The sequence below is a fragment of the Citrus sinensis genome, chromosome 3, assembly GCF_022201045.2.
Source record: "Citrus sinensis cultivar Valencia sweet orange chromosome 3, DVS_A1.0, whole genome shotgun sequence".
Taxonomy (NCBI): Eukaryota; Viridiplantae; Streptophyta; class Magnoliopsida; order Sapindales; family Rutaceae; genus Citrus; species Citrus sinensis.
The window spans coordinates 33310776-33382864 of NC_068558.1; the positions used below are offsets into that span (position 1 = coordinate 33310776).

The 72089-nt window shown below is 33.6% G+C and overlaps 4 protein-coding genes, 1 non-coding gene and 1 pseudogene across 5 annotated transcripts; 3 read left to right on the plus strand and 3 right to left on the minus strand.

Moving 5' to 3' along the window:
• Positions 1–11716: 11716 nt before the first annotated feature.
• On the minus strand, positions 11717–13653 carry LOC102623039 (polygalacturonase-like). The gene is made up of 4 exons (XM_006493091.3): positions 13158–13653; positions 12737–13026; positions 12408–12636; positions 11717–12307 (listed from the first exon to the last, which is right to left on the minus strand). The coding sequence occupies exons 1-4, from the start codon at positions 13605–13607 to the stop codon at positions 12083–12085; spliced, it is 1194 nt and encodes a 397-aa protein (XP_006493154.2). The 5' UTR covers positions 13608–13653; the 3' UTR covers positions 11717–12082.
• A 6512-nt stretch (positions 13654–20165) lies between these two features.
• LOC127900911 (polygalacturonase-like) lies at positions 20166–22047 on the minus strand. Its single transcript, XM_052436279.1, has 4 exons — positions 21550–22047; positions 21129–21418; positions 20800–21028; positions 20166–20699 (listed from the first exon to the last, which is right to left on the minus strand). Exons 1-4 carry the CDS (start codon positions 21997–21999, stop codon positions 20475–20477), a joined length of 1194 nt encoding a protein of 397 aa, XP_052292239.1. The 5' UTR covers positions 22000–22047; the 3' UTR covers positions 20166–20474.
• Positions 22048–28557: 6510 nt separating this feature from the next.
• Positions 28558–30442, minus strand: LOC127900912 (polygalacturonase-like). The gene is made up of 4 exons (XM_052436280.1): positions 29942–30442; positions 29521–29810; positions 29192–29420; positions 28558–29091 (listed from the first exon to the last, which is right to left on the minus strand). The coding sequence occupies exons 1-4, from the start codon at positions 30377–30379 to the stop codon at positions 28867–28869; spliced, it is 1182 nt and encodes a 393-aa protein (XP_052292240.1). The 5' UTR covers positions 30380–30442; the 3' UTR covers positions 28558–28866.
• An 11456-nt stretch (positions 30443–41898) lies between these two features.
• Positions 41899–46860, plus strand: LOC127900764 (polygalacturonase-like; annotated as a pseudogene).
• A 9851-nt stretch (positions 46861–56711) lies between these two features.
• LOC127901648 (small nucleolar RNA R71) lies at positions 56712–56818 on the plus strand. Its single transcript, XR_008053892.1, has one exon. It is a non-coding gene; the product is annotated as a small nucleolar RNA R71 (small nucleolar RNA).
• An 8010-nt stretch (positions 56819–64828) lies between these two features.
• On the plus strand, positions 64829–67782 carry LOC127900765 (polygalacturonase-like). Its single transcript, XM_052435970.1, has 5 exons — positions 64829–65043; positions 66577–66802; positions 66917–67206; positions 67304–67532; positions 67624–67782. The coding sequence occupies exons 1-5, from the start codon at positions 64829–64831 to the stop codon at positions 67780–67782; spliced, it is 1119 nt and encodes a 372-aa protein (XP_052291930.1).
• The last annotated feature ends 4307 nt before the right edge of the window (positions 67783–72089 follow it).

Genomic DNA, 72089 nt, shown 5'->3' on the forward strand with positions numbered 1-72089 from the left:
ACTCAATCCTAATTCTACTCCTTGGCCATTTTTGTTGTGGCTTCCTATCATGATATGTCATTTCAGCTCAATTCTATTGCATATATTTTTTAATACTCTAATCCAGTATAGTACGAACTTTATAATGATGATCGGCTTCCGATGCCCTTTTTTTTTTTTTTTTCGTTTTCTGTTTTTACTTCTTTGGTTATACTGTAATTTTAACGCAAGAACACAAATATTTTTCACAACTTCAAGCACCTACTTGGCAGTACAAATCCCGATCCGTCAACGTCAATACACGTCCTCCAAGTTTAGAATTGGAATTGAGCTGATTGAATCTTGTAAGTGGGCAACACATCCTCCATGTTTATCCCAGAGAAAACTTTCATTATGTAGCCGACCGACTAATAATTAATTTATAGAATGATCGTTCACAGACCATTAATTTTCCACCTTATTTTTTTTCCAAAACTACTTTTTCTTTTAGGGATTTGCATAAACTAATATGACTTTAAATTTGTTTTTCAACATTTTTTATATAAACTTAGTCTTCCAAATAGTGATTTTCTTCGAAACGACGAAAGAAAATGGAACAGGAAAAATGGTAAAGGTGCAATTTATATATCAATTTTTTTTCACCGGTTTTCTCACATGCACATATTAAGGTCTTCAGTTCTTGTGATTAAACTCAAAATGTATCTATTTGACGGGCAGGCTGACACTTCGGCCCGTCTTAGATATTGTTTTTGTCACATAGGTCCCCAATAATTTTTTAATTACCAATCTGATGTATGTTCAATGTTGAGTGTAACAGAAAAAATATTTTGTTGAATGATAAATATGGCATTTTCACATAAAAATTAATTATATAAAACCTTTGTATGCTAAAGTTAGTTAATTTGTTTGTCAACATGTCACATTTACACTTTAATAGTAAGTTTTTTTTGTTAGAGTCGTAAAATCGAGGATGAAATATGATATTAAAATTTATCAAAGACCTTAGTGGCAAAAAATCATTTTCTAAAAATGACAAAAATTTCATTCTCCATTTATTAGGCTAAAATAGAAAAAATCAAAACTAAATAAAGGAAAAAATCCAATATATAGTTTTATTTTGGGAGATTGTAGTTTTCACCACCGAAATCAATATATACTACTTACCTATCTACTATTTTCATAATATCCAAAAACCATCTTAACACAAAAAACTAAGGGAAAATAGGGGTACGTAGGTCATTTGATTGATATTTTATCTTGAAAATATAAAATAATAGTTATTCTAAGAAAAAAATTAAAAATAATAAAATGCACAAGAAATGTATTTTATTATTAATTTTGCATTCATGCAGAAACCTATATATATATTTCTTATTTTTTCTTTTATTCCAATTTCAACTTACATGATTTATTTAATTTATAATCGATATGAATAAAAAATATTTAAAAATAAGGATAATATTGTAAAATTATGATTCCAGGAGGTTTACTGAGTATTATGTAAACAATAAGGAGTAAGTGGTAAATATTAATGATCGTAGGGGGAAATTGGCAATCTACCTATTATTGATCTTCTATTACCATAACTATGTTTGTCATGTCTAATTAAAGAAGATAATATAACTATATTTGTTATATCTAATTGTATTTTATGCTTATATTAAGAAGAATCATAAGTAGCGAAGACAAAGATCCAAAAATATTTTATCCATATTTCTTATCCACAACTTCATCATTCTTTATATAGCATAATTGTTACACATGCTTGCTTATTTAAAGTGAGAGCCGTCATTTTTTTCTTTTCTTGCATAGAAAATAAAATTCAAACACAAATTAAGAATTAAACAAGTATATAGAATCATGACTTGCTTCAAGAAAACTATGTTGTTACTAGCTCTTCTTGTTTCATACACGTACGTGAACAGTGCCTTCTCATTCAACGCTCCAACTCATGTAAAAATCTCCAATAAGTTAGGAAATGGCTTGGATCTTACCCTTCATTGCAAGTCCAGGGATGATGACCTTGGTGTACATTTGCTCCATCAAGATGAGAGTTTTTCATTTCAATTTCATCCTAACATTTTTCGATCAACTCTTTTCTGGTGTAGTTTCAGATGGAGTGGGCAGACTAAATCGTTCGACATATTTGATGGAGGCAGGGATTGTCTACTCACCGATTTAAAATGGAGTGCATCACCAACTCAAATTTGTGACGAGAATAAAAAAGTTTGCTATGATTATAATAAATTACGAGTGACAACCTGACATTAATGTCTATCAATTAACCCCTTATTAGTTTTAAAATACCATATAATTCTCAAAACATCATAATTTTACATTCTTTCTCTTATTTTTAAATACACTTTTATTCATATTTCTTATAAATTAGATGAAAAATAAATTAAATTAAAAATTTTAAATACTAAGAAAAAGAAAAAAAATTCTTATTCTTTTTTTTTATTCTAATTTTTTAATTGTTTGTAAACTAGAATGATATTGAATAAAAAATAAAAGAAATTTAATTTAATCTTAAATAGATATTTGCTTTTCATATAGATTGCAACTAATACATTTTTAAAAATATTTTTCTTATAATAAATTCATATTTTATATTTCCAACAAATATTAAAAAAAATCAAGTAAATGCATTCACATTGCTTCTATTTGTTGTCTCTTCTGTTTCAATGGGATGGATTCGACTTCTCGTATTTTTACAAATTGTGCAACTGCTAAATCTATTTTGGGCTTGGTGGTTTAATTGCTTCAAAGTTAGTGTTCACGTTCCTGACAATCTTGGTGACTTATGGAATCTGCTGATTGCCAAGCGCTTTTCAGTTCAAGTTCATAACTTTGGGTGCTTGGTGGTTTGGGTATCTTACATGATCTTTGAAAAGCTCGTAATGGTGTGGCTCTGGCCCCCCGCTTTATCTTGCTGGATTAAAGCCAATACTGATGGTTTGTCAAGGGGTAATCCTGGCATCTCTGTTGCTGCGGGTAGTTTTTAAGCCGGCTTTGCCAATCCTTTGGGTATTGGCTCTAGTTATTTTGCTTGGCTTCAAGCTATTCTTCATGCTATCGAGTTTCCTTTTGAATTTCTTTAGAAAATTATGAGTAAAATTGAACATCCGTCGGGGTTCAATGCACATCTTCGAGAGCCTTTTGATTAAATTAACTAGACTGGAGTCAGCCCAGCAAAAATATATGGACATTTCTAAACTACTCTTTTATATTTCTTTTCATCATGCGTTCTCAGTATTCTTTTGATACTTGGAATGAGGGCGATAATCAATTTCCGTACATCCAACGAGAAATTCTAGAATTTCTCCCAACAAAGAGCAATAAAATATTGTTTTGCTAAGAAACAATACTGTATTATGGAGGGTCAAATTTAAGTCTACATTCTATTAGATGCGAACTGAACTTCTACGTGTTACATATTTTAGCTTATAATTAAAAAAATGTTAGATCCCAATTATATGTTAATTATAAGACTTGACTCAGTCAAATTAAGTTGACGAAATCATATTAGTTGACGGATCCCAGGGTAATTTCGAAGAAAATGGTGAAATATTAATGGTCTGTGCACGCTCCTGTTATAGAATAATTTAATCCGTCGGCTCTATAATTAACTTTTTCTTTTAATTAAGTGGCAAAGTTAATAATAACGCTTTGACTATCAAACTCTAAATGTTGCAACAAAGCACACATTTTAATATGGCCATCAAACCAATTAAGGATCCTCAATTTAAATTTATATATAAATGGAATGACTGCTTTTTCTCTTTTATTGTTATATACGTAAAGGTCCATTAAAACTGCATTACTTCAAAGACTTTTGTATCTAAGAGAAAAAGTTTATTCTGTAGCCGGCAAAAGAGGATGGAGCAGGAATGATCTAAAAGGTGGATTTGAATATTAAAATTTTCAACACTTTCTCACCAACAACCAGAAAAATTCTTTTTACAAATTAGCAACCCTTAGAATTGGAGAGACTCTGAACCTGTGTACATGTATATATATGTTACAATATAATAACATAAACATGAAACAATGAGATCCTCAACTGTCAATTTACTGATCCTATTTCTTTTTTTTTTTAAATTTCACTAAAAGTTGTTTTTGATTCTATTAAAGAGGCGTAAGCTCTTCATAAATGGATAATAAGCCTTCAAAACCGGAACCGCTCTTGTTGTCCTTATGGAACCTTTATCCTATTAATGCCACCAATGTTTCTACCCACTTAGAAAACAAAATAAGTCCGTGTGCTTAGTTTGGAATTCATTGCAATTCTGCCAAAAGAGTCATCAGTATTAACCTGAACACTATAGGCTTAAAGGTACGTTTCACGAATTCTCATTCTCATCAATTCCTCATTTTGCATATCTTAATCAAAGCTTCAATCTATTATTTGGCATCGTACCGCCTCAAACTGGCAACCCCTCCAATCTCGAGTTCCTTGGGAAATAATCGGTTGTCTGGGGTAATACCACCAGAAATCGGCCTTCTAACTCATCTAAAACACCTTCACATTGACATGAATAAGTTACACGGCTCAGTTCCAAGATAAGTAGGTCAGTTAAGCTCTCTTAAACGGCTAGCCTTGTGTTGTAACAGCTTGTCTGGTTGGATCCCTTCTCTTTGGGTAACTCAAACAACTTGGCTGTATTGAATCTTAATAATTAGTCACTTTTTGGCTCTATTCCTTCATCTTTAGGAAAACCTGAAGTTTCTTTCCACAGTAGACTTAAGTAAAAATAAATTCAGTAGTTCAATGCCAAATTCCTTGAGTAACTTAAACAACTTGGAAAAACTCACTTTCTTCTTCTATTCCTCCGCATATTGGAAACTTGAAGTCTCTCTTTCATCTAGATTTGTCTGAAAATCAACTTACAGGTTCGATCCCTCATTCTTTGGGTAACTTGAGCAACTTGGCTATATTGTGTCTTAGTTATAATTCACTTTTTTCTTCTATTCTTCTAATTTAGGAAAAGTCAAACCTCTATTGAGTTTGGGATTTGCCCTGAATTATCTTAGTGGTGTTATTGCTCCTTCAATTGGCAGTCTGAGCAATTTAAAAGGTTTATACCTATACTCCAACAGGCTTTCTCGTTCTATTCGTGCAAAAATAGGAAATCTCATGCAATTAACTGAGCTAGAGATGGACAACAATAAGCTTTTTGGTCAAATTCCTAAAAGCCTAAGAAATTTCACAAGCCTAAATAGAGTACATCTTGAACAAAATCATCTCAATGGAAACACATATGAGCATATACCCGAACCTAACTTTCATAGATCTTAGCCAAAACAATTTTTATGGCGAAACCTCATCCAATTGGGGCAAATGTTAACAATTAGGCACTTTAAATTTTTCAATGAATAACATCACTCAGAGCATACCTCCTGAGATTGGAAAGTTATACCTATTAGAAACTGACTTAGCGTTTGTCTTCTAAGAAAATACTCAGAGAGAAGAAACAAAGAGAAAAGGAAAATTCTAGATTCATTTAGAATAACAAAAAATTACAAAGGTTCGATTGAGCTCAGCTCAATATATAGTCACCATACCGTTGTAACAACTATTACTAATAACTAATTGATCTAGAATAGCCAATTACAAGATGCCAGGTGGCTATTTAGTTACAACAAATTCATAAAGCTAAAACTATTGACATATCAACAACATATCAGCACGTCAGCTCTTTTCCTTAATACACATCAGCTAAGCAAAGCAATATCCTTAACATCCCCCCTCATGCTCAGCCTGGTAAAACAAGGTTGAGCTTGTTGCTTAAGTAATAAAAGGAGTGATGAGATAGAGCTTTCATGAGAAGATCTGCAGGTTGCTCAAAGCTGGAAATGTATTGAACTTGAAGACTATTAGCAGCAACTTTTTCCCTAATAAAATGAACATCCAATTCGATATGTTTTGCTCTTGATTGGAATTTTGGATTACAAGCTAAGGCTGCTGCACTTTGGTTATCACACCAAAGAGTGAGAACAGAGGAAGGAGTCAGAGCAAGTTCATGGAGTACAAACCTTATCCATAGAACTTCTGATGCTGCCATTGCTAGTGCTCTATATTCAAATTCAGTACTAGATCTAGAGACAACAACTTGCTTTTTTTAGCACTATGATACCAAGTTACGCCCAAGGAAAACATAATAACTAGCCACTGATTTTCTGTCATCTCTATCTCTTGCCCAATCAGCATCACTAGAACAATCAATCTGTAATGTTCCATGATTATAGAACTGAAGACCAAGGAGAATGGCTCCTTTCATATATCTGAGAATTCTCTTACTAGCCTGCCAATGGTTTACAATCGGGGCTGATAGAAATTGACTAAGTTTATTAACCGAGAAAGTAATCTCTGGTTTGGTTAAGGTAACATATTGGAGGGCTCCAACAGTGCTTCTATACAAAGTACCATCAGAAAAGAGTTCACTATCTGCTTTAGTAAGGGGAATTCCAGATGCCATTGGTGTTGAGCAGGGTGTGCTATCCTGCATATTGACCTTACCAAGTAGATCAACAATATATTTAGACTGAGATATATGAAGACCTAAAGTATTCCTAGTAACTTGAATACCCAAGAAATAATTCAGTTCTCCAAGATCTTTTAGAGTAAAAGTTGATTGCAGATCTGTATTAACTTGTTGAACAAGCTGAGGACTTGAGCCTGTGAGAATGATATCATCTACATAGACTAGAACTAGCAACAGCTGATCTTCAACTCTCTTGAAGAATAGAGATGTATCTGATCTAGAGTTTGTGAAACTCCATTTACTTGTAAGCACTTGTCTCAGTCTATCAAACCAAGCTCTAGGAGCTTGTTTGAGACCATATAAAACTTTATGCAATCTGTAGACATGATTAGGCTTGGAACTATCTACAAAACCTTCAGGTTGCTCCATATACACTTTTTCATTCAAATAACCATTAAGGAAAGTATTATTAATATCAATTTGTCTCAGTACCCAATTATTCATTACTGCCAAACTTAAAATCACTCTAATGGCGGAAGATTTAACAACTGAACTGAATGTCTCTATATAATCCAAACCTTGAGTTTGATGGTATCCCTTGGCAACAAGCCTAGCTTTGTACTTTAGCACACTGCCATCAGGGTTATACTTAATTCGAAACACTCATTTACTTCCTATGACTCTAACAGGATGACTAGGTTTAAAAAGAACCCAAGTTTGGTTATCCATCAAGGCTTTGTATTCTTCTGTCATGGCCTTATGCCATTTGGGGTCTAACATAGCTTCTGAGACAGTAGAAGGTTCAGTTGGTTTAGCTAAGCAATTTGCAATGTAAAGCTTTGGTTTAAAAATACCTGCCTTTGATATTATGATCATGTGATGACCAGGGGCAGGTTGTTGAGGTGGAGACATATTGTGAACATGTGAGGAAGTTGGTTCTGTAGACTGAGATGTAGCAGGTGAAGGATTTTTCAAAAATAGATTGGAAATAACATGAGAAGATTGTGAGAGTAAAGGAGCAACTGCTGGTGGAGATTGAAAAGAGGATGTATCAAGTTGAACAATATGAGAGACAATAGATTGTGATGAAGGAGAGGAAGAAAGATGACTGGAGGAACAAGAAGATGGACATGAACTGTGAACTGAGGAGAAATCAACTCTAGGTTCATAAGGAAAACATGACTCGTTAAAGATGACATGATTACTGATATAAATTCTTCTTGAGGAATGAAGACACAAGTATCCCTTATGATTTGAACTATAACCAAGAAATATACACCTACTAGCTCTAAACTCGAGTTTATGATGATTATATGGTCTTAAGTAAGGAAAGCAAACACATCCAAAGACCTTTATGACAGAGTAATTTGGTTTTTTATGAAATAAAAGTTCAAAGGGTGATTTGTTGTTCAGTGTTGGAGTTGGAAGTCTATTGATGAGATAGGTAGCAGTTTGGAAAGCATTCCACCAAAATTTTAACGGCAAGTGTGCTTGAGCTAAAAGAGTAAGGCCTGTCTCAACTATATGTCTATGTTTCCTCTCAACTCTTCTATTTTGATGATGAATATAAGGGCAAGGGTGTCTAAACTGTATTCCCTGTTGAGTAAGATAAAGAACAAAAGATCTAAACTCTCCCCCCCCAATCTGTTTGTAGGCATTTTATTTTGGTATTTAGACTTGTAAGGAGTGTGATTTTGTAGTGAGGGGAAATATCTAGGTGAACCTGGTATAATCATCTAAGATGGAGAGGTAATATTGATAGCCTTGTGATGATAACAATGGAGCTGGTCCACATAGATCATCACGTAACAATTCCAGAGGCTGTGTAGTAGTAGTTTCTATGGAAGGAAAATGTTGTGTATGACATTTACCAAATTAACAGGCATTGCAAAAGTCAGGCTTTATATTTTTATTCATATCAAAATCAGAATTGAGATGTTTGATTATGTGTTTAAGAGCATGAATAATGGGATGACCCATTCTTTTGTGTAACAAATTGCAATCAACAGACTTAGAATAAGAAGCAGACAGGGCTGTTGAGCCTTCATTATTGAAAGGAACAATGTTTTCACCTGACAACCTTACATCAGTATGCATAGCATCAAACACACCTAAATGAATGATCATAGACTCATGATGATGTTTGACACTAGATACAGATTCAAAAGTGACAGACAAAGCATTAGATCTGGTATTACTAGGAACTGCAGCATTAGAAACTGTAGTAAGACCTTCAACTTGATATAAACCTCCTTTAGCAATCCCCTTGAGTAGGACTGTTCTTGAGTTCTTGGCCTTAACAAAACAACAAGTTGAATGAAATTCAATGAGAATGTCATTATCAGTGAGAAGTTTAGACACACTTAAAAGATTCTTAATTATGGCAGGAACATGAAGAATATTATTGAGGTGAATAGGAATTGTGGATAGAGTACTTAACAAGGCAGAACCAATATGTTGTATATCTAACCCCATTCCATTTCCAATATAGAGTTTATTTGTGCCACCAAAAACATAATAAGATTGGAAAATACCTGCATCTTTGGTTACATGGTTTGTTGCTCCTGAGTCAATGTACCATGCTGAGTCTGCAACAACTCCATAATCTGCTATAGGACCAGAAGGAGCATAGAAACTAGGCACAGGACCAGTGTTAGACTGATTATTAATTCCACCAGGAAAGCCATTAAAATGACCTAGTGACCCTAGATGGAAAGGATAGCCTTGTGGTGTAATGAAACCAACATTCTGATATTCAACATTGCCTTGAAACAATTGTGCATTAGGTCTAGGATAACCTTGAGTAGAAAAACCTCTACCATAGCTGTTCTAAGGACAAACAGTACTAAAGTTTTTGTAATTAAAGCCACCTCTAGCCCTAAAGCCACCTCTTCCTTGCCTAGGAATGAAGTTTTGATTAAACCTATTCCTGCACTTATAAGCTCCATGACCAGGAATGAAGCAAATCTGACAGGTGACTTCCTTATCAGTCCATGCTCCATTCTTACTATTATCAAATCCACCAATATTTCCTCCATTAAAGCCTTTTTTTATTGTAGTTTTTTCCTTTTTGAGCAAAATTTGCAGACATATCATGTAATATCTCACTTTGCATTTTTCCTTTAGTCATCTCGATTCTAGATTCGTGACTAAGCATTAATGAGTAAACTTCTTCAACAGTAACATTATCTTTCTCCAACCTAGCAAGTATGTTTGTTATAAGAGAATCATAGTTTTCATTCAATCCGGTGAGTAAATGCATGATAAAGTCAGTTGAAGCTAAAGGATTACCACCAATGGCTAGACTGTCTGCAATTTTCTTCATCTTGTTAAAACAGTCACTGACAGAAAGAGCTCCTTTCTTTGTGGTTTGGATTTGCATTTTCAGAGGCATATAGCGAGCCTTAGACTGAGACATGAACATTTCAGCAAGTTTCTCCTAGAGTGCAAGTGAGGAATCACAATCCACCACCATGATTAGTTCATTATCCACCATAGATGACAACATCCAGCTCTGTAGAAGCTTATCAGTTTTCTTCCAGTCTACAAAATTTGGAGTCTCACGACGATTTGACCTGCGAGCTTCAATACTACTCGATTCACCTTCAGTTTCAGTAAGAAAACGATTTGGACACTGAGAATCACCATTGATGAAGCCTTCTAAACCATTGGCAATAATTGAAGCTCTGACTTGTGCTCTCCACACAAGATAATTTATTATGTCGAGCTTAACTGGTTGAACAAAAGAAAAGGAAATTGAGGACGAAGCTGAGTTGTTTGAATTGGTCATATTTGTTTGCTTTGGTACCACACTAGAAACTTAGTGCTTGGCTTCTAAGAAAATACTCAGAGAGAAGAAACAGAGAGAAAAGGAAAATTCTAGATTCATTTAGAATAACAGAAAATTACAAAGCTTCGATTGAGCTCAGCTCAATATATAGTCACCGTACCGTTGTAACAACTATTACTAATAACTAATTGATCTAGAATAGCCAATTACAAGATGCCAGGTGGCTATTTAGTTACAACAAATTCAAACAGCTAAAACTATTGAAATATCAGCAACATATCAGCTGGAGCTAGATACATGTCAGCTCTTTTCCTTAATATACGTCAGCTAAGCAACGCAATATCCTTAACAATACCAACTACATAAACTAGATTTTTCATTGAATCACATAGTTGGAGAGATTCCACTTGAACTTGGAAATTTAAAGTCCTTAAACTATCTTGTTTTGAATAGTAATAAACTTTATGGGAGCTTACCTCCAGTACACTCGGCTCACTCAGTGATCTAGAGTATCTTGACTTGTCCACAAATAAGTTGAGCCATTCTATCCCAGAAACTCTTGGAAACTTGTTGGAATTGCACAACTTGAGCAACAATCAGTTTTGAAAAGAATTTCCAGTTGAATGGGAGAAGTTAGTTCAACTTTCAGAGCTAGATTTGAGTCATAAGTTTCTGAGAGGAGAGATACCGCCACAAATCTGCAATATGGAAAGCTTAAAGAAGCTTTAATCTCTCGCCTAATAACCTTTCTGGTTCGGTTTAAGTTGATTTGAAGGAATGCATGGTTGTCATGCATTGACATATCATACAATGAGTTACGAGGTCCAATTCCTAACAGCACATGAATCCATTATAATCCTGCGGAGACATTACAAGGGAACAAAGGATTGTGCGGTGACGTCCACGGTTTTCAACTTTGTAAAGACTTTGTAACTCACAAATATGTCTTCAAAATGAAATGGTTTTTAAATAAGTTTCCGCTTTTTGGAATGCTTGCTCTTTTATTCTTCGTGGTTAGAATGATTTCTGGAAGAATGAAGAGGGCTTCAAGAGGAAACAAAGAAAGTTCTGTAGGCGATCAAGGAGTGCTTTCGATATTAAAGTTCAAGACAAGCTGATATCAATCGTGGAGGTTGTTTATTTATGCATAGATGAGAGTCCAGAATCAAGACCCACAATGCACACAGTGTGTCAACTATTATGAAATGATCCGCAAAGTCAAAATTTTGTTGTTTCTTTTGTACTTTTCGTTTTTGTTGAATTACATATGACATTTGAAATTTATGATGATCGTAAAAAATTTTACAGTTTAATTCAGTGCATCATTTACACATTTAGAGCATTATTTGACTTTACCCCTAAACTCAGCCCTGAAGTCATTTGGCTTTTCCGTACCTTACTTTTAGTTATGCATATTTTGTCTGATGACAAAAAACTGAAATAAAAAAAACAGAACAACTCGTAAAGTAAAATATTCCTTAACATTATGAATTTCTACGTTCGAAAAGAGACAGCAATACTTTCAACCCATTGTAAGAGCTGCATCTAAGCAAAGCCCAATCGGCGAAGTTTTACAGAACCGAACAACCTTGCCCAATCGGCGAAGTTTTACAGAACCGAACAACCTTACTGCTATATAAGTATATCGGTTTCCTAGGCCATTTTTTCAATGGCTTCCTACGGCATATTGTATAATTTCAGCTCAATTCTATTACATATATATATATTTTTATTTGAATACTATAATTCTGTGTACTACTAACTATATGATCGGGATCGGCTTCCTATGCCTTTTCTTTTTTCCTCAACTAAACTATTTTTCACAACTTCAAGTCTTCAAGCAACTATTTGGCAGAACAACTCCAGAGGCCGATCCATCAGCGTTGGTACAGGAAGCTTCAGCTGGTTGATTATTGTAACTGAGCTTCACATCCTCCAAGCTAATTCCAGTGCATGGATTCTTCGAACTGCAATCGAGCTTTACTCCAACTTCTGTTGCCGATGTTCCATGAATATCTTGATATATCACATCACTGATTTTAACCCCCGAAGCCTATTGAACAAGAAAAAAAAAACATTTATTGAGTTGAATATTAATCGCATCAATATTTACGTAATCACATCTACAGACATGTGATAAGTGAGTATCGTACCTGTCCAGGACAATTCTCGTTGTCAGGGCAGTAATTTTGATCAATTATGATTGGATTATCGACATTGTTCATAAGAGCATGTTGGAAAAGAATGTTCCTGGCAAATCCACTGCTTGTTCTCCCCCAGGACTTAATCCTCACTCCATTTTGAGTGCCTGTAAATGTCACAGATGTTACTGTCACATTTTGCACTCCAGCCTCTTGTTGCTCTTTGCCTAAGCTGCCAATGCTGCAACAAAATCACAATATTCAATTTAATTAGCACTAAATATTTATACGTACCACCAAAAATAAAGAGAAAAACAAATCATCATGTTTTTTAATTTTACCTGATCCCATGGCCAGGGCCACAAGCAACATTTTCAATCCATAAGTTGGTGGCGCCAGGCCCAACTGATACACAGTCATCACCAGTCCCAATTTTGCTGTCCAAAATTGTGACACCACTTGATGATTGAACGTGAATGCCATCGGTGTTTGGGCTGTCACCGGCGGCCGAAACTTTGACCCCCTGTACTTTCACATCGTTGCATCCATTGATGACAATATGAAACATCTGGCTATCTACGGATGCTAATCCGTTAATCACAACGTTGTCTGAGTTGCTAAAGCGAAGTGTCTGCTCATGTATATACAAAAGAAGGAACATTAATTATTATAACTAAAGCAGGAAGCCAATCAATATGAAAAGCAAAAAGCCACTAAATTTACGACTATACAGATATATATAGGATATTTCAACTTAATTACCGTAGCGCCACTGGGGCAATTACTATTGTCCGACTTTTTACAAGCCCACAAGCCAGCACCTTGGCCCTCAAGAACGCCACCATTAATAGAAACCCCACTAACATGCTCAAATAAAATCCAGTTTTCGGCATTTCCGATAACATGATAATCAGCTGGAGCCACCAGAGTCCCGTCAATACGTATGGTAATATCATTGTTCTTGCATTGGCCTTGAAACACAACATTGCTTAGTAAGTACCTCCCCGGTGGCACGTAAATGGTTGCGGCCTCGGCCGAGCCACAGGCTTTAGCCCATGCAGCAAGAAAGGATTTTACTGAGTCAGTCTGGCCATCGGGTCTGGCTCCGAAGCTCAGCACATTGTAACTCAAAGGAATTGCTAAAGATGAACTAAAGAAGAGAATCAAAAGAAATGGTAAAAAATTAATAGGCAAAGACATTGATGTTGACATTGTTTCAAAGCTTAAATTTACTGATAGAAATGAGAGAAATAGATTTGAGACGTTGAGGAGTTGGGAGGAAGTTGAGAAGGTTTAAATGGGTATTTATAGGATTTGAATGGACTGTAGAAATGGCAATAGCACTAACAGTGAATGCAATCTGCGCCGAATTTTGGGAGTGATTTTGGCCTTAACAAATGCGATCTTAGTTTACCAAAATACCCTTTAACTTAAATTTGGACGACGTTTGATGACGGACGCGACAAATACATACATAAGACGAGGACACGTCCACATATGGTTTTGTAAGATGAGAGATTTCAAAGGTAGTTAATAAATTAACAGAAAAGATGAGAGATTTCAAAGGTAGTTAATAAATTAACAGAAAGATGGGAGATTTCAAAGGTAGTTAATAAATTAACAGAAAAAGGTGCTTCTCCATTTTCTGCTTTTCTGGTGGTGTGTAAAATTATGCCCGTATGTTTGCTTTGAGCACAAGGTCGTTGCCTCCTCAATTCCCGTGGAGCGATATGTTTATTTCTCTGAACTATTTCTCCTTGTTGCTTGAAATTACAGCAAAATAAAGCTATTTAGAAACTATTCAACTAAATTTTTAGGATAACTTATAAATAATATTATATCAATTAATATTGAGTAGACACAAGATAATTTTGTCAAATGCGACAACTATTAAAAGGCATGTAAACTCCATGCAGATTGTTCATTTGTTGGTTAATTTATTTTTCCATTTTTCCCTTTTGGCTTTCAAGTCAATTATAAGGATAAGCATCAATATATATTCCCTGATTTAAGTATAACTTATTTTTTTATTTTAATAAGATTGCTCTTGTTATTTCAAGGTATTCCAAAATTTATTTAATTAATTAAAAAGAATTTCGAATACGCTAAATCAGCTGCAAATGAAAGCTATCTACCCGAAAATAAGGTTTGCCTTGTTTTACGACTTCCTTGTTCTAGGAAATTATTGTGTTTCATGTGACATTATTTAGGCCAATAATAAATATTATTCAAAGTTCAACTCTAGTTTTATAAAGAAGATGAATCCAGAGGCACAATTCCATCAAAATCAACTATTGATTTTAAGGGAAACAATGAAGAAACCCATGTGAAAAAAGAAAATTTCAATGAAAGTTGATAAAATGTGTTTGAATAATGGTTGTGTAACAAGCTACATCGCTGTTGGACATTTTGTTATACTAAAATGGAAAATATCATAATGTTTCAAAGAAAACAAATTGCAAAGAGTTCATTATTCACAGTATGTCTCTCTACCTAGATGTAATTATTTTTTAATTACATATTTATACTTTTTTCCCATTTTTTCAGATTATTCAAGTGGGAAGCAGTGTGACCCCATCGTGGGCATTTTTGTTAATGATATAATTTTCTTTTTATTTCTTATAACTAGCCGCAATTTTCCTAGTTTCGGAATGGATGTTTGACTTGTTTCATCACTCGGATTAAGCAAACAATCAAGCCGCATTACTAGGTTATCAAGAAAGCACAGTTACCAGTCAGGTCCCTCTTCATGCCAAATTCAGCACGGCCGAAAGGATCTCACGTCAAAGACAAAATTTAGCAGATGTTAATTAATCGATTCAAGTTCACCACATGGGGATTTCTTCTTCAACTACCCAACTGAATAACGATTGACTGTTGACCAAGGAATTATCTATACGTTACTAGTTGATTGAGGAATTTACTTTCACACAGTACCCTTTCATGTTTTAGCTAGCCCACCGGTAACTTCTATTAATGGTATCACCACAAATTTTGTTGCATAACTAATTAAACATGTATGTGAGCTAGACTGCCAAATTGTTTATTTATTTTTTAAAAACGATTGTCCGCCCACCCTCCAAAAAAAAGAAGCAAAATACAATAAAAGAAGATTAGATAATCGGAGGCGTAGTGAACCCCAAAAGATGGTTAGCATAGAACTCACTAATTAATAAAGTAATGAATGGGATAAAAAATGATCGACTAATAGGCTATATATCTCTGTGTGTGTGTTTATCTAGTCTATAATTTTAAAGTGCGGGAAAGTCCGAAAAAGTTTTAAAACCATGCAGTTTTAAAACTTTCCCGTACTTTCCACACTTTAAAACCCTGGATTAGAATATATATATATATATATATATACACATACATACAGACATTTATTAAAAATGTTCTAATCCAGAATTTTAAAGTGCAGGAAAGTTCATAAAAGCTTTAAAACCGCATGGTTTTAAAGTTTTCCCAAACTTTTCCGTACTTTAAAATTCTAGACCAGAAAACTACTCTATATATAGAACCTCCAAATAGGAATACTCTATATAGGAATAACCTCATAGTAATAAAAAATCGTGATCCCAACTTGGGACCAGTTATAATAGGAATAAACTCCACATTGTAATAAGTTAATTTTTTGTATGTCCCGTCTTAATAAACTTACTTCCACATAGTAATAATATTTCAAAAATATATGCCATGTTACATTAAATAATTAAGATGGAACAAAATATCTTTCTAAAGTTACTTGTGACAATGATTTGTTCTTTAAAGTTGCAACCACATCTTTTAACTTGCAGGTATGTATTAATTGGTCAGCATAGGCACTTAATAATTGGTCAACAAAATAATTAATTTATTAATGTCTATACATTGAATTTGACTCACTTATTAATTTATTAATACATGACATAATTTACCTTATATCACTTGCATTAGGGATAATTAAGCAAAGACAATAATTTTGTACTATACCCCTATTAAGTTATAACCTCTTTATAAGAATAAATTTTTCCAGTCCCAATAATATGACTATATAGAGGTTTTACTATATATATATATATATATGCCACCTTGTAGTATCGTATGCCATGTTTTATATATAAACTTTTTCTTAAAATAATTAGAAAGGGAATGAGAAATCTCACTCATTAAATTAAATGCTAATCAATAAGCACCATCATTACTTGAACTCGACTAATCAGAGGTGCAAGCATTTAAAGTCAGTCAAGCTACCCCAAAAGGGAGCTTTACATTTTTTTTTTCACATAATAATCAAAGATGTCACGGTAATGGTCCTTTCGAAATATCTAATTTAATTTTGATAAATTTAATTGGTTGAATTTGTTCAGTGTTGAAAATTTGTTTAATTTTTTAATACACAAAATAATATCCTTTCGAAAATTTAATTAAGGTATATATAGGTAATCTTCAGAGTTCAACAAATCACATCTATTTTTAAATTAAAAAAGAGAGAGAAAGAGAAAAAAAAATAAACTGAAAAAAGGATAAGATGTTGAAGGGGGAGATAGTAGATGTATTTTGAAGTATTGAGAATGTTGAGAATATGTTTCTAAGTGTTTGTGTTGAGAATACATTTAGTAGATGTATTTTGAATTATTGAGAATGTTCAGAATATGTTTTATGTGTTTGTGTCGAGAATACATGGATGTAGACGCACACACGCAAGGGGAGTTTTAAAATTTGAAATCAAATTAATGAATATGATTTGAAGTGTTTGTGTTGAGAATACATTTTGGATACAACGCACACACACAAGGGGAGTTTTAAATTTTGAAATTTGTTAATCCATTTGATTTCTAACACATGCATACATTCAGGGAAGTTCTTATAAAAGTTCAAAATACATAACGTGTTTTGTCATTATCAAAAAGGGGGAGATTGTTAACCTCTATGGTTATATAGCATTTTGATTTTGATAATAACAAACCACGAGTCATGGGTAAAATAGGAAATACACATATTCTTTATTTTGTTTTAAAACAAAAAAAAATGAATGTTGAGTATTTTAAGATGTCCTTAAAATTGTTTTCTTTGTATTTTCTAAAGGAAAAATTTTATTATGTGAATATTATTTCAAATTCTAAGTATAAAGCGCGTTTTCGCATAAGTTTTTCAGATAAAACTTTTATTATGTGCTAAAACGTTAAATCTTTATAATCTAAATGGTAAGCTCACTAAAGTAAAACTAGCTGCTAGACACAAATGGCATACCGTTACAAGGAAAGCGGCAAACCGATTGCATCAAATTAGCTCTCTAGAATCAAACGGTAAACTGGTAGAGCTGAAGCAGCAAACCGATTGCATCAAATTAGCTCTTTGGAATCAAACAATAAACCAATAGAGTTGAAGCAGCAAACTGATTGCATCAAATTAGCTCTCTTGAATCAAATGGTAAACCGATGAAGCTGAAGTGACAAACTGATTCCATGAAGATGACTTACTAGACTCAAAGAACAAACTATTATCTGCAAGCGGCCAACCAATTCCATCAAGATGACTTACTAGACTCAGACAACAAACTATTATCTGCAACCGGCAAACCAAATCCATCAAGATGACTATCTGAAATCAAGTGGCAAACTACTTTCTTGAAGCAGAAAATCGTGAAGCAAAAATTTCAAATTACAACCATAAGGATAAGTGCCATATAAGCAAACTATAGACTGTTTTCTTGAAAGAGCAAATCGATTATGCCTAGAAAGTCAACAACAGCTAATTTTATCGTTCAATCTATAAATACCCAAGAGAAACACTTTTGAAATAGGAATTTTTTGGCCATTTTTTAAAGAGTATTGAGCTTTTACTTGCTTATCCACATTCATTGAATTTATAATTGAGCTATCATTTGTAACATACACTTGCGAGAGTGCATTCTTTGTAATTTCCATTTCACTATCAAAATTGAGTGATTGTAAGTGTGGGGAAACACTTGGTCAAGGAGGTGTGGGATCATCTCAAGTTGTAAATGTTTATTGACACCCTAAAAGTCAATTGCAAACTTCCTGAAGCCTTGGATTGTAATGCTTGAATAGTGGAACAATCAAGTTCGGTTTGCTTGGAGGCATGGTTATAAGCGGGTTTTGCCGAACCACGTAAAAATTTCGTGTTTGCTTTCTTCTCCCATATCTCTTTAAACTTATTCATTGTTATATTTACTGTTATTGAATCTCTTAAGGCATTAGTTTAAATTATTTTGTAGTTTAATTTTTTTAATTTTTAAAAACCCAATTCACCCCTCTCTTGGGTTACTTAGCTAGAATTTCCGCATAGCTTGTCATGCGTTCACATACCGTACAATGAGTTACGAGGTCCAATTCCTACCAACACAAGATTCCAGTATGATCATGGAGGCATTATGAGGGAACAAGGATTGTGAGGTGACGCTTACAGTTTTCAACCTTGCAAAGCCTTTGTAACTCACAAACATGTCTTCAACAAGAAATGGCTTTTAATAATGTTCCCTATGTTAGGAATACTCGCTCTTTTATTCTTTGTGATTGGAATGATTTTTAGAAGAATGAAGAGGGCTTCTAGAGAAAACAAAGAATGTTCTGTGGGCGATCAAGGAGTGCTTTCGATATTAATTTTTAAAACGTAAGTGGCGTATTAAAAAATCATCAGTGCAGCGAATAAATTTGATGCTGAGCAATGCATTTGGCAACCTATCATCTGGGAGATCGTAGCGATGGGCAAATTTCATCACCACTTCCAAGTGAAATTTTAGTCCTACAAGAATTCCTGAATGAAAGCAAGGCACTGCCAGAATTATGGTATCAAAATATTGTGAAATTTTATAGCTTCTGTTAACATCCTGGTACTCTTTTTCAGTCTATGAATATCTTGAAAAGGGTAGTTTGGCTACAATTCCAAGCAATGATGCAACAATAGAAGAATTCATGAGCTGGACTCTGGGAATGTATATGATATAAACTGTAGCTAAGGCCATGAGTTATATGCATCATGATTGCTTCCCACCAATTGACAATCGAGACTTATCAAGCAAGAATGTGTTGCTGGGTTTAGATTATGAAGCTCATGTTTCAGATTCCGGAATCGCAAAATTTCTCAAGCCAGACTTGTCCTATTGGACTGATTTTGCAGGCGCATTTGGATATGTTGCTCCACATATGCATTCTTAAATTAACCCATTGATCACTTTTTACATTAATAAACGTCATATCTAACTGATCATTTTAATCTTTCAGTTTTTGTAGAGCTTGTTTACACGATGAAGATTATCGAAAAATGCAACGGGTATAGCTTTCCGAGAATTAGCATTAGAAGTGCTAAAGGGGAATTATCCAAGAGATTTTATGTCCTTCCATCGGGGACATATCGCTGAATGAAATTTCGGACACTCGGCTTTCAACATCGTCATGAAATGTTCAAGACACGCTGATATCAATCATTGAGGTTGTCTTATTCGATGTGGGCCCAGAATCAAGACCCACGATGTACACAATGTGTCGTTTAAAAAAAAAAAAAAGAACTCCAGAAAGTCAAATGTTTCTTTTTTCTTTTGTATTTTTTTTTCATTTTTCGTTTTTGTTGGATTAAATATGACTTTTGAAACTTATGATGGTTGTAAAAGATTTTACACTTTAATTAAGTACGTGAATTACACATTTCACGCATTATTTGACTTTACCCCCAATCTCTGCCGTAATGTCATTTGGCTTTTCTGTCCCTTACTTTGGATATGCATATTCTGTCAAAGGACAAAAAACTGAAATAGGAAAATAGAAGTTGTCATAAAGTAAATTAATATATTCGATAACATTATGAACATCTACGCGCGAAAGCGATGGCGATACTTTCAACACATTGTAGGAAGTGCCTCTAAGTAAGCCCAATGGGCGTAGTTTTACAGATAACCGAAAAACCTTAGTTCAAAGTATAATGATCGGCTTCCTATGATTTTTTTCTGTTTTTAATGGCTACCTATCACAAATTTAGTAACTTCAGCAAAATTCTACTGCTTATATCTTTTTACTTTAATATTATAATCACGATCGGCTTCTTATGCCTTCTTTTTTTTCAACTCAAATATTTTTCACTACTTCAAGTCTTCAAGCAACTATTTGGAAGAACAAATCCAGAGGCCGATCCATCAGCGTTGGTACAGGAAGCTTCAGCTGGTTGATTATTGTAACTGAGCTTCACATCCTCCAAGCTAATTCCAGTGCATGGATTCTTCGAACTGCAATCGAGCTTTACTCCAACTTCTGTTGCCGATGTTCCATGAATATCTTGATATATCACATCACTGATTTTAACCCCCGAAGCCTATTGAACAAGAAAAAAAAAACATTTATTGAGTTGAATATTAATCGCATCAATATTTACGTAATCACATCTACAGACATGTGATAAGTGAGTATCGTACCTGTCCAGGACAATTCTCGTTGTCAGGGCAGTAATTTTGATCAATTATGATTGGATTATCGACATTGTTCATAAGAGCATGTTGGAAAAGAATGTTCCTGGCAAATCCACTGCTTGTTCTCCCCCAGGACTTAATCCTCACTCCATTTTGAGTGCCTGTAAATGTCACAGATGTTACTGTCACATTTTGCACTCCAGCCTCTTGTTGCTCTTTGCCTAAGCTGCCAATGCTGCAACAAAATCACAATATTCAATTTAATTAGCACTAAATATTTATACGTACCACCAAAAATAAAGAGAAAAACAAATCATCATGTTTTTTAATTTTACCTGATCCCATGGCCAGGGCCACAAGCAACATTTTCAATCCATAAGTTGGTGGCGCCAGGCCCAACTGATACACAGTCATCACCAGTCCCAATTTTGCTGTCCAAAATTGTGACACCACTTGATGATTGAACGTGAATGCCATCGGTGTTTGGGCTGTCACCGGCGGCCGAAACTTTGACCCCCTGTACTTTCACATCGTTGCATCCATTGATGACAATATGAAACATCTGGCTATCTACGGATGCTAATCCGTTAATCACAACGTTGTCTGAGTTGCTAAAGCGAAGTGTCTGCTCATGTATATACAAAAGAAGGAACATTAATTATTATAACTAAAGCAGGAAGCCAATCAATATGAAAAGCAAAAAGCCACTAAATTTACGACTATACAGATATATATAGGATATTTCAACTTAATTACCGTAGCGCCACTGGGGCAATTACTATTGTCCGACTTTTTACAAGCCCACAAGCCAGCACCTTGGCCCTCAAGAACGCCACCATTAATAGAAACCCCACTAACATGCTCAAATAAAATCCAGTTTTCGGCATTTCCGATAACATGATAATCAGCTGGAGCCACCAGAGTCCCGTCAATACGTATGGTAATATCATTGTTCTTGCATTGGCCTTGAAACACAACATTGCTTAGTAAGTACCTCCCCGGTGGCACGTAAATGGTTGCGGCCTCGGCCGAGCCACAGGCTTTAGCCCATGCAGCAAGAAAGGATTTTACTGAGTCAGTCTGGCCATCGGGTCTGGCTCCGAAGCTCAGCACATTGTAACTCAAAGGAATTGCTAAAGATGAACTAAAGAAGAGAATCAAAAGAAATGGTAAAAAATTAATAGGCAAAGACATTGATGTTGACATTGTTTCAAAGCTTAAATTTACTGATAGAAATGAGAGAAATAGATTTGAGACGTTGAGGAGTTGGGAGGAAGTTGAGAAGGTTTAAATGGGTATTTATAGGATTTGAATGGACTGTAGAAATGGCAATAGCACTAACAGTGAATGCAATCTGCGCCGAATTTTGGGAGTGATTTTGGCCTTAACAAATGCGATCTTAGTTTACCAAAATACCCTTTAACTTAAATTTGGACGACGTTTGATGACGGACGCGACAAATACATACATAAGACGAGGACACGTCCACATATGGTTTTGTAAGATGAGAGATTTCAAAGGTAGTTAATAAATTAACAGAAAAGATGAGAGATTTCAAAGGTAGTTAATAAATTAACAGAAAGATGGGAGATTTCAAAGGTAGTTAATAAATTAACAGAAAAAGGTGCTTCTCCATTTTCTGCTTTTCTGGTGGTGTGTAAAATTATGCCCGTATGTTTGCTTTGAGCACAAGGTCGTTGCCTCCTCAATTCCCGTGGAGCGATATGTTTATTTCTCTGAACTATTTCTCCTTGTTGCTTGAAATTACAGCAAAATAAAGCTATTTAGAAACTATTCAACTAAATTTTTAGGATAACTTATAAATAATATTATATCAATTAATATTGAGTAGACACAAGATAATTTTGTCAAATGCGACAACTATTAAAAGGCATGTAAACTCCATGCAGATTGTTCATTTGTTGGTTAATTTATTTTTCCATTTTTCCCTTTTGGCTTTCAAGTCAATTATAAGGATAAGCATCAATATATATTCCCTGATTTAAGTATAACTTATTTTTTTATTTTAATAAGATTGCTCTTGTTATTTCAAGGTATTCCAAAATTTATTTAATTAATTAAAAAGAATTTCGAATACGCTAAATCAGCTGCAAATGAAAGCTATCTACCCGAAAATAAGGTTTGCCTTGTTTTACGACTTCCTTGTTCTAGGAAATTATTGTGTTTCATGTGACATTATTTAGGCCAATAATAAATATTATTCAAAGTTCAACTCTAGTTTTATAAAGAAGATGAATCCAGAGGCACAATTCCATCAAAATCAACTATTGATTTTAAGGGAAACAATGAAGAAACCCATGTGAAAAAAGAAAATTTCAATGAAAGTTGATAAAATGTGTTTGAATAATGGTTGTGTAACAAGCTACATCGCTGTTGGACATTTTGTTATACTAAAATGGAAAATATCATAATGTTTCAAAGAAAACAAATTGCAAAGAGTTCATTATTCACAGTATGTCTCTCTACCTAGATGTAATTATTTTTTAATTACATATTTATACTTTTTTCCCATTTTTTCAGATTATTCAAGTGGGAAGCAGTGTGACCCCATCGTGGGCATTTTTGTTAATGATATAATTTTCTTTTTATTTCTTATAACTAGCCGCAATTTTCCTAGTTTCGGAATGGATGTTTGACTTGTTTCATCACTCGGATTAAGCAAACAATCAAGCCGCATTACTAGGTTATCAAGAAAGCACAGTTACCAGTCAGGTCCCTCTTCATGCCAAATTCAGCACGGCCGAAAGGATCTCACGTCAAAGACAAAATTTAGCAGATGTTAATTAATCGATTCAAGTTCACCACATGGGGATTTCTTCTTCAACTACCCAACTGAATAACGATTGACTGTTGACCAAGGAATTATCTATACGTTACTAGTTGATTGAGGAATTTACTTTCACACAGTACCCTTTCATGTTTTAGCTAGCCCACCGGTAACTTCTATTAATGGTATCACCACAAATTTTGTTGCATAACTAATTAAACATGTATGTGAGCTAGACTGCCAAATTGTTTATTTATTTTTTAAAAACGATTGTCCGCCCACCCTCCAAAAAAAAGAAGCAAAATACAATAAAAGAAGATTAGATAATCGGAGGCGTAGTGAACCCCAAAAGATGGTTAGCATAGAACTCACTAATTAATAAAGTAATGAATGGGATAAAAAATGATCGACTAATAGGCTATATATCTCTGTGTGTGTGTTTATCTAGTCTATAATTTTAAAGTGCGGGAAAGTCCGAAAAAGTTTTAAAACCATGCAGTTTTAAAACTTTCCCGTACTTTCCACACTTTAAAACCCTGGATTAGAATATATATATATATATATATATACACATACATACAGACATTTATTAAAAATGTTCTAATCCAGAATTTTAAAGTGCAGGAAAGTTCATAAAAGCTTTAAAACCGCATGGTTTTAAAGTTTTCCCAAACTTTTCCGTACTTTAAAATTCTAGACCAGAAAACTACTCTATATATAGAACCTCCAAATAGGAATACTCTATATAGGAATAACCTCATAGTAATAAAAAATCGTGATCCCAACTTGGGACCAGTTATAATAGGAATAAACTCCACATTGTAATAAGTTAATTTTTTGTATGTCCCGTCTTAATAAACTTACTTCCACATAGTAATAATATTTCAAAAATATATGCCATGTTACATTAAATAATTAAGATGGAACAAAATATCTTTCTAAAGTTACTTGTGACAATGATTTGTTCTTTAAAGTTGCAACCACATCTTTTAACTTGCAGGTATGTATTAATTGGTCAGCATAGGCACTTAATAATTGGTCAACAAAATAATTAATTTATTAATGTCTATACATTGAATTTGACTCACTTATTAATTTATTAATACATGACATAATTTACCTTATATCACTTGCATTAGGGATAATTAAGCAAAGACAATAATTTTGTACTATACCCCTATTAAGTTATAACCTCTTTATAAGAATAAATTTTTCCAGTCCCAATAATATGACTATATAGAGGTTTTACTATATATATATATATATATGCCACCTTGTAGTATCGTATGCCATGTTTTATATATAAACTTTTTCTTAAAATAATTAGAAAGGGAATGAGAAATCTCACTCATTAAATTAAATGCTAATCAATAAGCACCATCATTACTTGAACTCGACTAATCAGAGGTGCAAGCATTTAAAGTCAGTCAAGCTACCCCAAAAGGGAGCTTTACATTTTTTTTTTCACATAATAATCAAAGATGTCACGGTAATGGTCCTTTCGAAATATCTAATTTAATTTTGATAAATTTAATTGGTTGAATTTGTTCAGTGTTGAAAATTTGTTTAATTTTTTAATACACAAAATAATATCCTTTCGAAAATTTAATTAAGGTATATATAGGTAATCTTCAGAGTTCAACAAATCACATCTATTTTTAAATTAAAAAAGAGAGAGAAAGAGAAAAAAAAATAAACTGAAAAAAGGATAAGATGTTGAAGGGGGAGATAGTAGATGTATTTTGAAGTATTGAGAATGTTGAGAATATGTTTCTAAGTGTTTGTGTTGAGAATACATTTAGTAGATGTATTTTGAATTATTGAGAATGTTCAGAATATGTTTTATGTGTTTGTGTCGAGAATACATGGATGTAGACGCACACACGCAAGGGGAGTTTTAAAATTTGAAATCAAATTAATGAATATGATTTGAAGTGTTTGTGTTGAGAATACATTTTGGATACAACGCACACACACAAGGGGAGTTTTAAATTTTGAAATTTGTTAATCCATTTGATTTCTAACACATGCATACATTCAGGGAAGTTCTTATAAAAGTTCAAAATACATAACGTGTTTTGTCATTATCAAAAAGGGGGAGATTGTTAACCTCTATGGTTATATAGCATTTTGATTTTGATAATAACAAACCACGAGTCATGGGTAAAATAGGAAATACACATATTCTTTATTTTGTTTTAAAACAAAAAAAAATGAATGTTGAGTATTTTAAGATGTCCTTAAAATTGTTTTCTTTGTATTTTCTAAAGGAAAAATTTTATTATGTGAATATTATTTCAAATTCTAAGTATAAAGCGCGTTTTCGCATAAGTTTTTCAGATAAAACTTTTATTATGTGCTAAAACGTTAAATCTTTATAATCTAAATGGTAAGCTCACTAAAGTAAAACTAGCTGCTAGACACAAATGGCATACCGTTACAAGGAAAGCGGCAAACCGATTGCATCAAATTAGCTCTCTAGAATCAAACGGTAAACTGGTAGAGCTGAAGCAGCAAACCGATTGCATCAAATTAGCTCTTTGGAATCAAACAATAAACCAATAGAGTTGAAGCAGCAAACTGATTGCATCAAATTAGCTCTCTTGAATCAAATGGTAAACCGATGAAGCTGAAGTGACAAACTGATTCCATGAAGATGACTTACTAGACTCAAAGAACAAACTATTATCTGCAAGCGGCCAACCAATTCCATCAAGATGACTTACTAGACTCAGACAACAAACTATTATCTGCAACCGGCAAACCAAATCCATCAAGATGACTATCTGAAATCAAGTGGCAAACTACTTTCTTGAAGCAGAAAATCGTGAAGCAAAAATTTCAAATTACAACCATAAGGATAAGTGCCATATAAGCAAACTATAGACTGTTTTCTTGAAAGAGCAAATCGATTATGCCTAGAAAGTCAACAACAGCTAATTTTATCGTTCAATCTATAAATACCCAAGAGAAACACTTTTGAAATAGGAATTTTTTGGCCATTTTTTAAAGAGTATTGAGCTTTTACTTGCTTATCCACATTCATTGAATTTATAATTGAGCTATCATTTGTAACATACACTTGCGAGAGTGCATTCTTTGTAATTTCCATTTCACTATCAAAATTGAGTGATTGTAAGTGTGGGGAAACACTTGGTCAAGGAGGTGTGGGATCATCTCAAGTTGTAAATGTTTATTGACACCCTAAAAGTCAATTGCAAACTTCCTGAAGCCTTGGATTGTAATGCTTGAATAGTGGAACAATCAAGTTCGGTTTGCTTGGAGGCATGGTTATAAGCGGGTTTTGCCGAACCACGTAAAAATTTCGTGTTTGCTTTCTTCTCCCATATCTCTTTAAACTTATTCATTGTTATATTTACTGTTATTGAATCTCTTAAGGCATTAGTTTAAATTATTTTGTAGTTTAATTTTTTTAATTTTTAAAAACCCAATTCACCCCTCTCTTGGGTTACTTAGCTAGAATTTCCGCATAGCTTGTCATGCGTTCACATACCGTACAATGAGTTACGAGGTCCAATTCCTACCAACACAAGATTCCAGTATGATCATGGAGGCATTATGAGGGAACAAGGATTGTGAGGTGACGCTTACAGTTTTCAACCTTGCAAAGCCTTTGTAACTCACAAACATGTCTTCAACAAGAAATGGCTTTTAATAATGTTCCCTATGTTAGGAATACTCGCTCTTTTATTCTTTGTGATTGGAATGATTTTTAGAAGAATGAAGAGGGCTTCTAGAGAAAACAAAGAATGTTCTGTGGGCGATCAAGGAGTGCTTTCGATATTAATTTTTAAAACGTAAGTGGCGTATTAAAAAATCATCAGTGCAGCGAATAAATTTGATGCTGAGCAATGCATTTGGCAACCTATCATCTGGGAGATCGTAGCGATGGGCAAATTTCATCACCACTTCCAAGTGAAATTTTAGTCCTACAAGAATTCCTGAATGAAAGCAAGGCACTGCCAGAATTATGGTATCAAAATATTGTGAAATTTTATAGCTTCTGTTAACATCCTGGTACTCTTTTTCAGTCTATGAATATCTTGAAAAGGGTAGTTTGGCTACAATTCCAAGCAATGATGCAACAATAGAAGAATTCATGAGCTGGACTCTGGGAATGTATATGATATAAACTGTAGCTAAGGCCATGAGTTATATGCATCATGATTGCTTCCCACCAATTGACAATCGAGACTTATCAAGCAAGAATGTGTTGCTGGGTTTAGATTATGAAGCTCATGTTTCAGATTCCGGAATCGCAAAATTTCTCAAGCCAGACTTGTCCTATTGGACTGATTTTGCAGGCGCATTTGGATATGTTGCTCCACATATGCATTCTTAAATTAACCCATTGATCACTTTTTACATTAATAAACGTCATATCTAACTGATCATTTTAATCTTTCAGTTTTTGTAGAGCTTGTTTACACGATGAAGATTATCGAAAAATGCAACGGGTATAGCTTTCCGAGAATTAGCATTAGAAGTGCTAAAGGGGAATTATCCAAGAGATTTTATGTCCTTCCATCGGGGACATATCGCTGAATGAAATTTCGGACACTCGGCTTTCAACATCGTCATGAAATGTTCAAGACACGCTGATATCAATCATTGAGGTTGTCTTATTCGATGTGGGCCCAGAATCAAGACCCACGATGTACACAATGTGTCGTTTAAAAAAAAAAAAAAGAACTCCAGAAAGTCAAATGTTTCTTTTTTCTTTTGTATTTTTTTTTCATTTTTCGTTTTTGTTGGATTAAATATGACTTTTGAAACTTATGATGGTTGTAAAAGATTTTACACTTTAATTAAGTACGTGAATTACACATTTCACGCATTATTTGACTTTACCCCCAATCTCTGCCGTAATGTCATTTGGCTTTTCTGTCCCTTACTTTGGATATGCATATTCTGTCAAAGGACAAAAAACTGAAATAGGAAAATAGAAGTTGTCATAAAGTAAATTAATATATTCGATAACATTATGAACATCTACGCGCGAAAGCGATGGCGATACTTTCAACACATTGTAGGAAGTGCCTCTAAGTAAGCCCAATGGGCGTAGTTTTACAGATAACCGAAAAACCTTAGTTCAAAGTATAATGATCGGCTTCCTATGATTTTTTTCTGTTTTTAATGGCTACCTATCACAAATTTAGTAACTTCAGCAAAATTCTACTGCTTATATCTTTTTACTTTAATATTATAATCACGATCGGCTTCTTATGCCTTCTTTTTTTTCAACTCAAATATTTTTCACTACTTCAAGTCTTCAAGCAACTATTTGGAAGAACAAATCCAGAGGCCGATCCATCAGCGTTGGTACAGGAAGCTTCAGCTGGTTGATTATTGTAACTGAGCTTCACATCCTCCAAGCTAATTCCAGTGCATGGATTCTTCGAACTGCAATCGAGCTTTACTCCAACTTCTGTTGCCGATGTTCCATGAATATCTTGATATATCACATCACTGATTTTAACCCCCGAAGCCTATTGAACAAGAAAAAAAAAACATTTATTGAGTTGAATATTAATCGCATCAATATTTACGTAATCACATCTACAGACATGTGATAAGTGAGTATCGTACCTGTCCAGGACAATTCTCGTTGTCAGGGCAGTAATTTTGATCAATTATGATTGGATTATCGACATTGTTCATAAGAGCATGTTGGAAAAGAATGTTCCTGGCAAATCCACTGCTTGTTCTCCCCCAGGACTTAATCCTCACTCCATTTTGAGTGCCTGTAAATGTCACAGATGTTACTGTCACATTTTGCACTCCAGCCTCTTGTTGCTCTTTGCCTAAGCTGCCAATGCTGCAACAAAATCACAATATTCAATTTAATTAGCACTAAATATTTATACGTACCACCAAAAATAAAGAGAAAAACAAATCATCATGTTTTTTAATTTTACCTGATCCCATGGCCAGGGCCACAAGCAACATTTTCAATCCATAAGTTGGTGGCGCCAGGCCCAACTGATACACAGTCATCACCAGTCCCAATTTTGCTGTCCAAAATTGTGACACCACTTGATGATTGAACGTGAATGCCATCGGTGTTTGGGCTGTCACCGGCGGCCGAAACTTTGACCCCCTGTACTTTCACATCGTTGCATCCATTGATGACAATATGAAACATCTGGCTATCTACGGATGCTAATCCGTTAATCACAACGTTGTCTGAGTTGCTAAAGCGAAGTGTCTGCTCATGTATATACAAAAGAAGGAACATTAATTATTATAACTAAAGCAGGAAGCCAATCAATATGAAAAACAAAAAGCCACTAAATTTACGACTATACAGATATATATAGGATATTTCAACTTAATTACCGTAGCGCCACTGGGGCAATTACTATTGTCCGACTTTTTACAAGCCCACAAGCCAGCACCTTGGCCATCAAGAACGCCACCATTAATAGAAACCCCACTAACATGCTCAAATAAAATCCAGTTTTCGGCATTTCCGATAACATGATAATCAGCTGGAGCCACCAGAGTCCCGTCAATACGTATGGTAATATCATTGTTCTTGCATTGGCCTTGAAACACAACATTGCTTAGTAAGTACCTCCCCGGTGGCACGTAAATGGTTGCAGCCTCGGCCGAGCCACAGGCTTGAGCCCATGCAGCAAGAAAGGATTTTACTGAGTCAGTCTGGCCATCGGGTCTGGCTCCGAAGCTCAGCACGTTGTAACTCAAAGGAATTGCTAAAGATGAACTAAAGAAGAGAATCAAAAGAAACGGTAAAAATTTAATAGGCAAAGACATTGATTTTGACAGTGTTTCAAAGTTTTACTTTACTGATGGATATGAGAGAAATAGATTTGAGACGTTGAGTAGTTGGGGTGAAGTTGAAAAGATTTAAATGGGTATTTATAGGATTTGAATGAACTGTAGAAATATAAATCACACTAGTATTGAATGCAATCTGCGCAGAATTACGGGAGTGATTTTTGCCTTAACTGATACGATCTTAATTTACTAAAATACCCTTTAACTGAAATTTGGATGATATTTGATGACAGAAGCAACAAATACATACAAAAGACAACTGCACGTCCACATATGGTTTCGTAAGATGAGAGATTTCAAAGGTAGTTAATAAATTAACAGATAAAAAGTGCTTATCCATTTTCTGCTTTTCTGGTGCCATGTAAAATTATGCCCCTTTGTTTGCCTTGAGCACAAGACCAATGCCTCCTCAATTCCCGCGGAACGATATGTTCATTTCTGTGAACTATCTCTCCTTGTTGCTTGAAGTTACAGCAAAATAAAACGGTCTAAAAATCATTCGGACTAAGTTTTTGGGTAACCTGTAAATACTGCATGAATTAACATTGGATAAACGAAAAGTACACAGCTAATAATTTTGTCAAATGCTACAACCACTAAAAGGCCTGCAAACTCATTCAGATTGTTCATTTGTTGGTTAATATATATTTCCATTATCCCTTTGGGCTATCAAGTCAATTATAGGGTAATTTTTAAAAACCTCCCCTGAGGTTTGGGCTTGTTGCAAGTAGATGGCGAGAATTGATTTATTTGTAAAAAATCCCCTACCGTCAGTTAAGTTTAACATTGACCGTTAGTTGACCGTGCAAAGACAATATTACCCTTAATAATAGTTTGTAAACGAAAATAACTAAAAAAAAACTAAAATTATTGGTGCAAAAAGCACAAATCCTATTTTTTGACAATTTTATCCTTGTCAATTCTAAAAATTTACAATATCATAGGTAAAGATTATGACTATTTCATTTTTAAATTTTTAATTTTATCTTTCTTGTAGGAATTTTAAGGAAATATCAATAATTTAAAGAGGATTTTTTAATTTTTTAATTTTAATTTTTTATAAGAACTTTAATAAAATATCAATAATTTAAAAAGTGTAAAATAGCTAATAATTTTGGTTTTTTTTTAGTTATTTTCGTTTATAAACTATTGTTAAGGGTAATATTGTCTTTGCACGGTCAACTAACGGTCAATGTTAAACTTAACTGACGGTAGGGGGTTTTTTACAAATAAATCAATTCTCGCCATCTACTTACAACAAGCCCAAACCTCAGGGGAGGTTTTTAAAAATTACCCGTCAATTATATGGATAAGCCTCAGTATCTAACTTCTAATCTTACAGGTCATTGATTAAATCGAACGGTTCATGCTTATGCAACTATTAATATTGTAATTTTTATAGCAGCATCATAGAAAGACCCTTGTATTATAATTTTTTTTTTCTGAAAGTAATTGAATTATTGTTTGGCCCACAATTTTAGCAAGTGCCTAATAAGAATATGGAAATTTCCCGAATTTCTGAATGGCCATTTCTTCAAAATACAGATTGTTGTTTTGGTGTCGGAAGGCTAAATTCATAAATAACGTTTCCCTTGTTTCACGGCTTCCTTGTTTCCGGAAATTTTTGTTTTTCACGTGACGTTAATTTGTTGATCTTACTTTCGCTTAAGAGAATAAATTAGGCACACAATAAATGTCAGTATTCAAATTTCAGCTCTAGTTATATCTGGAAAATGAATCCAGAGCACAGTTCCATCAACATCAACTATTGATTTTAAGAAAAAAATTAAGAAAGCCACGTGAAAAAAGAAAAAAAGAAAAAGAAAATTTCGTTGAAAGTTGATAAAATGTTCGTTATCATAGTACGTCTCTTTATCTAGATGTTATTTTTGTAATTAACATAAATATTTTTTTTTCTCATTTTATCAAAATTATTCAAGTGGGAAGCAGTTTCAGTCCACCGTGTGCATTTTCGTTAATGAAATTATTTTCTTCTTATTTCTTATAACTAGCCGCAATTTTGCTAGTTTCGAAAGGGATGTTTTGACATAAAGTTCAACTTTTTTCCTTTTCTTTTTAGTGGTTACAATTTTTGTGCACATTACTGATTGACTTGTTTCAATTACTCAGATTAAGCAAACAATCAAGCCACATTACTAGGTTATCAAGAAAGAGCAGTTACCAGTTAGGTCCCTCAGGTCAAAGACGTGACTTATTTTAGTCAATTGCTTTATGTTAATCAAAATTTGGCAGAAGTTAATTAACCGACTACAAGTTAACCACATGCGGATTTCAACTGCCCAACTGAAAAAAGGTTTATGAGTGTTGACCAAATGATTTTTTTATACATTACTAGTTGTTTAAGGGATTTACTTTCACACAGTACCATTAATTGTTGGAGTTAGCTAATCTAACGGTAACTTCTATTGGTGGTATCGCCTCAAATTTTGTTTTATAATTAATTTTAAATGTATGTGAAGAGCTTGACTGCCAATTTCTTTATTTATTTTTCAGATAAAAAATTGTTTTACAAAACAAAAAAAGAATATGTTATTAAGGAAGCTCACATCAGTAGCATAGACTGTAAAGCAGAGGATAGCAGCAGCTCCAGCTTACGGTTGAGAGTTTATGACATGGCATGCCAGCTGGCACCTGGTGGTTATGTAATCACTTGTACACGTGATAATCAGCTGAAGTTGTTATAGTTAGTTAGAATTAGCAGTAGTTTGTAACAGTCAAAATGATGTTGATATCTGCCACCTGGAATATCATATCATACCATTTTTTTATATTTTTTTTCAGAAAAATAAAAGTCTATAAGGGAATTAGAAATCTCACCCATGAAACTCCAACCATCACCCACTATTATTACTAGTACTCGACTAACCTAATGCATGTGGAATATAAAATTTAGTTTAGATGAATTAAATTACGTTGGATTTCTTTAGGTGTTGAAAACTTGTTTAATTTTTTTCTGTACGTACAATAATATCCTTTCGAAAATTTAATTAAGAGTAATTGCCAGAATTCAACAAATCACATCTATCTTTAATTTTTTTTTAAAAAAAGAGAAAAATAAACTAAAAAAAAAAAGAAAGAAAAGAAAATGCCCGTAACAAGCCCCAAAACATGGAATGTAGCAGTCGCAAACCAAAAAGCTCAATACACATTTGTCTGCGCATGTGAGTGTTCAAGACATGAATTAATGGACTCTTGAAGTAATTTATATTTACTGTCTCTGCTGTTAATCTAAAACCAAAAACTAAATATTGCCATGAATTTAGGGTTTAAATAATTATTGCTGTTTTTAAAGAATATGAAGGAATCAATATTTGTATAACCTACAGAGCATGTGAGCTTAGCAAAAATGGAGGAACGGTGCGATATGAAACGATTTTTTCATTAAAACATCATGCAATGCTTTAAATGGAGATGCACGTTTGAAATAAAAAAATGAAAACAACATAAAGAAGGAGGGTTGACTGTATGGGGATTTGTGCTTATAATTTAGGCTCACATAGCTTCCTTTGATTGACGAACATACGTGCAAGCAAACTCACAAATGGTATTGTGCCACTTAGAAGTAAGAGAAGCACATCAATCATTGAACTTCTTTTTTTTTTTTTTTTCTGAATCAATTGTATTAAGGAAGCACATCTCAGCTGCTTAGTCAAAGATCAGTCAATGCAAAGAGTGGCCAATGAAGCCAAGTGAGCAGAGTGATTAAGAGTGTGCCAGATCATTGACAGCTCAGCTTATTAGTTACACATATCTATTGTGCTCTGTATCTTTCATTTTTGTTATTTTATGTTTTTAGTGTTAGCAGTTAGTTACAGTTTATAGTTAAGCTCACGAGCTTGATATAAATACTTTGTTTTACTATTTTTGATATTAAGTGAAATAAACAATAAACATTCATTTCCAGAATATTCTTTTCCTCTGTAAACTTTTTTTCTTCCAAACACAATACGATTTTCCTTTATGGTATCAGAGCCAGATCAATATGGCTAGCTCCAGCAATCCAATCGTAAACACAAACACTAATTCAATAAGCTCAACAAATTTTTCATTCATCACTCCTGTGAAGTTAGATCGAATCAATTACTTAATTTGGTGATCTCAAGTATTAGCTTCCATAAGAGGCAACAGACTTGAAGGTTTTATTAATGGAACAAAATTTGAACCAGAGCAGTGCATTACTCGAAGAACAGCTGAGGGATCTGCTGATTGAGAATCCAAAGTTTATCACCTGGAAATGACAAGATCAAACACTTCTTGGCTGGCTCTTATCTTCAATAAGTGAAGGTACACTTGGTCTTGTTATTAATCTTGATAGTTCATATACTGTATGGAAAACACTTGAGAAGAAATTTGGAGTACAATATGAAGCTAAGGTACTTCAAATCAAGTATGAAATAAACACTTTAAAGAAAGAATCAATGAATGTTGAAGATTATTGCATGAAAATGAAAGCATTAGCTGATAAGCTTGCTTGTGCTGGGAGTCCTTTGAATGATAGAGAATTGTTGCTGCACATTCTAAATGGTCTTGGACCAGACAATCTAGATTTAGCTTCTTTTATCACTGCTTGTAGAATGGATTTTGATGATGCATATGCATTGTTGCTCACTCATGAACCTAGGCTTGAGCAACAAGAGCAAGATGCTAAAACTGTTTTCAATGCTAATTTTGCACAAGGCATGTTCAATGGTAATTTTGCACAAACAAGGGGAAACTATAGAAGAGGTGGTTATACAGGAGGTTTTCAAGGCAATTATCATGGTGGAAGAGGATCAGGCACTGGTAGAAGTTTTCCTTTAAGAAAATTTTCTGGATTTAATGGTTTCAATGGAGGATACTCTGGCTTTGGTGGTTATGGTAGAGGTCAAAACATGCATCAGATGAAAGGAAAAGTCTTCAATGGCATGTCTCCTACTATGCCATCTAATTTTTCTGGAAATTCACATCAAAATGCTGCTAGCATTTCTTATGAAGTTATAATCTGTCAGATCTGTTCTCAATCTGGACATAGTGCTGATGTTTGCTGGTATAGATTCAATGAGGATTTTGTTCCAGCTCCATCTAGAGTTTACAACAAAGGAAAAACTCCAAAGTTTGCTTATATGACTAATTTTGAACCAGCTAATTACATGCCATCTTATATGCCTAGTTTTGATGAATATTCTACTGGAATGTCTCCTGTATGCATGCCTGGTTTTCATACTCTATATTCCCCTGGAACTGCTTATATGGCCAATTTTGAAGGGCCTGCTGATGAAAGTTGGTATTTCGATAGTGGAGCTACACATCATCTACCAAACAACATGACCAATATGCATATCAGAGAGGAATTCAAAGGTAATGATCAACTCATCATAGGAAATGGTCAAGGCCTAACTATCACTCATGTTGGTAATGCTTCTCTTCGTTTGTCTGGCTCTAAAACTACCTGCATTCTGCTAAAGGATATACTACTTGTACCTTCTATAACTAAAAATCTTTTAAGCATATCTAAACTAACCTAAAATAATAACATTTCTGTTGAATTTTGTGCTAATGTTTGTTTTGTGAAGGACAAAATGAAAGAACAAGTTCTTCTGCAGGGACTTTCTGAGAAAGGACTGTACAAGCTGTAACTTAAACCCAGTTCACCCAATACTCAATCTCATGAGTCACATATGTCAGTTGTTCATTCAAATAAGCCTTTGTCTATGTTGTCTTTTGTCAATAGAAACAATCAGACCTCAAATAAATGTGATTCTTTTGCTAAGGCTTGTTTCAATTCTGTTTTATCAAATTGTACTCAAACAGTTGATCAATTAACCTTGTTACTTAGAAAGTTTGGTCATCCAAATTTGAATGTTCTAATACACTTGCTGAAGTTTTATAATTGTGCTAAAGTCTCTCTGCAGTCACTCAAAAATTCTAGTCATAATGTGTGTGAAGCCTGTCAATTGGGAAAATCTCATAGGCTACATTTTGCAACTACAGATACCAAAACTACTCATGTTTTGGAGCTTATACACACAGACCTTTGGGGGCCTTCACCATTTCTGTCTAGGAATGGATATAAGTACTACATTAGCTTTGTTGATGATTATTGCAGATATACATGGATTTATCCCCTCAAGCTTAAGTAAGAAGCTTTAGCAGTCTTTAAGTTGTTCAAACTTCAGGTTGAAAATCAGTTCAGCACATCTATCAAGATGTTGCAATCTGATTGGGGGGGGGGAGAATATAGAGTGTTTACAGATTTTCTAAATCAAAATGGTATTATTTTTAGACACTCATATCCTTATACACATCATTAAAATAGATCAGTGGAAAGAAAACATAGACATATAGTTGAACTTGGTTTAACTCTGCTAGCTCAAGCAAATTTATCTTTTCAATACTGGTGGGATGCCTTTCATACTGCAATATTTCACATCAATAGGTTACCCACTCCAGTGCTCAAGAATCAAACACCATACGAGAATTTGTTTAAACACAAAGCAGATTATAGTTTTCTTAAGTGTTTCAGCTATTTATGTTATCCATTCTTGAGAGACTATAATAAGCACAAGTTTGATTTTCATTCCAACAAGTGTATATTCATTGGGTATAGTCCATCACACAAGGGTTATAAATGTCTTCATCCTTCAGGTCGAGTGTATATTGTCAGACATATCACATTTGATGAAACTTGTTTTCCTTCAACTCTCCTTGATGATAAAACCAATATTTCACCTTGTGTCTCTAAGTCTGTCAAATCACTTAACCAACAACAAGTTTTTCACTTGTCTACCTTGCCATATATTCCTGATAGCAGATTTGAAGAACCTTTCTCAGCAGGAACCAGCAATAACAGAACTCAATCTTTATCAAGTTCTAATCATACAATTACTGCTCAACAAAATCAACTATATGATTTACTTGGATCTCGAGATTACACACAAACACCAATTACAAACAATTCACCTGTATCGGCTCAAATTTTTCAACCAGAACCTCAAAATCCAATTTTATCACATGACATAGCAACCAACACATCTTCACAGAACCAGAAAACTATTCATCAACCAACACACAAAATGATCACTAGAGCTAAATTAGGCATAATCAAACCAAAGGTGTATTGTGCTACTCTATCAAATAGGGAACCAGATACAGTTGAAGAAGCATTAGAAGATCCAAGGTGGTATCAGGCAATGAAAGATGAGTATGATGCATTAATGAAGAACAATACTTGGATTCTAGTACCTAAATTCTCTGACCATAAAGTTGTTGACAATAAATGGATATTTAGAGTCAAGTATAATACTGATGGTAGTGTTGCTAAGTTTAAAGCCAGACTTGTTCCAAAGGGATTTCAACAAGTAGCAGGAGTTGATTACTTTGAGACTTTCAGTCCAGTAGTTAAACCAGCTATAGTTCGAGTGGTGTTAAGCTTGGCTGCAATGAACAACTAGAAAATAAGGCAAGTAGATATTAATAATGCATTCTTGAATGGCGATTTGATTAAGGATGTCTTTATGAAGCAACCTGAGGGTTTTATCAATGTTTATAAACCTGGTCATATTCGTAAATTGAACAAGGCACTTTATGGACTAAAGCAGCCTCCTAGAGCATGGTTTGATAAGCTCAAGGAAACTTTGATTAAGTGGGGATTTCAGAACTCAAGGGCAGATACATCACTGTTCTTGAAGAAAGAAAAATGATTTATGATTATGGTACTAATCTATGTGGATGATATATTAATTACAGGTCCTAACAGCAAAGCTCTTGAAGATTTTATTTCTCATTTCAGTTTAGTTTTTGCCTTAAAAGATCTAGGGATTTGTCTTATTTTCTGGGGATTGAAGTCTCTTACTACAATGGAAGTATTTTCTTGTCTCAAAGGAAATATATTAGAGACTTATTGGCAGAAGCAGAGCTTCTAAACTATAAAGGTTGTGACACACCAATGACTACAAGAACAAAGCTTCAGAAACAAGCTTATGGTTCACTTGGTCAATTCATTGAAGATCCTACAGCATATAGAAGTTTGGTTGGAGGCTTACAATATGTAATACTTACAAGGCTTGAGATAGCTTTTGCAGTACATAAGCTTAGTCAATATGTTGCTATGCTAACTTTACAGCATCTAATGGCGTGCAAGAGAGTGTTAAGATACTTAAAGGAAACTCAGGATTATGGACTGAAATTTGGAACTGAAGGAGAGCTGAGACTGACTAGATACACAGATACAGATTGGGCTTGTGACATTGATGACAGGAATTTAGTTGGTGCATATTGCATATACTTGGGAAATAATCTAACTCATGGTCTTCTAAGAAACAATCAGTTGTGATAAGATCTAGTGCTGAAAGTGAATATAGATCTCTTGCTTCAGCTTGTACATAAATTACTTGGCTTCAATCATTATTCAGTGAAATGAATCTATAGTGCACTTCAACTCCAGTGATATGGTGTGATAATAAGAGTGCCACTGAGCTTGCAAAGAACCCAGTTTATCATTCAAGAACCAAACATATTGAATTGGATATGCAATTCATTAGAGACAAAATTGTTGCCAAAGAATTGCAGATCAATTATATACCCAGTGAAGAACAAATTGCAGATGCTTTAACCAAACCCTTAACCTTCAATCATTTTAATTTTTTCAGAAGCAAACTCAATGTGCAACCTTGCCCATTGAGTTTGAGGGGGGCTATTAAAGAAGCACATCTCAGCTGCTTAGTCAAAGATCAGTTAATGCAAAGAGTGACCAATGAAGCCAAGTCAGCAGAGTGATTGAGAGTGTGCCAGATCATTGACAGCTCAGCTTATTAGTTACACATGTCTATTGTGCTCTGTATCTTTCATTTTTGTTATTTTTTATTTTCAGTGTTAGCAGTTAGTTACAGTTTATAGTTAAGCTCACGAGCTTGATATAAATACTTTGTTTTACTATTTTTGATATTAAGTGAAATAAACAATAAACATTCATTTCCAAAATATTCTTTTCCTCTGTAAATTTGTTTTCTTCCAAACACAATATGATTTTCCTTTAAATTGTGACGGTGGCTTAGTTTGGCCGCGTTTATTATATCAGGATAGGGGCCAAATCCTTTTGCTTGTTTCTAATTTTCGATGTATAATGTGTCGCCTTTACCTTTCCCAAGATACATAGTTCTACTTTTGGGTCGATCAGGACCTTTTTCTTTTCTCATTCCTAATTTTTAAGCACTTTAACCCTAGCTCACTTTATGCACATGTGGAAATTAACCTCTTTGAAATTGTGGGTGAGAGAGATGATCATTTTATTTTTCGAAATTAAAATTTTGATTCGACAAAGGTTATAAAGGAGAAATAACAAACTTAAAGAGATTGTAACAAAAAATGCAAAGTGATACAAACTCTTAAAATAATTTAAATTATTTAATTTATTTATTCAATTTTATGGTATTAGTTAATTTTGAACTAATCAAAAGCAGTTACACTTATTTTGTGGAACTACATGTAAGTAGTGGAGCATTATGTGAGAACATCTTAGTGTTCCTAATTTTTAAGTTGTAATCTTAAATAAGCTTTATTCTACAAAGTTTGATATTATTCAACAAAAAGCATCATGAGTTTATTATTTTGGCAACATAAAAGTTGTAATTGAGAGTTTATTGGTTACTCGAATAACCAATACTTATTTGGAGGCTTGGGTTTCCTCGAATTAACCCCATTTCGTTGGTAAATTTGGTGGGTGAAGCAGACACACCACTAAAGTGAAAATTGAGAAATAATGATCACATAGGGACACCAAAATTTATGTGGTTTGACTTTTATCCTACGTTCACGGGCGAAGATAGAAGGAAAATTACAAGTATTGTAATGTTTTGTCTCACAACCCAGAACACAATTACACCCAAACTCTCAAAAACACTAGAACTAGAGCTCAAAGATCTCAACACTCTTAATTTACCTCTTAGCACTCTCACTTGAATTGGAGAAAATGGGATGAATGAAGAGGACAAATGAAGCTGCTAATTATAGGCCAGGAAATGCCCAAAAATCAACAATGGCGGGCACTAAAGTAATATAAATTTCTCTCAAATTTCCACTTTGGTGCTGAAGTCAAAGGTTGCATGTGAAATATAAGTGTGCAACCTAAGAGGGGGGTGAATTGGTATTTTAAAAATTATCCTAGCAAATCCACACAACAAACAATCTAACTTCTTAATAAAATTGAAAACAATAAGTTCAATAAAAGCACAATAACAAATGAGTAAGAGAGAAGAGAAACAAACACACGAATTTTTACATGGTTCGGCAATCCCTGCCTACGTCCACGCCTCCAAGCGATCCAAGCTTGAGGGTTTCACTATCCGAGCCTTTCCAAGGCTTCAACCGTTTACAATTGACTTCAAGGTGTCAATGGACCTTTACAACAAAGAGATTATCTCCCAATCTCTTCACTCAAGTGTCTCACACACTCAAACACTTACAATTAAGATGAAGAAATGAAAGTTACAACAAAACTCACTCAAAGAGTAGATATTCAAAAATGAAGATCAAGAGATGATTCAATGTGTTTTGTGATTTGCAAATTGAAAGCTCAAGATATCTCGTGTGCTTTTTGATTATCCTTGCTGGAGAGATTGAAAATGAATTGGATTTGAGTTTATATAGTTTGAGCTCAAAAACTAGCCGTTATGCACATTTTGGTCGTAACCGGCTTATCGTTTATAGAATCCGGTTAGCCGCTTTTATGTTACCGTTGAGGCAAAAATTTGAATTTCGGAATATCCGATATGCCGCTTTTCATATCCGGTTAGCCGCTTGCTACAGTAACTACTACAGTGAAATATTTTCTAAATTTATAATTTGACCCCAAAACTTTATAAAAACTGTATTATAGCCCAAAATGTTATGAAAACTTTTGAATAGGTCCAATTTCAGAATTTCTAAATAATGCTTTGTCAATCCCAAAACTTTCTGAAATTATGATTTCACCCAAACTAGGTGAAATTATGGAATGACCCAAAATATTTAAATAGTTTCAAATAAGTCCAAATCTGAAATTTTAAAACAATTTCAAAGATTTTAAAATACTTTCATTTTAGTCCAAAACACTTTAATTCTATAACATCATTTTCTTATTATAAAAGCACAATTCATAAATCTTTGTTTAATCAATACACGTGGTTTGTTATCATCAAAATCAATATCTATAGCCATATAGGCTAACAGCATGCCTCCTACTCACTCAACAAATTTATGCCAAGAGTCAAAAGTTGCATGCTAGTCACGTGCAATTGTTTGCCACATGCATGCACATGTTCAACACATTTGTCGTCTAATTTTTCTATTTCATTTGATTTCTCCTTATAAACATTAGTGTTCGTATCATTTGGTATTAGAGATTGGTAATAAAAAAGGAGTAAATCCTTACAGTGGAGCAGCGAATTGAGAGCATTCAGAAGATGATGGAGGGTATAATTCTTAAGTAGAAGGAACTTACCAAGAAATTATTGCGTAAAATGGATGAAATTTCAAGAACATGGGATGCAAGGTTGAACTCAGGTAGCCCTCATATCAAACTTGTGAAAGAAAATTCTACGTCTTTGGTTGAAGTTCAACGTCTCCAACAAAGTGACAATTTGGCAACTGCAACGCATGATGGAGGTGTTAAACAATGCAGCAAAGTAGTGGCATCATTGAAGAAAATTCCACAAATCAACATTCAAAAGGTTTGAGTTTTCTCTTACAAGTCAAAGGTGCAGAGTGTTTATTTTAAGGACAAAGCCAAATTGCCTAGCCACCATGATGAGAAATTATTCATCGGTGAAGTGCCAAAAATTGAGATGAAGAACATGGTTGGATCAATGGTGAATTTTCAAAAGAGCTTCAAGGCATCATTATATCTAATTATGAATTGGAAACGGAAGAGAAAGCAAATTATTTCAAAAAAATCTACCCTTGAGGACAACAGTATTTTCAAGGGGGAAGGAATGATATAAACTCTTAAAATAATTAAAATTATTTATTTTACTTATTTAATTTTATGGTATTAGTTAATTTTGAACTAGTCAAAAGTAGTTGCACTTATTTTGTGGAACTACATGAAAGTAGTGGAGCATTATGTGAGAAAATTACCTATTAATAAACCATAGGTAATTTTCTATTTGTAGGTAATATATATGCTTGTGGATAGAATTTTATTTTAATTAAATGTAAATATTGTCTTAATCACTAACAAATAAAAATATTAAACATGCAAATATACATATTAATTTAGATTTATGCATAATAAATATTGAAATATTATTTAACCTTCACCAACACATATTAACAGTGATCTCTTTTTATTATTTATAATTGGAACAATACAATTTTAATTTCTTGAAGTTATATTTATTAATCTACTAAATTTTTGGTGAGAAAGAAAGAAAGAATATTATTAAAAATAATTTTCAATTATGTTAGTATTAAACAATAGTTTAAAAAATATATAATTTTAGATAGATTGTAACTTTTTTTAAATCTTTAAATAGATTGGTCTGATAGCCTGTTAATTTTAAATTATTAAAATTAAATATTGCACTAACTGGCTTCTAATTTTATAAGCCATTGATTAAATCCAACAGTTCATATTTATGCGACTATTAATACTTAACAGCATCATAGCAAGACCCTTGTATTGTAATTCTTTTTCTTTTTTCTGAAAGTAACTGAATTATTGTTTGACCCACAATTTTAGAAAATGCCTAATAAGAATATTGAAATTCCTGAATTCTTAATGGCCATATCTTCAAAACACAGATAGTTGTTTTGGGTCGGAAGGCTAAATTCATAAATAAAGTTTCCCTTGTTTCCGAAAATTTCAAAGTTCAGCTCTAGTTACATATGGAAAATGAATCCGGAGCGCAGTTCCATCAACATCAACTATTGATTTTTTAAGAAAAAAAATTTGAAAAGCCATGTGAAAAAATGATTCAATGAAAGTGGATAAAATGCGTTATGTAGCAAGATACATCAGTGCTGACGATTTTTTGCTTTTACTAAATTGATGGAAATATCATAAAGTTTCAAAGAAAACAAATATGTTTTCTCATTTTATCAAGATTATTCAGATGGGAAGAAGTTTCCTAGCCGCAATTTTCCTACTTTCGAAATGGATGTTTGAGATGAGTTCAACCCCCTTTCCTTTTTTTTTTTTTTTTATTACAATTTTTATGCATATTACTGTTTTACTTGTTTCAATTACTCAGATTAAGCAAACAATCAAGCCACATTACTAGGTTATCAAGAAAGCGTAGTCACCAATTAGGTCCTTCTTCATGCCAAATTCTGCACCGAAAGGACAAAGCTTAGGTCTCAAGTCAAAGACGTGACTTAGTTTAGTCATTTGCTTTTTGTTAAACAGAATTTAGCAGAAGTTAATTAACCGATTACAAGTTCACCACATGGGGATTTCTTCTTCAACTGCCCAACTGAAAAAAGGTTTACGACTGTTGACCAAATGATTTTTTTATACATTACTGGTTATTTAAGGAATTTACTTTCGCATAGTACCATTAATTGTTAAGAGTTATTAGCTAACCCACCGGTAACTTCTATTGATGGTATCACCACAAAGTTTGTTTTATAATTAATTAAATAGGTTTACGATGAGCTCGACAGCAATTTTTTTTTTAAAAGAAAAGATTGTTTTACTAAAAAAAAATGTAATATAGAACAAAAGAAGATTAGGCAATCAGGGGTGTAATGAACCCCAATTAAAGATAGTTACCATAGAATTAGCTAATTAATGAAGTGATAAAGGAGATAAAAACTAATCGACTAACAGTCAAAATCATGTTGATATATGCTACCATCCTTATAAAAGAAATGGTATTTAATACCATATCATACCATTTCTTATATAAATTTTTTAAAAAAAAGTCTATAAGTGAATTAGAAATCTCACCCACGAAACTCCAACTATCACTAGGGATGGCAATGGGGAGGGGAGGGGAGGGGACCAATCTCCCCATACCCATCCCCAATATTTTGCGTACGTCCCCGTCCCCTTCTCGTCCCCGTCAGAATTACTTGAGAGAATCCTCATCCCCTCCCCGAATAATAACAGGGGATCCCCGAGGGTCCCCGATCCCCAAATAACTAATACATTTTTTTTTTGTTTTCGATTTTGAGTTAATCATATTAAAATAAAAAATTCAAATAAAAGTAAAGTTCGAAATATATCTTACATTAATATCCATTACAAAAGTCACATACATTAAATTAGTAAGTAACGCAGCATGCAAGGGAGACAAATTTCTTTTACAAACTATCATGAACAAATTAATAGTCTAATACAAAATTGTTACAAATAAAATCGAATTTAGATTCAAAATTAACTTGTTCAATGGTGGCGTGGGCACTTTATAAATGTGGACTATTCCCTTTACAACACAATCGTTAAATCGGAGCAAATCAAGAGCAAATATTATATTAGATTAGATTAGATATTAAAATTGTGATTCGCTGTGGGCAATTATAACATCTAAAAATAAATAAAAAATATATTTAAGTTTAAAATATTTAAAGAATATTAAAATTAAAAAAAATTTGGGCTAATAGAATCTACTCGGTCTTTTTAATGTCCTAAATAAAAATTTAGGACTTTAATTAGTTAATTAGGCCCAAAAGTTTAATAATATAAATATTTTGATATTTTTTATTTTTACCAATATTCTTACTAAAAAAAAAATGTAATATAGAACAAAAGAAGATTAGGCAATCAGGGGTGTAATGAACCCCAATTAGAGATAGTTACCATAGAATTAGCTAATTAATGAAGTGATAAAGAAGATAAAAACTAATCGACTAACAGTCAAAATCATGTTGATATATGCTACCATCCTTATAAAAGAAATGGTATTTAATACCATATCATACCATTTCTTATATAAATTTAAAAAAAAAAAAAAGTCTATAAGTGAATTAGAAATCTCACCCATGAAACTCCAACTATCACCTAGTATTATTACTCGTACTCGACTAACCACAGTTGCAAATATTCAAAGTCAATGGAGTTGTGCCAAGGGAGCCAAACAATTCCTCCCACCCCCACCTTTTTGTACATTATAATGAAAGATCTCACCTTAATGGTACATGTGGAATATAAAATTTAGTTTAGATGAATTTAATAAAGTTGGATTTCTTTAGTTGTTGAAAAATTGCATGGAGATATATAATTTGTGTTTATAATTTAGGCTCGCATAGCTTCCTCTAATTGAAGAACATACTTATAGAAGTAGATCCATATCCAATTCACTGATTGCGAATTATCAAATTTACAATCCACTCCACGGATCGGATTTGTACGGATCAGACGGATTGAGCGAATCGGATTGGATTCTGAACACCCCTAGTATCAAGTCACTTTCATTCGCATGGTATACTTTATGTTAATAAATTGTTTTAAGGCGTGGAAAGAAAAATTCAACATTAATCAAGTAATTAATGATTAGAAAAGAAAGGAATTTAAAAGGTCAACTTCCATATATAGGCCTTTCATTAATTCTTATTCAATTTGTACTCTTTTTTTCGAAAGTTATTCTAATTACCCATTTACAATTATGTACGTTCTTCTGCAGTCAATAGGCTTTTCCAATTCTAACAACATTGCAATCAACGGATTAACATCTCTAAATAGCCAAATGTACCACATTGTTTTCAATGGCTGCAACAATGTGAAATTGCAAGGCGTCAAGGTTTTAGCTTCTGGCAACAGCCCCAACACCGACGGTATTCATTTTCAATTATCAAGTGGTGTCACAATCTTGAACACTAGGATCTCCACAGGCGATGACTGTCTCTGTTGGCCCGGGAACCAACAATTTATGGATCGAAAATGTTGCATGTGGTCCTGGCCATGGAATCAGGTGAGAAATAAAATAATAATAATAATAATAATTGAAAAATCTCCTACTATTATAATGTCATTTTAATATTCTTATTGTTTTAAATATTTATAAAATCGATTTTTGGGAATATTTTTCAGCATTGGGAGTTTGGGGAAAGATTTGATTGAGGCTGGAGTGCAAAATGTCACAGTTAAAAACTGTGACATTTATAGGCACTCAAAATGGGCTAAGAATAAAGTCATGGGGGAGACCAAGCAATGGTTTTGCCAGAAAAATTTCCTTTTCCAGCATGCAGTCATGAAGAATGTCCAAAATCCAATCATAATTGATCAAAATTACTGCCCTGATAACGAAGGATGCCCTGGCAAGGTGAGATATCAAAAGGATATTTAATATAAGTTAAGTAACATATTGTATTATTAATATATATACCAATTAGTGATGTAATTGGTGATGTAACAAGTTTCAAGGGTTAAAATTAGTGATGTAACATATCAGGATATTCATGGAACATCAGCAACAAAAGCAGCGGTAAATTTTGATTGTAGTTCAAAGAATCCATGCTCAAGGATAAGATTAGAAGTATAATTATACCATATGATACAAATAAAATATTATAATAAGTATAATTATCAAAATAACATGTATAATGAAAATTATTTTTAATATTAAGTTATTATTAGTCTATCCCAAAAGATTTCATTAATTAAAATATATTAATCCAAAAATTGACTTTAAGATTTATAGTAATATGGACATAGTTAAAAACTATATTGTAAATAAAATAATATAAATTTTATAAATTACTGTGAATGTTAGTATAATTATTTTAATATTATTATAATGTCAAATATATTTATTATTATTAAAAGAATATGACAGATTAATAATGTAAGAATAACTTTTCTAACATTCAAAATATTTTAAAAATTTTATCTTATTTTATATATTATATGATTTTACGTTTAATTTATATTTATCATACATGTCTATTTAAAATCAATTATTGATTTATCGTAATTAAGTGTATAATAGTTAAAAAAGAGTCTATGTAACAATTTATGATATTAAGGGGATCCATTTTATCATTTAAGCAAACCTTAGGGGTGTGGATGCCTTTCCGCTTAATTTTTGACTTGTTAAATTTTTTATTTTTTTTAAAGCAACCTTGCTAAAGTGAGAAATCCATTAAATTAAGAAGAAAGAGAAAAATAGTTTAGAGGATATAGTGAGCCTTACCTCTTAAAAAGTACTATCGTTCTAGAATAAGAAAATACACATAAGATTTAATAGAAAAAAAATACATTAATGTAAAATAACCATCCTAAATGAAACAAGCCAATTAACTGAATCTATAGTTGGAGAAGCCATCAGTCTATAAAGAAAGAAACTTTCGAATGACCATAGGAGGATCTCCCAAATTCGCAAGACAATCAGTAACACTGTAATTCTTCCTAAAAGTGTGATAACATTGGGACAACATGGGAGAATAAATTAGGTTTTGCAGTTGATCCCACATATTCCGAAGAGACCAAGGGGCAGGCGAAGACAGTGAACAACAACGAAATAGCTACATTCTAACCAAAGCCAAAAACAAATTAATTAAATAATCGCTCCCCCCGATTGGTATGTAGAGGCTTATATACCTTGTGGTTTTAGCTCGACGCTTTATCTTTATTGAGTCCGAGCGTTTAGATCAACCCCATGCGTGTTATGGGCGTAGAATTTGTCATCATTGTAAGTAGATCGTTTCTTCCATGAGGAAATTAAATTTTTCAGATGGATAGCCATAAGCTTTCAGATGGGCACTAACAAAGCAAGTCTTTGACGGACTTCTACTTGTGCAACTATGAATAGATTTCTATTTGGCCGTTCAACATAATCAACAATTACAGTAAACCCCTGCCCATAATGTAAGGTTTTAAAAGAGCAGTGTAATAATTTATAATTACATCAACATTGGGGAAAAATAAGTAATGAGGTAGGTTAAACCTAAATTAATTTTTAGCCCCTACCAGTACAACATTCGAGTTAAAGTGGCCAGTTAAGTAAAATTGTGTTGGGTTTAAATAATTAAAGAAAGGTTGAGGGGCTACATGAAATTTTACAAAAAAAAATTAGGTTTTAAAAAACGTGGCTTTAGAAGAGTAAGTGGGGGCGGCTGATACAAAGAAAAAAAGCACAAAAAGACGAGAGAAGAAAAGGAAGAACAGTGGCTAACTATTATAATTTGGGGGTAAAATTTTTAATCTTTGATTAGATAATCATAAGGTTAATTAACTTCGTTTTCTCCCAAATTTTGATGGTAAGTTTCTGGCATCACCCTCTATAATTCTACTGGTCTTGATTTTTATTCTATTTTCTCGTTGACTATTATTTGAGATAACCACTTGTTAGAGAGATAGATATTAGGATGTTACTGTAAGCTAGGAATATTGAGATTTTTTATATTGTTAGCCTCTAGTATTATCTAGAAAAGAATTTGTGTTATAATCCCATTAATATAGTGGAAGCCTATATCAGATTACGGTCTCATGGTTTTTCTCACTTTAGGTTTTTCACATAAAAATTTGTATCTCTTGTGGTTGATTTATTACTCTGGATTTTGTTGGTTTATTTTTCTGCCTATTTATTTGTGATACACATCCTATTTTAATCACATAAAGAGGGAAATAGTTTTATTTCCGCTTAATTTGCAACTGCTTGTGTGTAGGGATGGCAATTGTACCCGCAAACCCGCCCAAACCCACCCGCCAAAACCCGCCCGTTGCGGGTAATTTTACCCGTTGCGGGCGGGTTTAGTATTATAAATTAAAACCCGCACATGGATGCGGGTGGGTTTGGTATTAACCTTATATCCGGTGGATATCCGCATGGATATCCACCAAACCCGCAATATTTTTTTCAAATATTTTTAATTTAATTTTAATCTAAAAATGTATAAAGAAAATAATGTCATTAATTAAATTACCAAATAGCCAAAGGCTCAAAGTTGTGTATGGGTGTATGTGGCCTATATCCTATTCTAAAGTCATAATCTAAAGAAAACTAAAGGCATTTTCCTTCGAATTAGTATTTGAAAATATTAATCTTAATTATTATTATAGGCAATGTGTTGGATGGGTGCTTATGGTGGTGAATGAAATGAATATCTTCTCTTGGAGCTTGTTTTAAATGATAATATGAAATGTAATTATTATTTTTAGATACTAGTTTGTGTTTTTTAAATGGATTTGTGTAATTTATACTTAAATTTGAGAATTTGTGTTGAATTGATGTGGAAATTTTAATTTTTCATTTACATTATTTAAATATAAAATTGAGTATGTTATATGGAATTTAAGGTTATTATTATAAATTTATATATTAAACATTTGTGATTTTAAATACGGAAACCCGCAAAAAATCCGCCGGATACCATTGCGGGTTTGGTAATTGTTAAAACCCGCTGCGGGTGGGTTTTTGTAAAAAAATTAAAACCCGCTGCGGGTTGCGGGTGGGTTTGGTAATTTAAATTTTGTGCGGGTTTGTGTTTGGTAATGGCAAACCCGCTGCAGGCGGTGCCCATTGCCATCCCTACTTGTGTGTACTGTTAGATCATGGATTGATCAGAGTGTGTACCATCATGTCGTGAAGGAATCCAGGGTTGATGTTCTTTGGAGAAAATTAAAGATAATTTATGAGCAGCCGACAACACATAACAAAGCCAATTTGATGAAAAGGTTTGTTAATTTGAAACACAAGAAGGGGTGTAGTATAACTGAACACACTGATGAGTTTTAGGGCTTGGTTATCAGTTGACTGCTGTTGTGCAAATTTTATTGAACTCGCAAGTGCACGAATCTATTGTAGTATAAATCAATGGTGACGAGTGTCGATCTCACAAGGAGGTGGATTTTAAATATATGTAGAATTAATTTTGTATGAAGGCGGTTGGATTTGTGGTGAAAATGATTTGGATTATCCTAAAATTGGAATTTAAATGGCGAGAATAAATTGAATAGAAATCTATTAAAATGACATACTTGGGTATCTGGATCCGTATCAACATGCATCATGGGCTAAATATTCCTTATTAATACCAATTAAATCATGAGGGGGGAATCCACACCTCATGAACCACACTCTAATCAATATGGTGCTAAGGGCTTATCGTGACAAATAATAATAACCTTGTACTAGGGGGCCGGTGAAACCAAGGCGGTACTAGACAAGATTAGTATTATTTGTCGATGAGAAGTCAAAACATCCACAAAAATTAGAGGGGAAGAGAAAATAAATTTACCAAATAAAGCCCATGACACATGTTGAGACTTCACCTTCAACCCAAGCTTGAAAGAAAATTAGCTACTCATAATTGAACTAGGGGCAAAATTGGTGATGGTTGTCGAAGCCAACAAAAATAAATTCATACTCTAAATAAATTGTGTGTAGTGATTGAGCAGGGTCGTGTCCACAAAGATCGGTAATTATTTAAATCTTTTTAAAACGCAAAACATAAAATGGGGGAATTGTTGACAATAATACAAATCAAATTAAAATAACAAGAATGCAAATTAAAGTTGTAATTCAAATTGGAGAAAGCTCTGGTTGAAGGAATTAACTCAGCTTGATTCGACTACTGATCATTGATTCAAATATAGATTATTATTACTTATGAATAGACCGGTTATAGCTACTGAGACCCTTTAATAGCCAATCTCTCCTTAACTAGTCGATAACTAAGGTACGACCGTTGGCTATTTCCCTAATCAATAGACAATCCTAGATACGATCATAGGATTTAATCAATTGACAGCCTGAAAGACTAGAGAGACCCAAATCCTAATCAACACATACGATGATTCATTTAAATTAGATTGTTTATTCTCATAACACAACTCACTGCTATGTTATTTGTCACAAACATTAAATTCTTCATACGATGAATCCTTTAATTGACAATAGATTAAGTTGATAATTAAATAGTGGCCAATTACCTACTTAACAAACATAATCATGGAACTAATTCAGAGAATAAACAAATACCCAAAAAGCAATAAAACAATTAAAGCACAAGAAAGATCTCACAGTAGTGATGAATCAAAGCTTCATTATCCTTCAACCAGAAAAATAAGTTTAGTTCTTCATAGAGAGAAGAGAAAAATTAGATCTAGGGTTTCTTTCTTTTCCTCCAATCCAAAATCCCTATTTTTTTCACAATAGATTCCTCTCTTAAATACTCTCTCTCTCTTCTCCTCTAGAAATCTATTTAAAATAAAATACTAATATATGAAATATTAAATTCATAATTACAAAAATAACCAAAAATACAAAACATGTTAAACTAAAAACTGCAGGTCCGCAATTGACAGCACGCGCCCACGCCTTATCAACAAAGTTCTTCTGATGCTCATAATTCTCCAAGAGAACAATCATCCTTAAACATCATCTTATAGCTCAATTTTATCACCAATCAATAGAATTGCACCTACAAAAGTAAAACACAAGTAAATCACTATTATTAAGTGCAAAACATCGATATTAAGGGGAGTAAACAATGCAAAACTAGTGCATAAATTGCACTCTAACAAATTCCCCCACACCAAGATGATGCTTGTCCTCAAGCATATAACTCAAGATTAATCCCAAATCTCCACTCAATTTTCATCTCAACTCATCCAAAAACAATTTCAAGCAAGCATACCTCAAGAAATTAAGTCCATCAACATTCGAGAGACAAGGATTTTTAAAGCATAGAATCTCATAAGATAGAATAAGAACATTCAACCACCAAGAAGATCCATTCAAAATTCAAGTGCAACAAGATTTAATAGCCCTCTCAATGACTTCACTCCATGCACTCAAAGTGTTTAGGGTGTCATTTATGCACTCAAATCAAATCAAAGAATGCTATTACCATAAGCTTGCTTATATATCATATCTCAATCCACAAAACATGAATTAAATGCAAAAATCTAAGGGTCTTAAAAAGGTTGTAACGGGGTTAAATGGGTTAAATGAAAAAGAAAGGTCTATGAAAGGAAAAGAGATCAAAATGAGAAGAATGAACTCATTGAATTAACTTATGATATCAAAATGCTTATTTCTACTCAAGTCACCAAGAATGTAAACTTTTTTTTTTCAATTTTGTTTTCGATTTTTCTTTTTCTCTTTTTTTTTCTTTTTCCTTTTTGTGTTTTTTAGTGATGAATCAAACAAAATAAACGAACCTTGCACAATTTAATTCAAGCATAATGCTTGTTGATCTAATTGAGAAACCTTAATACAAGGTAGAAAAAGCAACAAAATATATCCACACAATGAGTCCAAAAATCTCCTTAAATTGCGGCTAAAAAAAGAAGAAAAATGGTTAAGTAGACGGAGAGAATTAGATGGGTAATGGTTAAGGCTCAAACAAAGATAGCAAATAAAGGTCTTCGGGTAGAGAAAAAAAAATGCGAGAATAGAAAAATGGAAAATGGTTTGCCCTTATCATTTTAATGCATAAAATCTCGTAATGTGGCTTCAACATGCATAACAAAGCAAGTTCTAGAATAAACAAACTAGGATTGATATTCACATAACAAAAAATAATTAGAGCAAAGTGGTTGCTCATAGGCTCAAATCCTCACAAAGTTGGTAAATTTGCCATCAAATCATGTACACTCTTCAAATGAATCAACCATCAATAGTGGTGTAGAATGAGAAGAAGGTATGAGTGAGATATAAAAGGAAAGATAAAAAGGATAATAAGCGAGAAAGATGTATGTAGTAAAAAAATGAAAGATAAATAAAATGTGAGTGATGAAAGAGTATGATAGGAAAAAAAAATAGATATAAATAATTTGAGATAGATGGGAAAAGAGTAGTGAGAGAGAAAGGAAAAGAAAATTAATAATATATGAAGCATACTAACTCCAAAATCATTTAAGGATGAGTAGAGTGAAAATAGATGAGTAGAGTGAAAATAATAATTCCAGGCATCAATAATGCAAAAATCCCTCCCCCACACCAAGAACTTACATTGTCCCTAATGTAAGATAATCAAAGCTCACATAAAAATTAAAGCATAAGGATAAAAGATTAAAGGCAAAAAGAAACTTCCCTGAATTGTGAGCTTTGATCCACATAACGTCTATGGGCTTGGCGGAAATGGTGGGGTAAATCCCACACTCTCGAAGTATGCGGTCAAATTCTGCTCCATCTTGTTCAGCTTGTGCTCCATTTTCTCTAACTGAATGCTCAAAGGTGGTGCGAATGTAGAAGGAATAGTTGGTGGGGCAGCAGTGTCGTCGTCAAACTCGTCATCAGAGGTAACACCACTCCTAGCATAAAGCTTCTTCGGAGGTTGAGTGGGTCCTGGTTCAGTAAACTGAAATCTCCCCTCCTTGAATTCGACCACACCTCTCTTTCTCTTGTTGAGTCGCGAATGCGAGGCACCCTCCGAGATTGGATTCCGCGAGTGGCAAAACACTCATGCCTTTTCCATGTTTCGATCTTTGTCTCACGGCTTGGCGTGAATATGAAATTGTGTTCCATGGAACCGTAGTGGGCGCGGCAATCTTAGATTTCTTTGCGACGGGTGTCTTTTTCGATGACTTGGAAGTAGATGTTTTCCTCTTCGGCATTGTTACAATAATTGCACTCACGGATTTCGATTTACTCGGCTGGAATACAGGGCGTAGGCTGGTTGCGTTGCGTTGCTGCTCGGCTGGAGCTTTACTGCGCGACTTGGGGCTGGTTGCGCACTGCTGGTTGCGTGCGGGCTGCTGTCTGCGTGGCTGTGTTGCGCGCGAGACTGTGTTGCGCGCGAGAGCTGGTTCGCGCTGCTGCGTGGGATGTGTTGCGCTTTGCTGGGTTGCGTTGCGGATCCGTTGCGCGCTGCTGGGCTGCGAGACACGGGATGCTGGTGCTGCGCTAGCTGGATGGTGCTCGATGCTGGTGCCGCGCGCGTGGGGGCTTGCGTTGCGCGCTGGTGGTTCGCGTTGCTAGTTCGCGCTGCGTTGCGGGGCTGGATCTACGCACTGCTGCGTTCGCGTTTTGTTGTGCGCGAGAGCTGGTTCTAGGTTGCGTTGCGGGGCGTGCTCGTTGCTAGTGCTGCGCGCGCGGGGGTTTGCGTTTTCCGACGGGCTGGTTTGTTGCTGGTGTGCTGCAAGCGGCTGGAGAAGAAAACAAGTTCTGGAAAATTAGGGATTTTGTGAACAGTAAAATTTGTTTTTTCGTTTTTTTAAAAAAATAAATAAATAGAAAAAAAAATAAAATAAAATATTTAATTTTTTTTTTATGAATCACTTGAGACACTAAAAATTTCAGAAGTATGTTTCTAATAAGCACGTGGGCACGCCTTAAAACCATTTTACTTTAAAAATCACAGAAGTACTTATTAGTTAAGACGTGGGCACGCCTTATCAAAAATTTTCTTCTGACTAAAATAAGCAAACACATTATTTTAAAAAAATTCTAAATCAAAATTAAAAGAAGATATAACAAAAACTAAAATAAATAAATCATTTGGGTTGCCTCCCAACAAGCGCCTTTGTTTTATGTATTTGGCTAGACACATTTATGCATCAATCTCCATAATTGGGACTCTCGAGAGCCACATCCTCCACAATATTCACTGAAAAACCTTCATAAAAAGGTTTTAAGCGATGACCATTAACCTTAAAAACTTTGTCAGAGGTCGAACTCCGAATCTCAACTGCACCATGAGGAAAAACATTAGTAACAATAAAATGTCAACCCAGCAAGAACGTAATTTACCCGGAAAAAGTTTAAGCTTAGAATGAAAAGGAAGAACTTTTTGATCAACAGAGAACTCCTTTCTCAAAATCATTCTATCATGAAATGTCTTTGTCTTTTCCTTGTAAAAAACTTTCTGAGCTATAGGGTTAATAACATCCACAGAAAATACCGAATGTTCATCGCTAGGATATTTCATGGCATCATTCATATTGAATTCTATAACCTCTCCATCAAACTCCATAGTGAGAGTCCCTTTATGTACATCCATTTTAGTCCTAGCAGTCTTAAGAAAAGGTCTTCCTAGCAAAATTGGGACAGAATTAGAGGAGTTATCATCTTCCATATCAAGTACATAAAAATCAGCAGGAAAAACCAACTCATTAACTTGTACTAAGACATCTTCTAATACCCCATCAGGATATGCATTAGACCTATCAGCTAGTTGAATTATCACGCCAGTTTCTTTTAATGGACCAACATTCAAAGATGAATAAATGGAACGAGGCATGACATTAATAGAAGCTCCTAGATCTAACATAACCTTTTCAACTCTAACACTACCAATTTTACAAGGGATAGTAAACATACTTGGATCCTTGCACTTAGGAGGTAGTTTCTTTTGGAGAACTGTTGAAACATTCTCCCCCATGTGAACTTTTTCATCTCCTCTTAATTTTTTCTTAGAGGTGCACAGTTCCTTAAGGACTTTAGCATATCGAGGTATTTGTTTAATAGCATCTAATAAAGGAATATTTACCTCAACCTTGCAAAATGTCTCAAGGATGTCTTTCTCTTGTTCCTCCTTCTTGGATTTTGCAAATCGGCTTGGAAAAAGATGAGGTATCATAATAGGTAGGGGTTTCGCTCTGATGGGTTGCGCATCTTAAGATTTAAGCATCAATTCATTCATCTCAAGCTCATCTTCTACATGCTTTGTCACTTTCTTACTAGGCTCTTGCAACTCCTTCCCACTTCTAAGGATGACAGCACTAACGTTTTGCTTTGGATTCACCTAAGATTGTGAAGGCAATCTCCCTAATACTTGAGACTCCAGACGGCTCACTATAGTCGCCAATTGACTCATTTGGTTCTCCAAGTTTTGAATGCTTGATGTAGTTGCCTACTGAAATTGTTGAGTGTTAGTCGCAAGTGATTTAACAATTTCTTCAAGAGATATACCTGACTTGGAGTTTGACTGTGGAGGTGCTGGTTGTCTTGGTGGATACTGTTGTGAGAATCCTGATTGCCTAACTCCATAGCTGAAGTTGGGATGATCCTTCCATCCCGGATTGTATGTTTGTGCATAAGGATCATACCTCCTCTGAGGCATGCCTGGAAATCCTCCAACTGCATTGGCTTGTTCAACGGGTTCTTCTTGAAGTGTAGGACACATATCGGTTGAATGACTCATATTGTAACAAATGCCACAAGTCTTCACCTGTTGCACATTACCTACAACAAACTTTTCCACAAGAGAAGTAAGTTTATCTAAACGTTATTCAACAGAAGAAATATTTACCTCATTCACCTTCCTTGAAGTGAGATCTTGCCTACTGCCAAATTGTTGTGCATTGGCAGCCATATTTGATATCAACTCCCTTGCTTGAGTAGGGGTCTTGTTCATCAACACACCTCCACTAGCAGCATCTATCATACTCCTATCCATCAATGATAGTCCTTCGTAAAAATATTGAATAAGAAGTTGATCAGAAATCTGATGCTGAGGACATCTGGCACACAATTGTTTGAATCGCTCTCAATACTCATACAAAGTCTCCCCAGGAAGTTGTCTGATCCCACAAATATCCTTTCTGATGTTGGCAGCTCTTGAAGCAGGAAAGTACTTCTCGAGGAACTGCTTCTTCAAATCATTCCACGTTGTAATCGATCCAGGAGGCAAGTAATACAACCGGTCTTTAGCTAGCCCATCTACAGAGAACGGAAAAGTACGCAGTTTAATCTGCTTTTTAGTCACGCCTTGTGGTCTCATACTTGAACACACAACATGAAACTCCTTAAGATGTTTATGAGGATCTTCACCTGCAAAACCATGAAACTTGGGTAATAAATGAATAAGACCAGACTTTAATTCAAAATTTACCTCAAAGTCTACATATTGAATGCAGAGTGATTGTTGATTCAAGTCTGGTTCAGCTAACTCTCTAAGAGTTCTTTCTACAGGTGTAGGTCTATCCATCACTTTTTCTTCTGAATCACTAGATGATTCAACTAAATCAGGCACTGTATATGTTTCAGAAAGCAAAGGCGACGAGGAGCGTTGCTTAGCTCGCTTCGTCTGCTGTCTCAGCTGGCGAGCTGTCTTCTCAATTTTAGGATCAAACGAAAGTGTACCTGTACGAGAAGAACGAACCATACACCAAGTAAAACATAAAAAGGATTAAATAAATGACACCAATCCCCGGCAACGGCGCCAAAATTTGATGGTTGTCGAATCCAACAAAAATAAATTCCTACTCTAAATAAATTGTGTAGTGATTGAGCAGGGTCGTGTCCACAGAGATCGATAATTATTTAAATCCTTTTAAAACGCAAAACATAAAATGGGGGAATTGTTGACAATAATACAAATCAAATTAAAATAATAAGAATGCAAATTAAAGTTGTAATTCAAATTGGAGAAAGCTCTGGTTGAAGGAATTAACTCAGCTTGATTCGACTACTGATCATTGATTCAAATATAGATTATTATTACTTATGAATAGACCGGTTATAGCTACTGAGACCCTCTAATAGCCAATCTCTCCTTAACTAGTCGATAACCAAGGTACGACCGTTGGCTATTTCCCTAATCAATAGACAACCCTAGATACGATCATAGGATTTAATCAATTGACAGCCTGAAAGACTAGAGAGACCCAAATCCTAATCAACACATACGATGATTCATTTAAATTAGATTGTTTATTCTCATAACACAACTCACTGCTATGTTATTTGTCACAAACATTAAATTCTTCATACGATGAATCCTTTAATTGACAATAGATTAAGTTGATAATTAAATAGTGGCCAATTACCTAATTAACAAACATAATCATGAAACTAATTCAGAGAATAAACAAATACCCAAAAAACAATAAAACAATTAAAGCACAAGAAAGATCTCACAGTAGTGATGAATCAAAGCATCATTATCCTTCAACCAGAAAAATAAGTTTAGTTCTTCATAGAGAGAAGAGAAAAATTAGATCTAGGGTTTCTTTCTTTTCCTCCAATCCAAAATCCCCATTTTTTTCACAATAGATTCCTCTCTTAATACTCTCTCTCTCTTCTCCTCTAGAATTTTATTTAAAATAAAATACTAATAACTGAAATATTAAATTCGTAATTGCAAAAATAACCAAAAATACAAAACACGTTAAACTAAAAACTACAAGTCCGCAATTGACAGCACGCGCCCACGCCTTATTAACAAAGTTCTTCTGATGCTCATAATTTCTCCAAGAGAACAATCATCCTTAAACATCATCTTATAGCTCAATTTTATCACCAATCAATAGAATTGCACCTACAAAAGTAAAACACAAGTAAATCACTATTATTAAGTGCAAAACATCGATATTAAGGGGAGTAAACAATGCAAAACTAGTGCATAAATTGCACTCTAACAATGGGAATTTATTAAAATACGTAGAAAATACAAGATGGAGAGAGAATTACAGAAAATGGAGTCCAAAAATGGATTAAGAGATATCAAATTAGGGGCGGAAGGCCCCCTTTTTATAGATACATTGAGTAAATCGTGGTCATCGGATTAAAAACAATTTGGACGCTCAGGATTGCGCCACGTCATCAGTCAACAATACCTAAGAATTTTAGTCCAACAGGATCGTGACACCTCATCAGTTAATGCCACATCATTGGTCAATGCCACGTCATCGATCCGTCTATGTGAACAGCGTCGTGAACAGTAACGTAGACAGTACCGTACACGTGAATAGTACCGTACATGTGAACAGTGCCATTTTTCCTTTTATGCTCCTCCTAAGTTTTTCGACCGTCCTGAGTTCAAAAGTGATGTCCGTTTTGCCGTCTGATCTCTCGTTTATTGTGAAATGATCATGATGCCCCTAAAATACATAAAATACTTAATTAAAATAAAAACACACATAATTAAATTACAAGAAGTTTAAATACATAAAAGTAAGGGTTATTAGTAAGACGTGAAACGTAAAATGATGCTTTTCTCCTTTATAAATATACATTTTCTAACACTCAACAACTGCTATGAAAATTATTTGAGATAACGAGTTACAAGGATTGTTATTACTTAGTTCTTTACCTGATAATTGGGGGACATTAGTGGTGTCAGTGAATAAACCAGAGCTGAACAGGAAATTAACCTTGGGTATAGTTACAAAGAGGTTACAAAATGAAGAATCTAAAAAAAAAAAAAGTGTTGAAGCAGTTCTCTCTAAGTTAGATGCACTCCTTTCAAAAAAGCAAGAAAGACGGGGGAGAAGTCAAACTAGAAATTCCGCCCAACAGAACAATGATAACTGTAGAGAAATATCTAAATCCCAGAGGAGAAACATGAAGTGCTTTCATTGTAAAAAAATGGGTCATGTTAAAATGGAGTGTAGATTGTGGAAAAGAGAACAGGCGAAAGAAAAGGGTGATGCTCAGAAAAATGACAATGACAACATTGCAGCCATAGTTGATGGCCATATGTGTATTGTTTATGATGAGTGCTCGGTAAATCTCACTTGCCACACCAGTGATTGGGTGATTGATTTGGGTGCTTCGCTTCATGTTACTGCACGTCGTGACTACTTCACAAACTATGTTAATGGCGATTATGACCATGTTCGGATAGGAAATGAGAGAGCATACAAGATTGTGGGCATATAAGATATTTGCTTTGAAACCAGCATTGGTTGTAAGTTGTTGCTTAAAGATGTCAGACATGTACTAGATATTCACCTTAATTTGATCTCTATATGTAAGCTTAATGATGATGGTTATACTAACCAATTTGGTGAAGGAAAATGGAAGTTCACCAAAGGCTCCCTAATGTTAGCTAAGGGGGGAAAGTAAACACTCTCTATGTGATAGAAGCCAAGATTAAGAAAGAAGATATGAATGTGCTGTAAAAGATTCTGACATTGAGACAAGGCACGAAATGCTTGTTCACATTGGTGAGAAAGGGCTAGAAACTCTGCCAAAAAAGGATTTATACCCAGCTTCGCAGGTATGTCCCTCAAGACCTGTGTTCATTGCTTAACTGAAAAGGCACACGAAGTAGCTTTTAAAATCTTTTCTCCATCTAAAAAGTCACAAATACTTAATTAAATTCACATTGATGTTTGTATGATGCAAAGTAAATCAATAGGAGGTGCACTTTATTTTGTGACTTTTATTGATAGAAAAGTGTAGGCCTTTACTTTGAAATTTAAAGACCAGGTGCTTGATACGTTTAAGTTTTTCCATGCTTATGTTGAGAGAGGGACATGAAGAAAATTAAAATGTGTCAGGGCAAATAATGGTGGTGGATACAAAGGACCATTTGAGCAATATTGCAGATCCCATGGAATAAGACTTGAGAAGACTGTACCAAAAAGTTGCAGAAAAGATGAATAGAACGATTAAAGAGAGGGTCAAACGTATGCTTTATGATGCAAAGCTTTCTATATCTTTCTGGGTGGAGACTATGCGTACTGTAGTTAACTTGATTAACATTTCTTCTTCAACTCCATTAGATGGCGATGTACCTAAAAGAGTCTAGACAGGGAAAGATGTTTCTTATAAACACTTAAGAGTGTTTGGTTGCAGAGCATATGTTCACCCTCTACAATCTTACTGGTCTTGATTTTTATTTTATCCTCTCGTTAGCTATCATTTGAGATACCCACTTGTTAGAGAGACAAATATTAGGCTATTACTGTAGGCTAAGAATATTGAGATTCTCGAAGTTGTTAGTCTCCAATATTATATAGAGAAGAATTTGTGTTGTAATCCCATTAATATAGTGGAAGATTATATCAGACTACAGCCCCATAGTTTTTCTTGCCTTGGGTTTTCCACGTAAAAATTTGTCTCTTGTGGTTGATTTATTGTTTTGGATTTTGTTGGTTTATTTTTCTGCCTATTTATTTGTGGTCCGCATCCTATTTTAATAACACAAAGAGGAAAAGAATTTTATTTTCGCTTAATTTGCGATTACTTGTGTGAGTCCCTTTCCCAACAAATTGTATAAGAATTGAACTACTCAGTTCAGTTTCTGATTGAGGTAGGACGGTTGAGTAGGATAAGTAGGGTCCTTTCTGGAGGTCATAACTTGGGATACAATAGTCCTTTTTTTTGTGTATAATATATCATTTCGAAACTTGTGACAAGATGCTGTTGAACTAGTAATTCCATTTCTTTCCTAGTCTTTTTTCAATTTTAAAATATTTTCCTATTTTTTCTATTACTTTCAAGATTTTTATCTTTTTTCAAATATCATATTTAGGTACTTTTTGTTTTGGTTTCCTTATTTAGTTAAGAGAATTTTATTATAAAATAATATTTCAAATTTTCCAATTTCGATAAATTAGCAATATTTAAGATTATTATAAAAGGATCCAAAAAAACTGATTTTCTTCATTCAGACTTTTCCTAATAAAATTTTGTTATTCAAAAATCTAGTTTCTCTTATCTTTCAATCTTTATATTTTTACATCGTCAGAGGCCTATTAAACAAAGACTTTCCTTTAGAACTCCATTATTTTATGGTAAACTATAAGCCTCACAATATACTTGCAATTTCTCGAATTCCATTGTGTGTGCTAGTCAATATTCGACCAATCACTTGCTATCCGTACTAAACAAAAATTGCATTAAATAGGGGAGCCCCAGGAACTTGGCAATGCGCCCATGTATGTAGCCCTCGGTACATCAATAAAAGCACGAATAATTGCAGCCGTTATCTTTGTGATGATTGTACGTTGCTGACATTAACTCGTGCTAAAAGTACTTCTAAGCACGTCAGTGTCCATTACCCATGAATTGAGCTCATTATATATTAATATTAATTCCTTTAGGGCATGTTTGGTTGCTGTATTATTACCCCTCATTGCATTAGCTTTATACAAGCCCATGTTTGGTAAACTAAAATCTATAGAAACCTTGTATAATGGGCCTGGCTAATGCGGCGAACTGCCGCATTGCTGTTTCTTTTTTTTTTTTTTTTCCTTTTCGTTTCCAAACTTTTCAGCTTTTGTTAACTTTTGGTTTTATTTTAATTTTTTTTCCTTTTCGTTTCCAACTTTTCAACTTTTGCTAACTTTTGCTTTTACTTTAATTTTATAATAATAATAATAATAATAATATATTATTATTATTATTTAATATTTTTATTTTTTTACATTATAATTATTAATATAAATAAATAATTTATTGTTCAATAATATTACATTTTATTTTTATTTTTACATTTTAATTTATTAATAAATTTACATTTATTATGACTAATAATAAATATTTAAATATGAATAATATTAATTTAAAATTAATAATAATATAAATATTAATACAATTTAAATATATTAATATAATATAATATTTAATTTAAATTAATTTAAAAAATTATTACAGTACAGTGTAGTACCAAACATTGTACAATATTATTATAATACAATGCTAATATAATACAGCATAATACAATACACCAGCATTAAAATAATGCAATACAACATAATACAATACGTGTACCAAACACCCCCTTATATCCTTGTGGGAATTGAGAACCCTCATATATATCGAAATGAGCGACATGGCAGCAGTGTCGTGATTAAATCCTGAAGATCAATTCGCATTATTTGTTTTCTTTTTTCCATCAGGAAATCTTCCTAGAGGAGCGGAAACTGGTCTAAAGGATAGTACTTCGTGCACGCCTTGATGAATTTTGTAGTTGCTGGTGGATGAACAGTGCTGTAAATAGTATCTGTGAATAGTGACGTAAATAGTGTCAACAGCGACTACTTATGGAGTTCTTTTGTATGTTGAAATTGATGTTTCGGCAGGTTTTGAAATTCAAAAAAAACAATATTAACTCGTATTTCCAACACCAAAAACTTGGCAATGCACCCACGCATGTAGCCCTCGGGACATCAATTAAAGCACAAATAATTGCAGCATTCGTCTGTGCAATCAGTGTACATTGATGACATTAACTCGTGCTAAAAGTACTTCTAAATATGTCTGTGGGCAGTGCCCATGAATTGGCTCGTTATATATTAATATTGATTCCTTTATATCCTTGTGAGAACATGAGAACTATCATATATTAAAATGAGCGATGTGGCAACATAGCTAACCCAACAAAATATGACATAATTATTTCCTCAATTTTCTGTTAAATAGTAAAAACGAACGAACAATCATTGAAATTGAAATTAATTGAGGTAATTTCTATGTTATTGTGCTATTCAAAATAAAAATGTCTTACATACCTTATTACCATGAGGATTTTAGAATACGTCTCTTGCTGTAGTAAAACAATGTCTAAAACATATATTATTGTAACAATTAAACTTTCTATTTTATCATTACACGACCATTTTCAGAATACATAAAAATTGCTTTCTATCATTGAGCTCACATGGCTTGCTGTGCTATGGCTGATTAACTTGTAAGCTAACTCGCAAATGATATTTTGCCACATGGAAGCAACCCCCCAACCCCCTCTCATCCTTGCCATATATCAAGCAAGTAGGTCTATAATACGTAATGGTATGGGGTCGGGGGTGGGGAAGCTCTTTTCTTAAAAGTTTATTCATTTTTTATTCTAATCCATTACAAGCAACAATTATGACGGCGATGTAATTGGTTAATTAATATGGAATGCTTTTAGCAGAAATTATTAAAATTTTATTCATTTTTCTTCTTCTTCGTCCTTTTTTTTTCTTGCTAAAAAGACCAAAATAACAATACAATAAAATTGCATCCATCACGCCATGCCCTGAAAGAGTCAGTAGTAGAGACAAAACCCATAAAACTAGCATATAACAGGGAACTTAGAGGATATGCTTATACAGATTCAAATCCAATCATATAAACTAGCATGAGATATAAATAACGAAAAAGTTTAAAAAAATTAGAAAATTAACAATAATAACATGACAGTAATATAACAATGCCATGTATGTTTGTGAGAATTTATACTGGTGGTCTTACTCAGTTAATAAGATATTTAACGAACTAATATATAACTCTTTTAATAATTACATCTTTTTAATGATTTGTTGTGTATATGCTACATTCTTTGATATAGGAATTTGAAATTTAGCTCCGTTAACTATGTGTGCTATATTTTGGCTAGCTGTTGCCACAAAATGTTAATCTCTAGTAATTTTTTGGCATGATGGACAAAAACAAAATTACGCAAAGGCTGCAATTTGAAGCAACGATCACAAATAGTTCACAAATGAATAGATTGATCCACATGAATTGAGGAAACAAAATGTCAGAACGAAGCATAGGTTGCCATTTCAAGCTACAAGGGCAAATAGTTCAGAAATGTGTTCCACGGGAATTGCCTGATCTTATGCTTAAAGCAAACATAAGGGCATAATTTTATATAGCAACAGACAAGCTGAAAATAGATAAATACTTTTCCGTTTTTCTGTTAATTTAATAGAACTGCCTTTGAAATCTCCTATTATCATACAAAGTTACAAACCATTTATGCGCACTTGTCCTTTGTTTGCTTCTGTAGCCTTCTGTCATCAAATATATATTATCCAAGTCCCAAGTAAGGGCATTTAAGTAAATAAAGTTTGTATTAGTTAATTTTACAAATTAAGTTTTCAAGAAAATGGCATAATCAATGTCTTTGCATATTCTTTTAGTACTATTATTCTTGATTCTCTTCTTTAGTTCATCTTTAGCAATTCCACTGGCCACTTACAGTATGATCAGTTTGGGAGCCAAATCTGATGGCCGGACTGACTCAACGAAAGCCTTTCTAGCTGCATGGGCTAAAGCTTGTGTCTCAACCGCGGCCTCAACCATTTACGTGCCACCTGGGAGGTACCTGTTGGGAAAAATACAGTTTTTTAAATTTTTATAAAACCTTTTAAGATCGCTCTCATACAATATATAAGAATTTGTAATCTAGAAATCGTACCTTGAAAATCCGATTTGCCTTTTTCCACTGAAATGATTTAAGCTCCCAGATCATGATCCGTCACCGCCACTCATGTTAGATCACGATCTGTCACCACCACGCTTGTTAGAACACGAACTGACACCAATGATCTTCCAAGTTATGACTCAGACGTGTGGGCGCCTTTATCACTACCAAAGCAACTAGCACGAGAAAATTTTTCTCTCAACAATAGAGAGAAAAATCTTTTTCTCTGATCTGTATAAAATGGCTACCGCCTCTTTCTTTAGAGAAAATAAGCTTTTTTATATCTCCCTTTAGTGAAAACCATAGGCTCTAAATAATGAAAATCAAAACTCACGTTACTTGCTTTTTCTATAAGGGACCCACCTTGTAAAATAACATAAGACCCCTTACACACAAGCTAATTAAATGGAGCCTCGCACTAAATGATATATTTAGGCTTTTGACCCAAATAGCTAGTTATCTTGCTTATTAATCCAGTAGTGGTGCAGTCAATTAAATGAGCTAATCCAGGGATCATTTGGGAACATACAATAGTGGCTATAACAATTAGGCCTGTAATTAAACTAGCCTAATTGTTTAATTCCAAATCTACTCCACTAAAAGATTGGAATTGACCTCCATAATTGTATGTTGGAATAATAATTCGTCCCAAGCCACATTGATTTCTTTACTGCACAATCCTTTGTACCACATCATTAATTAAATCAATATCTCAACTGTCCAATTGATTTAATTACATCTTATTCCTTGCTACTTACTGGTTTTCTCTAATGATCATTTTCAACATACTAAATATGTTGACACACTCTGGCCAGATAATTCTATGATCAAGTGCCGAAAACCAATCAAGAGATGTGTTGTACAAATTCTATGTTGTTAATCTATAACTCCAATACTCATAAATGCTCCCACCAAGATACCGGGTAATCTAGACTACAAGTATGTGTCATGCCCATTGGTAACTCAAATGGAATAACAATTACAATCATGAAATCATAATTAACTTAAGATTAAGATTACAGTAAAATCAATGCCTATGAGATTTAATAAGTCTGACAATTATTACAAAGTTAATTAAATCTCATATGTGATCAGGTTCAATGTAGTCGTACTACATCAATAAATTCATACATGATTAAGACAAATCATTCAATGAATTTATTACAGTCTATACCTAAATAAAGTGCCCAACTTTATTTATTAACTGCAAACTAAATTTATTTAATAATAAGATAACTTGTATTTATGTCTTCTGTGAATCCACATGGTGATCACATAAATACATATAATATAATTAAATGGACTTTAATAAAAATATTAATGCAATTAAGATATTTGAATAAAATATCTCATTAATTTTATTAATCAGAAAAAATATTTATTACAATTAAATAAACACATATGCTTTTAAAGAGCATATTTTCCCAACAGTACCTGCTACACAATGTTGTGTTTCAAGGCCAATGCAGGAACAATGATATTACCATACGTATTGAGGGGACTCTAGTGGCTCCATCCGATTATAATGTCATTGGAGATGGGGGAAACTGGATTTTATTTGAGCATGTTAATGGCGTTTATATTTATGGTGGCATCCTTGATGGCCAAGGTGCTGGCTTCTGGGCTTGTAAACGATCAGGCAATAATAATTGCCCTAGCGGTGCCACGGTAAGTTGGAAGATCGTTACTTTTAATTATAGCCATAAATTAAGTGGCTTTTGGTTTCGTTATTCTCCTCAGATTAAAATAATTGATAACGTTCCTTCTTGTGTAAATGAGCAGACACTGGGCTTTAGCAACTCAAACAACATTCTGATTAACGGACTAACATCCCAAAATAGCCAGATGTTTCATGTTGTCATCAATGCATGTCACAATGTGAAAGTACAAGGGGTGAGAGTCTCGGCCTCAGGAAACAGCCCTAACACCGATGGCATTCATGTTCAATCATCAAGTGACGTCACAATTTTGAACGCTAGAATTGGGACTGAAGACGATTGTGTATCAGTTGGCCCTGGCACCACCAATTTATGGATTGAAAACGTTGCTTGTGGTCCTGGCCATGGCATCAGGTAGAAAATAAAGAACATGCATGATGATTTATTTATATCATTTTATTTTTTTTTATATGTCATAATATTTAGTGCTACTATTGTGAATTTGTTGCAGCATTGGTAGCTTAGGCAAAGAGCTACATGAGGCTGGAGTGCAAAATGTGACAGTAAACACTGACATTTTTACAGGAACTGAAAATGGATTGAGGATTAAGTCCTGGGAAAGACCAAGCACTGGATTTGCTCAGAACATTCTTTTCCAACATGCTCTTATGAAGAATGTCGATAATCCCATCGTAATTGATCAAAATTACTGCCCCGACAACAAGAATTGCCCTGGAAAGGTTTTTATTTATCACAAGTTTGTATGTGAGAATGTTAGACGTTGATGTGAATAAAATTAAACTTAATAATTATATTTTCTATATTCAACAGCCATCAGGAGTTAAAATCAGTGATATGACATACCAAGATATTCATGGATCATCAGCAACAGAAGTTGTTGTAAAGTTTGATTGTAGTCCAATGTATCCATGTTTTGTCAATAATCAAAGGTGGTTGAAGGATTTGGTGGGAAACGATATTGGCAAATGAAGGATTTCACACAAATTGTATATTTATTTCATGAATACTAAAAATTTAGAGAGATATGACAAGGAAGAATATGGCGAGATGTTTTACTTATTTTTGTTTTTAATTTAATTAAGTTAAAAATAGTAAAGTAGTCATTTTGTTTAGATCCTTATAAGTACTCTAGCAAAGTTAATATTTTGGTGGACGGTTGATATAAATTGAAAACAATGAGTGTAAAATCGAACAAATTCAAACTTTTTTAGTATTTTTGATAACAAAATATTGTTTGGATGGATGATTGATAATTTTCCAAAAAAGAATATATGTGTTATGTGTCCTAAAATAAGTTTATATGACTATTTCTTAAAATTTGAGGAAGTGTATGCTAAATCTTTTAATTTCGCCAGACCACGAAATGTCACAGTTCTTTTCCATAATAAACAAAATATTTATTTTAAAAAATATCAATTAAATATATACACGTACTATATGAGATACAAACCTAAGACCTAGGTCTTGGTAAGGTTGCCTACTAACCAGAGGAGCCAGACCTTAGTGTGCAATAATGAAAACATGTTAATTGAATCTGTCACACACACACACACACTTTCTTGTTAAAAAAGCAACAAAATAACAACACAATAAAATTATACCCATCATGCCATCCCGGGTTGGCTTTAAGGGATTCGGGGCCTTAGCGAATTTCGCTTTAGGTCTTTGTACATTGAACAACATCAACTTTTGAAGGATATATAAAATAACTTAAAATTTAAATTCTTTTGGATTACACAAGCCGTATATCAATATAAAATTAAAAATAAATTCAATTTGTAAAAAAAAAGAATAATAATAATTTAAAATAAATAATGAATAATAGCACATAGAAGTTGTCTAGTGGAGATGAATATGATGATTAATTGATAGCAATATATTTCTTAGAGAATAATTTTCTTTGCAGAGAAGAGAGAAAGAAATATTTTAGTTGAGATTATTGTTGATTCAATGTCTATTAGTTTTGAGATTCTTAATACAGTTTGAAGGAACTAAAAGTCAGTTCTTATGCTAGTAATTTTAATAGAGTATTCTTTTTGAAAATGAAAGTATTCATTTAATTTTTTCCTTGGAAACATTAATAAATAAAGAATTAACTATAAAACTATTAATCCTACCATATGTGAAGATTATCAAATATAGATTTTTTATAAAAAAAATAAATCTTATTTTTAAGGTGAAGATTATGAAATATACAATTTTTATTGAGAAAACAAATCTTATTTTTGGATAATTATAAATGGGTGTAATAATAGGGACATATCTAAAAGTTAGGCTTTCTAATATACATAACTTAAATAAAATCTTTGAAATCTTAGAAGAATAATTATTTATTAGCGTATTAATTAAACAAATGTCAAATATTGGGCCTCTCTAAAATTTGGGGCCTTAGGAGACCACCTAGTTTGCTTAGTACTTAAGCTGTCTCCAATGCATGCCCTAAAAGAGTCAAGAGTACAAACAAAACCAATAAAACCAACAAAACTTGATGATGAAATTAATAATTTTCCACAACTTATGATAGGAAACTTAGAGCAGATGTTCATATATATTTAAATTCAATCATATAAACTGATATGAGATATAAACAGTGAAATTTAAAAAAAAAAAGAAATTGGAAATTAATAACACGCAGTAAGATAACAATGTCACATATGTTTGTGAGAATTTATAATTTATGTGCTGCATACATGCCTCTTCTGATAAACACAAATTCTTGATGATTTGTTGTGTCTATGCCATTTATATTCTTTTAAATAAGAATTTGTTATGAATTTACAAGCTCATTTGCATATTTATATAAATGATTTATCACGAAAGAAAAAAGCATGCAACAACGAAACGAGATAAGAATATGGTAAATAGCCGAGAGAAGCTTTAGGCTTCTTATTTTTCATTCCTTTTTCTTTCTTGAGTATTACACACATATACACAATTTGTGGGGGTGTTATAGTAATTTCATAAAATGGCATAATGGTGAATCCACTATTCACAATACCCCCCTTGGATTCACCATTTATTTTACATATAATGTAAAGGTAATATTAAATGTGCTTAATACTGTCTTGTTAAAACCTTGCCAATAAAACTTAGTGGACCAAAATCTAGTCAAAGAAAAAAGAGTACAGTGCACATCTATCTAATAGAGCTGCAGAAACTCTTATCGTCAAAAATATGCTCCTTGATAAAATATCTTCTCAATTATTCATGTGGAAAATCTTATATCAGTAAGAACGTATCTACTTGACATCAATTTTCTTGTTCTATTTCCTTTAATCATTGGAGATATGTGGTCACAAATGATCATATCAAATTATCTGCTTAAATGAATCTCACCAAAGGCCAAAATATATGATTAGTCTAAAGTAAAATCAAGACATGGTATCAATCGCACCTGCATATGGCGTAATCACCATGCAGTTATCAAAGATTACCTGATTAAGAAAATCTGCGCTTTTTTAGACAACTTCGGTCTCTTACAAATATCGCGTTCAAAGACTGCAGATCAGACATTTAAAGCTTCTACAGAAATAATGGATGAATCCCTAGTTTGACAGCTTAAAAAAATTTGTGTATTTTGCGAGAATAGTTCTGAAAATATTTCAGATTTTGTGAATGGTACAAGGGATCTGGGAAAGGTATTAGGCAAACGAAAAATACGTTCAATATTTGGGAATAGTGATGTTGGGTTTATGGGGAGTATTGCAGAAATTATTCCCACAACTGGATATGCGACTATCTATAATACATATGAATGACTTCTTGATTTGAGCAACTGTGTTGATGCTTTTATTGTTCTACCTCCTGGATTTAAAACCCTGGAAGAAATGTTTACTATTGCCACAAGTCACAAAGAAACAGATATCAGAAAGCTTTTGGTTTTCTCAACGTAAATAATTGTAGTGTTTTAATCTGCTATATAACATGCAAGACAAATAAAACACGTCCCAGGACCTTTGATAAAGAACTATACAAGATGCACAGATTGAAGAATGAATCCAGCCAAGTGAAAACAATGTACCCAAGAACTAGAAAGAACAGAGAATCAAGAAACAAAAAAATCACAGACAACAGAAGAATCAATTACGTGGTTCAGTTGCACCAAATTGGTACAACCTACATCCACGGGAAAAGTTTTCTGCAGAGCTTTTATTACTCAACAATGGAGGATCTTTCTTACAGAGAATGGTTTACAAGATTTCAGAGAACTCTTAACCCTTTCACTGAAATCTCTCTCTCTCTGATATGAATTCACAAGCTTAACCCAAATCGTTTCATCAGCCTGCTCTTATAGCTAACAGTGCAACTAACCAGCTAAACCCAGATCGAACTGATTGCTTACACGTAGCGTAACAAACTTAACGAACTAAGATGAGCTGCTTCACACATCTGTCACGTGCATCACTTATAAGCTTCCTTTAAACGACATGGTTGAACTGCCGTTTCAAGCTTTAATCTTAAGTGACAACACACGTGCTTTTCACGCGTCTTTTAAGTGCTCCTTCAATTGCCAAAACGTCATCGCTTGGTTCTGATGAGTTTGATTCACCAGCAAACCTCACAAATAATTTATATGGTATGTTGTTTTTCTTGGATGGCGCTGTGATGTAGGGCTTTCTCTCTTTATCGGCACGAAAAATCTTTATTCATGTCAATAGCGCCAACGAATTGATCGATTTGTTTCAGGCATATGGGCTTGAAGTCCGCCCAATCAATCTGAACTTAGGCCAGATGATAATAAGGAAAAAAAAGATGATGACGGTAAAAGGAGTGGCAATAAAGACAAGAAAAATGATGGAGATAATAGTAAGAAGCGAAAAATATTAGACTTAAGTCTTCACTTATGACTTTAAATTCTTTTTCCTTTTTGTCTCATCGATGATATACTTATGAAATTTAATAAAATGAGCATTATTCATATTGAAATGTTTTAGGTTTTTTTTTTTTTTAAACATAAGCTGATTGATGGATAATCAATCCATTTATTTTATGCTCGATCTGTATGTAGAGATACTAATTTATTTTCAAGAAAAGCTTGCATTTCAAATTTTCTCTTTCAATATTCAGCAGTTTTAGGAGCTCTTCTGGAGTTCCAATTAACTTCATATTACCAACATAAACTGCTACAATTACAAATTCAGATAAAAGCACATAGATAGATATGATCACTAACATGTCATTCGTTAGGAGTTTTATACAAATACCATTACAAGGGAACAGAGGATTGTAAGGTAATGTTTACGGTTTTCAACCTCCCAAAGACTTTGTAATTCAGA

Bases quoted from the DNA above. Each gene is read 5' to 3' on its own strand.
- LOC102623039 (XM_006493091.3), bottom strand. From the start codon at position 13,607: ATGTCAACATCAATGTCTTTGCCTATTAATTTTTTACCATTTCTTTTG. The intron at 13,027-13,157 runs GTAATTAAGTTG...ATACATGAGCAG, and splicing joins ATTGCCCCAGTGGCGCTACG to ACACTTCGCTTTAGCAACTC. The intron at 12,308-12,407 runs GTACGATACTCA...CTTGTTCAATAG, and splicing joins ACGAGAATTGTCCTGGACAG to GCTTCGGGGGTTAAAATCAG.
- LOC127900911 (XM_052436279.1), bottom strand. From the start codon at position 21,999: ATGTCAACATCAATGTCTTTGCCTATTAATTTTTTACCATTTCTTTTG. The intron at 21,029-21,128 runs GTAAAATTAAAA...ATTTTGTTGCAG, and splicing joins GGCCCTGGCCATGGGATCAG to CATTGGCAGCTTAGGCAAAG. The intron at 20,700-20,799 runs GTACGATACTCA...CTTGTTCAATAG, and splicing joins ACGAGAATTGTCCTGGACAG to GCTTCGGGGGTTAAAATCAG.
- LOC127900912 (XM_052436280.1), bottom strand. From the start codon at position 30,379: ATGTCTTTGCCTATTAAATTTTTACCGTTTCTTTTGATTCTCTTCTTT. The intron at 29,811-29,941 runs GTAATTAAGTTG...ATACATGAGCAG, and splicing joins ATTGCCCCAGTGGCGCTACG to ACACTTCGCTTTAGCAACTC. The intron at 29,092-29,191 runs GTACGATACTCA...CTTGTTCAATAG, and splicing joins ACGAGAATTGTCCTGGACAG to GCTTCGGGGGTTAAAATCAG.
- LOC127900765 (XM_052435970.1), top strand. From the start codon at position 64,829: ATGTCTTTGCATATTCTTTTAGTACTATTATTCTTGATTCTCTTCTTT. The intron at 65,044-66,576 runs AAAAATACAGTT...GTACCTGCTACA, and splicing joins CCTGGGAGGTACCTGTTGGG to CAATGTTGTGTTTCAAGGCC. The intron at 66,803-66,916 runs GTAAGTTGGAAG...GTAAATGAGCAG, and splicing joins ATTGCCCTAGCGGTGCCACG to ACACTGGGCTTTAGCAACTC.